Source organism: Canis lupus, chromosome 7 (genome assembly GCF_048164855.1).
Source record: "Canis lupus baileyi chromosome 7, mCanLup2.hap1, whole genome shotgun sequence".
Classification (NCBI taxonomy): domain Eukaryota; kingdom Metazoa; phylum Chordata; class Mammalia; order Carnivora; family Canidae; genus Canis; species Canis lupus.
The window spans coordinates 11,717,966-11,790,054 of record NC_132844.1 but is presented as its reverse complement, the minus strand read 5'-3'; the positions used below and the strand labels follow the sequence as shown (position 1 = coordinate 11,790,054).

Here is a 72,089-nt window from a genome sequence, read left to right as displayed (position 1 = left end):
TTATATATACACACATAAACCACATTTTATATTTACACACATTTTATATGTATAGACACATAATTTATACAGCAGTATTCAAACAGAGCTGTTAATATTCTTTGATTGAAATAAACAGAAAAGTTATCTTAACCAATCATTAATATAATAGTACTGAGACAAAGGTTAAGTCTCTGCCATTTTTCAACATGAGTTGCTTTTTCTCAAATTTACTAAAGACTTATTCTAAAGTTTAAAAGGAAAAGCAAAAGAACCATATTAGCTAACACAATTCTAATGGAGAGAAAACAAAATCAGAAGACTGACACAACAGAACTTCAAGGCTTACTATAAAGTGGCTGTGATCAAGAAAGGGCAGTGTTAGCAAAAGAATAGACAAATAATGGAACAAAATAGACAGTCCAGAGTTAGACTTGGATAAATATCGACAACTGATCTTTGACAAAGGAGCAAAAGCAATTAAATGGAGAAAGGAGAGTCTCTTCAAAAAATGGTACTGGAACAACTGGACATCCACATGCAAAAAAAAAAAAAGAAAAAGAAAAGAAAAAAATTCTTACACTGTTTACAAAATTAACTCTCAAAATACATTAAAGGTGTACATGTAAAATGCACAATGATGAGTCTACTAGAGAATAACATAAAACCTAGGTGATTTGGGTTTAGTGTTAACTTTTAAATTTAGTACCAAAGCATATTGAAGAAAGAAAAAATTATTCTTTAATATTAATTCATTCATATTCATTAATATTAAAAACTACTGTGCAAAATACATTTATTTATTTTAAAGATTGTATTTATTTATTTGACAGAACGAGAGAGAGCAAGAGAACACAGCAAGGGAAGTAGCAGGAGAGGGAAAAGCAGGCTTCCTCACTAAACCAGGGCTTGATCCCAGGACCTTGGATCATGACCTGAGCTGAAGGCAGACACTTACTGACTTAGCCACCCAAGTGCCCCGAAAGACACTATTTAGAGGAGGAAAAAAACAAACCACAGATTTGGAAAAAAATATTTGCAAGTACATATCTGTTACAGGACTGGAATCTAAAATAGACAAACAGTACTTAAAACTCAAAACAAGGAAAGAACTTGATTAAAAAGAGTGCAAAAGTGAACAGATACCTCACCAAAGATGGTAGGTGGAAAATAACATATGAAAATGATGCAAAAAAAAAAAAAAGAAAGAAAGAAAATGATGCTAATCATGACATCATTAGGGTACAATATAATGATGAGATACACTACAAATACTAGAATGTCTAAAATCTAACACAAATACTGGTGAGGACGTGAGTGGGAATATAAAATGTTACAGTCACTTTGGAAGATGAGTTTGGCAGTTTCTTACAAAGCTAAACATATACTTACCATATGATCCAGCATCACACTCCTTGGTATTTACCCAAGGGAGTTTAAAAGATGTCCATAAGAATCCTGCACATGAATGCTTAGAAATTTTATTTATAAATGCAAAATTTGTAAACCACCAGTATGTCCATCAGTAGGTGAATCAATAAACAACTGGGGTGCATTCATATAACAAAAATTATTCAGCACTAGAAATAAATGAATTATTAAGACATTGAAAGACATGGGGGGACCTTAAATGCATATTGCTGAGTGAATGAATCTCATCTGAAAAGGCTACACATTGTGATTTAAACTATTTGACATTCCTGTAAAGGTAAAGCCTTGTAGACTATAAAAAAAGATCAGTGGTTGCTAATAGTTCAGTGAAAGGAAGAAGCAAAGAGGATTTTTTGGACAGAAATTATTCTGCATGATATCAAACTGGTGGACACATTACACTATACTTTTGTCCAAATCTTTAAAATGTACAACACAGAGTGAACTGGAACAGAAACTATGGATACTAGTTAATAATAATGTATCAATATTGGCTTCTCTTTTATAACAAATGTTCCACACAAAAGCAAGACACATTTCAATCATTTTAAAGAGAAAGAAACAAGTTTAAACAAATTAATCAGTTACCAAACTTCTTTATTATCATTACAATTTATACAAAAAATGAATATTATGAAAAAGTTTTAGAGTTCACAAAAATTGCTCCAAGAACCTCTTGAAAACTGTAGTTAATAAAGAATTTAAGAAGAATTTGGAAACACACAGAAACTATGACAACGCTAGCAAGTTACACAATTGGGGAATTTTTTAGACTTTATTTAAATAGAAATTATTAAATACATTCTGAAAATGTGGTTTGAGAAGATTAGTGTTTTTTGTTTTGTGTTTTGTAATTTTATTTGAGTCTAGTTGATACACAATGTTACATTAGTTCCAGATATGCAGCAATGATTCATCATCTCTGTATGTTATACTCTGCTTACCACAAGTGTAGCTACCCTCTGTCATGGTGAAATGCTATTATAATACCATTGACTATATCCTGTATAATGCCTTTTATTCCCATGACTTATTCATTCCATAACTGGAACCCTGTATCTCCCACTTTCCTGCATCCGTTTTGTCCATCTCTCCACCTACCTGCTCTCTGGCAAACATTAGTTTTGTTCTTTGTATTTTTAGATCTGATTCTGCTTTTTGTTTGTTTTTTTAGATTCCATGTATGAGTGAAATCATATAGTATTTGTCCTTCTCAGTCTGATGTATTTTACTTAGCACAGTACTCTCTAGGTCCATCCATATTGTTAGAAATGGCAGGATCTCAACATTTTTTATGGGCTGCATAATATTCCATTGTGTGTGCAATGTGTATAATGTCTCCATTATCCATTCATGAACACTCAGGTTACTTAGGTTGCTTCTCCTTGATTGTTATAAAAAAATGCTGTAAAAAACATACAGGTGCATGTACCTTTTTAAATTAGTGTTTTTGTTTTCTTTGGATCAATACTTAGTAGTGGAATTACTAGGTCATATGGTATTCTATTTTCAATTTTTTGAGGAATCTCCATACTGTTTCACAATGGCTGCAACAGTTTACATTTCTGCCAACAGTTCACGGTGGTTTCTTTTTCTCCAAATCCTCCCCAACACTTGTTATTTCTTGTCTTTTTTTATTTTTTTTATTTTAGCCATTCTGACAGGTGTAAGGTGATATCTTATTGTGGTTTTCATTTGTATCTCCCTGATGATGAATGACGTTGAGCTTCTTTTCATGTATCTGTTGGCCACCTGTTTGTCTTTTGGAAGAATATCTACTCAAAGATTAATATAATTCATCATGCTTAATCAGTGTTTGAAACTGAAAACTCATCATGCCTCCAAAGACCTAACTAAAATAATATATTTTGTTGTGTTCTTTTCCTCAACTGAAAAGAAATTTAATAAACAGCACATATTTAGGGAATGACTACTTTTAGTTAAGCTTAATTAATAATGATTTTATTATTATTGTTCAGGGCAAATCAAATATTTGCCTTCCTCTAGGATAGGATTCTCAATGTATACAATCCACATAGATAATGCCTTTAAAAGTGACTCCTGACTCTGGGAAACGAACAAGGGGTAGTGGAAGGGGAAGTGGGCGGGGGATTGGGGTGACTGGGTGATGGGCACTGAGGGGGGCACTTGGCGGGATGAGCACTGGGTATTATGCTAAATGTTAGCAAATTGAACTGAAAAATTAATCAATTGAACTGAAAAATTAAAAAAAAAAAAGAAAGGATACTGTGCCAATTTACTTTAATACATTTAGGTGAAAACTAAAAAAATTCTATAAATATCTATGTATGCCCTTCACATGTAATAAAAATATCTTTGTATTAGGAAATAATTGGCTAAAAAATAAATAAATAAAAATAAAAAAAGTAACTCCTGAGATGTTCTTTTCCTTTCTACTATTTTATATTAAAAATAAATTCTTTAGACTTTAGGTTTATCATTTTCATTACAGTTCTTTTGAAATCTAAGATGTTAATTTTCCCTAATATTCTTTGAATGCTGGGTGCAGCCAGGTTCCACCTTCAATATTTTGGTGGTTTGAATGTTTGTTGACCTAAGGAAGGCCACAACATGGTTTTATTTCTTTACAGACCAATATGAAGTACAATTATATTGTCTTTAAAGTAGAAAATAAACAATGCATGTCTAGTTCATTGTTTTTACTATTTGAAAATATAGCTAGATTGCCTTTAAACTCATTAATTTTCTCTGCCTCTTAAAATGAAATGGTGTCTCATATAACACCTGAACAAGAGTGAATTATTTTACTTCAGAAGATGAGGAGAAATAGTTATGCCCTATTGAACCTTTAATTTAAACCAACTGCACCTTGAAATGCTTAATGATTACAGAAAAGACCTATAGAGATATTCCAGACTCAATCTCTCTTAGAAGAATAAATAAAACAGACAAGTAATTAAAAGCAAATTCAGTTCTTGGTTTCACTGCTCAGTATGTATGCTCACTAAGAGTTAGCTGATCAAAAGTAGTAATGCAGAATACTAAGCTAGAGAGAGTCTCTGTCTAGTAAATGACATCTTTACTGTTTTTCACTGTGAAAATCTCAGCAATTGAAAATCGTCTACCTAAAAAAAAAAAAAAAAGAAACAAAGAAAGAAAAAAAGAAAATTGTCAACCTTTACCAACAATTCAATACAAAGCAAATCTACTCAACAACTAAATTTTATAACATATGAGTTAAAATGATAGGAAATTTGTGTGACTGTGTGTGTGTGTGTGTGTTAAATTGCTTCTTATTTAGAAGAAGCAAGCTTCATGTATATGTATAAGAACATGTCAGGAATTTCCTAAGGGCAAATATTTGAGAATTAGCTCTCTTTATTCAAATATTCAATAATTCTCAGTGCCTAGCCATGTTTCAGATATATTATGTATAGAAACAGTTGAACTTCCAAACTTTTCTGTTTCCATTTAATAATCCTGTGCTGCTCAAATGCACACCTCTTACCTTTGTTTCACCCATGATTCTATGGATAGAATGAAAGTAATTTTGACTTTAATTTTCGTTTGACTGAGTCAGATGGACTTGGAAATGCCTCCTATAGGATTTGTCATTTTCATACTTCCTAACTCAATGAGTATCACTTACGTACTAAAGCAATTTAATGTCCACTTCCCACCCCAATCCTGAAAGTTGTGTTGTGTAATTTTGACATCCAAACATATTTGCTCTGACTAGAATCTCTTACATGGCATCCATGCGATCTTACTGAATGCAGTATAGTTAATTGATATTTGGAGCACAAAGTACTTATCTAGCATCCATTTTTCCCCCTAACTTCTCTAGAATCAGACTCTGAATGACTTATTGCCAGATATTTGCCTCACTTCTTAATTTTATATTGGCAGGATCAACTGGATATAAGAATTACTGGGTTGATTTTCCAAGAAAGCTCTTTAAAGAAAGATGATTTTTAACGCCATTTTTAAAAGCTTATTTCAGAAAGTCTTATTTCTGTTTTTGTTTGAAACATGGAGGTGATGACTGAAGCTGCAGAGGAAAACACGTGACATAAGATGATGAGCTTGACAATAGAACAATGTAATTAAAATGATGCTTGTGAAAGAGGAAACTGGGATGTTGATGATGCCATAGACCTTCCAAAGCAGTTGTGATGGACTCCCTGCTTTGGAACTCCTGTCCATGAGAAAAATATCAACCTTTACCTTTCAATGTTATTTAAATAATTTATTCTAGGAGATAAATATAATTCCCAATGCATACAACTGTTCCGTGCTCATCTTAGCCTATTGATAGTAATGCTACTGGCTAGAAATGCCTGAAAGCATTCACCTGGCTTGCAGTGAGCTTCCCACAGACATTTTCTCTTTCCAAACCAGTGTTACACAACTGGAATGACCCTTGTGGTTCTTATTATGCTTGCAAGATGCCCTTCAGCAACAACCATCAGGAAACTTTGAAAAAATAAATGTTTATTACTTACAAGACCTGAAAATTACTAATACACCTGGGGTCCTCTAGTAGAAACAGAGAGAGAGAAAAAGCTCAGGCCCTGGGAATTCTGCTTTTATTGGGGTCAAGGGTGGGAGCCTCAGGTTTCACAGGCTCACTCTACTACAGGGAATTTAAAATATAACAGTGGGAATTTAGAGTGAGAGAAAAAGAAAAGACTGGTGGCTCCAAAGGTTAGCAACTGAAATCAACCAAATTTTCCATAACACAGGAGCCCCAACCAGGGGCGAGTTGTCTGGCTCTTTAACAATCCTGAGGCCTGTAAAGTGTATATTCAACATAGCTGTCTTTGAAGTGGATGCCTCTTTCAAATGGATACTAGCAATTAAAGCTTAAGTCATGCATTTGCATTACAAAAAAGGGAAAAAACCCTTCAGGGCTCATACTACAACAGCGTTACTTCAGTTCCAAAAATCCAAATCGTATCATTTATATAAATTTTTAAGTAGCCAGCACATACTGGGCAAGGTACAGTTAATTAGTAAAAATGGAGGCTAATACAATTGGAGATGAGAATTATTTTCAGGTCATTCTTAGTATGTGAACCTTCATAATTCTCAGTAGAATCAAGAGTCATAAAGCTTTCCACACCGCAGTACAGATTGGAAAACAAGTAAAAAAAAATCACAAGCAATAGATGCAACTCAAATCCTGCAGAGAGCATATATACAAGGAGTATGTATTAGGAGAACTTATATTTAAATTTTCAACCTTTAAAAATCATAAATTAGAAAAAAATGAGAATTGCTTCAGATTGCTAACAAACCACTTCAGTTTGTAAATCTCGAAAAGGAAAATCTGTACCTATATCAAAACCACTAAAAAAGTGGAAGTTCAAACATAGATCTGGAAGTCCCTGACGCCCAGATCCTTTTGTCTTATTCATCTTTGTTACAGCTTAAAGATCAGCAGAATTAATAATGGTAAAATGCTTAAAGACAATTGATGAAAGTTAATTTTCTTAGGAAAAATGACAAATGACTTCCATATTCATTATAGGGAGAAGAAGTGGTGGTATTGATAAAGAATTCACAAAAATCAGAGGCACTTGGGTAGCTCAGTGGGTTAGGCATCTGACTTTGGCTCAGTTCATGATCTCAGAGTCCTGGGAATTAGCCCCACATTAAGTTCTGCACTCAGGGGGAGTCTGCTTGTCCCTCTCCTTCTCTCTCTGGCCTTCCTCTCACTTGTTCTCTCTCTCTCTCTCTTTCTCTCTCTCTCTCATATATATATATAAAATAAATGAATAAACAAATAAAATTTTTAAAAAAGAATCTATAAAAATCATGGCTAGAAGAAGTATTCCAATTTGTCCAGTAAAATAGTTATACAATTTAAATTCATAAAAACACAATCATGAAGGCTTTACTGTTTTCTTAGTTTTTTTTTTTTAATTTTTTAAATTTGTATTTATTTATGATAGTCACAAAGAGAGAGAGAGAGAGAGGCAGAGACACAGGCAGAGACAGAAGCAGGCTCCATGCACCGGGAGCCCGACATGGGATTCGATCCCCGGTCTCCAGGATGGCGCCCTGGGCCAAAGGCAGGCGCTAAACCGCTGCGCCACCCAGGGATCCCTGTTTTCTTAGTTTTTGCTTTTGATACAAAGTGTGACTAATTATTTAACAAGAGTGAATATCACTATATAATTTTAAAGTGTGAAATGAAGTTTGGAAATAAATAGATCGAGATATGGTATAATTGATACAGGCAGGCCAGTTGAGGACTCAGCAGGAGTGCTGTAGGACTAGCCAATAGGGTCCTTAGTATCACGCAAGTTGGAAATCAAATGTGAGCCAGCAGGAGTGAAAATAGTGTCTTTTAAAGATATATATATATATATATATATATATATATACAAGAATGAGAATGGTTGGAGCATCCAGGAGACTTGGAAAGGAAAAATGATGAGTCTCTTTGCTTGGAGTCTGGGGTTTTTATTGGTTATTGTGGTCTGGTGCACATGTCCCTCTTTGGCATCCAGAAACTGTTCAGAATAAAGACAGGGTCCAGGTGTCCTTCATAAATCACTCATTCCCTGAAGCCAGGGGTCTTGGTGTCAAGGTGTTTGGAGTCAGTGGTCTTGGAGAATGTTTATGAGGTCCTCACCCATTTATTCCTTAGATGTTATTTATTGTGTTCGAAGACTCCAAAGGTATCATTATCTCTTGTTCTTTACAAAGATGACATATACTATTTGCATTTCAAGGCATGTGTACAGTGGGGTGAGGATGCAGGTCCTAGCAAGAACAGAAACCAAATAAGTAAAAGAAAAAAGAGATAGCTTTTTTCTCTCATGAGGTCCCTTCAGTTTCCCTGTCTCATAATTATGTCAGCCATGATTGAATGATTGCTCCAATTCTCTATACATTTTATAGTCATCCCTTTTAAAATATATCTTTTATTTTATATAAATAAAATAGCCACTGAGGTGGCTCAGTTGGCTAAGCATCTGACTCAGGGTTTCAACTCAAGTCATGATCTCATGGTTATGAGATCAAACCCCTTGTCAAGCCATGGGCTTAGCACATCCTCTCTCTTTCTAAAATAAATAAATAAATAAATAAATAAATAAATAAATAAACCTTTACAAATAAATTAATAAAACATATCTTTCCAGATCCCCCTATCAAAGGCAGTTGAACAGTGAATTATGGTTTATAATATTCAGGTTTTTTTTTTTAAGATTTTATGTATTTATTCATGAGAGACACAGAGGGAGAGAGAGGCAGAGACACAGGCAGAGGGAAAAGCAGGCCCCATGCAGGGAGCTCCATGTGGGACTCCAGGATCACGCACTGGGCCAAAGGCAGGCACTTAAACCACTGAGCCACCCAGGGATCCCCTATAATATTCAGTTTTGAAGTGTTTTAACACAGAGCAATATTATGGCAATAAATTATTAGTACAGTAGCCTACAATGGTTACATCATTTTGAGACACTAAGAAAAGGTTGTAATTGTACTATGACGAGTTGAATTATAGTACTTTAATACAGAAAGTAGACAGAAAGTGAGTTTAGCAAACATGTGGGTTTAGTTACAAATTTCATCATTATTATCTATGTAAAAATAGGGGTACCTAGGTGCCTCAGTCAGTTAAGTGGCTGACTCTTTTTTTTTTTTTAAAGTGGCTGACTCCTGATTTTGACTCAGGTCATGATCTCAGGATTGTGAGATCAAGCACCCTGTCAAGCTCTGAGCTCAGCACAGAGAGTTCGCTTGAAATTTTCTCCCTCTCCATCTGCCCCTCACCCCACTCATGCACACATGCATGTGTGTATGTGTGTGTTTGTATGTTCTCTCTTTCTCACTCTCAAAATAAATAAATAAATTAATTAAATCTTTACTGCCTATGTAAAGATAGAAAATTAGTTAGCTTTTTGTGGCATTACTTTCCTTGTCTGTGAACTGGCCTAATAATGTGTACCTTTTTTTTTTTTAATATACAGAAATAATTTAATGCCTTTTCACAAGGATGTAACTCAAGCTGTGCTGAAGCTTCATATTCCAGGAAGGCATATAAAATGCCAATCTGCTCACAGAGCTGCTTCTTCCTCTCCTATCCATTGATGCGGTAGTTTTCATGGATTTCTGGCCGGATGTCACAGACAAAAGCCAAAAGGTTATCCAGGACTTCATCCCTGTTCTGCTGGAAGTAGGTCTGGAGGATGGTCATCTTCTCCTGGGTCTCCTTCTCCACTTCAGAGCTGCAGCTGCCATGGGATCCCAGAGCCGCAGCTTCCTTGGCCTTGAACTCCTTCTCTCTTTGCAGACGGTATTCAATTTCAGCCTGAGCTTCTTCTTTGGCCTGCTTTAGCCTCCGGTTCTTTCGCTTGCGGGCAAATAGGCTTACCTGCTAGGAGCAAAACAATAAAAACAAAATATTATAAATCATTTTTAATGCTTTCATCATTGACCCATATGAGGATTCTATGAACTAACACATATGCTAGGCATCTAGCACTCTTAACTAAATGTGTTACAAAAAATCACTTTAATACCATATAAATATCATCTTCATCATCAGTAGTTAATAAATGCTACTAAAAGTTCTTAAATTCAGAAAATGGAAATTATTTTAATAATCCTTTAAAGAAGGAAGAGTTTAAATACTAGATTCACATGTTTTGTTATTTGAATTTAATACAAAAAGATACATTGATGGATCATATATTTTTAAACATAGATAAAATAGATTCAGACTTTAAAAGACATGTTAATATATAAAACATCTAGTAACTTTTTGAAAAACATATTAAATTCTATTCACACAAAAAATATTGCAACCAAGACCTCAGTGACTAAAACCAATTACATTATAGATTCTTAAGTAAAAAATAATATTAAGTAAAGTTTTATATTAAAGGATTTTTTTCAAAAGCAATTATTACTCAGAACATATAAAAGAAAATAAATATGTTATGTATAATAACTATACTCCATGACCAGGTGTGATTTATTCCACAAACGCAAGATTGTTTAAATATTTAAATTCAATCAATATAAGCAACCACATTGATAAACTAATAAAGAAAATTCACATTATATATCAATTGATACAGAAAAATCATAGAAAATCATGAGGGACAAGCTAGAAGTAATAATCTAATTCAACAAAGTCACAGAACACAATAAAAACATACAAAAATCAATTGTGTTTCTATATTTTAGAAATGAACATTTGGAAACCACAATTTAAAATACTATACCATTTAAAATAGTTTCAAAGATCCAACAAAAAATGTACAGAATTTATATGCAGAAAAAAATACCAAAAAACCTGATAAAGGAAGTGATATATTGTGCTCATGATTTGGGAGATTTGACAGAGTTAATGTATCAGTTCTCTCCAAATTGATACTTAGGATTGGCAAAATGCGTATTAAAATCCTAGCAAGGTTTGCAGTTTTTTTTAATATATCAACAAACATTTTTTTTTTTTTAAGATTTTACTTCTTTATTTAAGAGAGACAGTGTGTGCTCCCCAGGAGCATGGGAGAGGGGCATAGGGAGAGAGAGAAGCAGACTCCCTGACAGGGAGCCTGATGTGGGCCCCTGTTCCCAGACCCAGAGATCATGACCCCAGCTGAAGGTAGTCACTTAATCAACTGAGCCACCCAGGAGCCCCTATCAACAAGCAATTAAATTTATAGAAATTAAAATAGACTAGAATGCCTAGAACAATTATTTAGAAAAATAAAGTGAGAGGGAACACTCTACCTAATTTTAGGAATACTAGTTATCTACAGTAATCAAGACAATGTGGTATTGAAAAGATATAGACACATAGATCAAAGGAAGAGTAGAAAAACCAGAAATAGACCCACACAAGTATGCACAACTGGATTTGGCAAATTTACAAAGACAATTAAATGAAGTATGAATGACTTCAATAAATATTAAGCATGGCATCTCACGATCTGTAAAAGAAAATATTGATAAATTGCACTTCATCAAATTTTAAAATGCATGCTCTGTGAAAGATCCTGTTGAGAGGATGAGAAAACAAGCTACAACTGGGAGAAAATATTTGCAAACCGCATATTGGACAGAGGGTAGGCATCTTAAATATTTAAAGAACACATGATATTTAGAAAAAATAGGAAATTCAATTAGAAAATTGACAAATACCATAAACAGATATTTCATCAAAGATGACATACTGATGGCAAGTGAACATATGAATATGTTCAATACCATTCAGCAGTAAGGAAAAGAAAATTAAAATCATGGCATATTAGAAATTTTGAATGAATAAGATAGCGAAAATACTGAATGTTGGCCAAGCGAAGGATATACTGATTTTCTCACAAGACTGTACAATGGTATAACACTCAGGAAAATAGTTTGGCCGTATCTTATAAAACTAAAATACACTTACTATATGACCTAACAGTTTCATTCCTGGGATTTATGTCAGAGAGATGAAACACAAAAGGATTGTACCTGGATGTTCCTAGAAGGTTTATTTTCAATAGCCAAAATTTGCAAATAGCCCTGTTATTCTTCAACTAGTAAATGGTTTAATAAACTGCTGCATCTATGCCATGAAATATCACAAAGGAATCAACAATTGACATTGACACATGCAACCACCTCCATGGATCTCAAGGTGTTGAGTGGAAATGCCAGTCTCAAAGGGCTACATACTACACGTTCCATTTATGTAAGATTTTGAGCCAACATGGGGATGGAGAACAGACTGGCTGTTAATGTAAACAGTCAGTTTAGCAAGAGTGGGGTTCGTACAATTACAAAGCGATAGTGCAAGGAAGTTTCTTTGGTTGTGCAGTGGTGTTAAAACAAATGTAGATGTGGTAAAATTTCACTGAATTACACACACACAGACACAAATGAGTGCATGCAAGAAGTGTGAGATATGAATAAAATCTGTAGTCTAACATTATTGATTTTCTTTTTGTACTACAGTGATGTAAGATGTGATTATTGGAAGAAGTAGGGAGATACATAAACAGGACTCTCTCTACTGTCTTTGCAAATTTTTGTGTACTATGATCATTTCAAAATTAAAAATACACTCTAGTTTTTTAGATTTTTGTTTTTGAATGAACAAGAATTTGATACTTCAAATTTGTTCATCACCAGTCAATGGAGTTTCCTCAGATGCTACCCGTATTTATAGCTAACGAAGGATACCTTATCAACATACTTTTCTGTCCCTGTAGCATTACATATTCTATATTCTTCTCTTTCCATCTCCTCAGGTGGCTGACTCTTAAAGTACAGACGAATATAACCCATTCTGGAAAGTTCTCTTAGTCTTACTGTAAATGATACTGTATTCTAAATCTACTATGAACACTTCTCCTCACATCTGTGTACAAATCTCTACTATGAAACTTGTTTTGTTATTACAGAGTATATGTTCCTGCAAGGATTAGGGTACAATACATGAGTAAGAACTGCTCTCGATAGTTCCATCTTCAGTGGTCCATATATGTAGGTTGATAATGACAGATTAAATGAATGAACAAAGTATTTTGGAGGGAAGCTACAATCTAAAAGTTGGTTGTTTAATTATCTGGTTTAAAAGATAAGTCTAAGTTTTCAAGTGGATCTGGAATGTGTTGTCTAAGTTTTCAAGTGGATCTGGAATGTGTTCAACATAACATTGACTTTCAGATTTTTATTGTTGTTATCTACTGTGAAATCCTGCAGACACTGACTTATTTGGTGAATCAAATAATTAAATATTGAACTCTTAGGAAATATTTTTATGAGTATTTTAACCACAATTCTTATACCACTTATGTCATTTGACTTCTATAGTTCCTTAAATTATGCATATAAATAAATGTTCTGTGAAACTGTTTTGGGGAACCTCTGAATGTGAGAACACTTATTTTACTTTTTAGTGCAACTATATCTGAAGAGCTTAATTCTGAAGATCATATTTGTTGTGATATACCGTCAATTACAATATACATATTTTATTGTTGTTTTTGTGCATTTCCAATGCTTATTTTGCAATGGTACATCTTCATCTTGATTTTCAACTCAAAACCACAATTTGCTTCTATTTACTGTGAATTTTATCTAAATCTATCTACTGGGGATTTTAAATTTAAATTTGTACACTATAAATGGAAAATTCAGTGAGAAGCTTTCTTTCTTATTCTTCATTCTGATATCTTCACTTGAAGTTAAAAGAAGTAAATACTTTGTTTTCCGGAAATGTTTATATAGCAAGATGTTATTTGTATCACCTATCTAAACTTCACATTCCAGTAGTTTAATAGAACAACTAATTTGTTTTTAATTATGCAGATCCTTTTTACATACTGTAGTTTTGATGTACAAGTACAGCAAATTGTAACACAGGAGGTTTTTTTTTTTTTAATTGGACAGACGCTAAGATTACAAAACTTTCTAATAGGAAAATATTTGGGTAAAACATGACTATGCAACTAGAGTCTACAAAAAAGACTGTTGAAAGCTGGAAAGCCTATGCATACCAAAATGTCTAAACACATAAGAAGATAAAGGTTGGTCTATTCCCAGGTATCCTTGTAAATGTGATACGTCTGGGAATATTTTTATATACACATAATTGAAAGTGAATAGTAAGTAAACAAATATAGCAACTATTCTATAAGGATTTGGGAATGGCACAAGCTCTTAAGGGGAGAATTGAGTTTTTAAAAAGTGAAAAGGAAACTTTATGACATTTATATATGTATTTGCTGATAGAAATAGCTTTTATTTGTTTTTTAAATTTTTTCCCACTTTCAGATGGTAATGCCATTTGGATATTGTGAATGCCTGGTGGATAATTTAAAAAGTAACAGTGCAGTTTAATGCAGGACCATATTGCAACTAAATAAAGAAATGATCTCTGCTCTCAGTACTCACTGCTCACATATGTGCAGGGGATGGACTTGGGGTCTGCCTTCCTTCATTATATTTTGGAGACCATGGTATCAAACCAGACTTTACCACCACCTGGAAGTCCTTTTAAGTCCCCTACTGAGGTTCATTTTCTATTCCCCACACTAGCTCTTTCACTCCTTTCCCAATCCCACTAAATGCAGTTTAATCCTTCACTCTCAGATGACCTTTCTTCTCACTTCAGACAGAAAATAAAATGCATTACATAGGAACTGGATCAACTTCTTCAAAAAGGCAAAAAAAAAAAAAAAGATAAAAGAAAGAAAAGAAAAGATACATACATGGATAAGAGTTTCTCTTGCAACTAAAATCTAATTTCCTCATCTCTGCCTTGATTCAATGCTCTTCTGTCTTCCCAGGGATTTCTTTAGTAGCACACTCTTATCTTTTATTCACTTCCTGTCTTCTGGATCTTTTTGTAAGTATTTGAAAATATTCAGATTGTTTCATGGATGAAAAAAAGTAAATACTGTCCCTCCCTAGATAACTTACCTGTTACCTGGGGCCTATCTGGCAAGCTGTCAAAACCCCTCCTTTGTTTTAGAGCCACTTTGCTTCATGGTACCGTTTAGTATACTGGTCATGTCACATGCACTGCTTTTCTTTTGCTTCAGGTGAGAAGACACACATAAACACACACCACTCACTCTTCTTACATCTCTGGCCACTCTTGTAGAAACATTTTTTTAAAATATTTATTTATTTATTCATGAGTGACAGAGAGAGGGAGGGAGAGGGAAAGGCAGTCTCCCCATGGAGCAGAGCAGGGAGCCTGATGTAGGACTCGATCCCAGGACTCCGGGATCGTGACCTGAGCCGAAGGCACATGCTCAACCAACTGAGCCACCTAGGCACCCAGAAACCTTTTTTTTTTTTTAAATCCACCCCCCCCCCCCCACACACACACACACACCACGGGCACCTACGTGGTAAAGTTGGTTAAGTGTGGAAGTCTTAGTTTTGGATCAGGTTATGATCTCAGGCTGGTGAGATCAGCCCTGTGTGGGGCTCCAGGCTCAGCCTGGAGCCTGCTTAAGACTCTCTCTTTGTCTTCCTCTGACTCTCCCCATCTTTAAAATAAATAAGTAAATCTGAAAGAAAGAAAGAAAGAAAGAAAGAAAGAAAGAAAGAAAGAAAGAAAGAAGAAAGAAAGAAAAGAAAGATGAAAATAAGAAAGAAAAGGCACCTTTTTCTTTCCCAAACTTTGATTTGTTTTTCTTAAATGTATTTTCTAAGTCATCTTAATACTATAAATTTTTCCTGTCTCATTGATTTCCATGACCTCAATTTTCATCCATTTTTTAACTCCTCCAAAATGTATCTTTGCATCACAGCATCTCCTAGGTTTGGGAATGAAATTTTCAACTATGCATTAGACACACTCTTTGGATGTTAGGAAGGAACCTCAAACTCATCACGTTCACACTGAAATCTGGAGTTTTTGTCCCTGAATCCATCCTCCTATGTCTCTGGCTTAACACAGGACACCTGTCAAATCTGAAGTGACTAAAATAGGGGGCATTATCTGGAATCTTGTAAAAATCTTCCTTAATATGATCCCTGATGGAATATTTTACAATTATTTAAAGTAACTTATTTAGAAAAAATACAACTTAATGTTCTGTCTTTTCTTATATTCTTCTATGAAGTTAAATTAATTCTTTCAATCATTATTTTTAAAATTTTCTCATTTTGGTTAATATGAAAGAAACTTTCATTAGATTTTCTGTGGAAAAAAATATCATAATGGTTTCCTGATTCAGTAGAGTTCATTTTTGGTCAGCCTGGCTTTCTGTTTTTTAGTCTTCTACTGAGAAGTGAATACTTCAAATAGTTTTCTTTTTTTTTTTTTTAAAGGTTTTATTTTATTTTATTTTATTTATGATAGTCACAGAGAGAGACAGAGAGAGAGGCAGAGACATAGGCAGAGGGAGAAGCAGGCTCCATGCAGGGAGCCTGACGTGGGATTCGATCCGGTGTCTCCAGGATCGCGCCCTGGGCCAAAGGCAGACGCTAAACCGCTGCGCCACCCAGGGATCCCCTTAAGAAACAATAAAATAGTATAAATCATGCTATTTGTATTTATAATACCATTCATTATGGATATACCAGCAAATATATTTTTAATTCTGATCATCCATTATTGATACACATGAAACCTGCATGCAAATATGAACTAAACTAATAAAAATTTATATCCCTGTTTTTAATCCATGAAGTGCCTGTCACTTTTGCGTGATTTCCTATTTGGTTTTTTATATTATTTTCTGTGTTGATTTGTTACAATTGTTCTGAATACTAAACTTTCTGTACTAAAAGTTTTCCCCACTATCTTGAGTGGAATGTTCTTACAGAACCTCTTGTAAGCTGAAATGGTGTAAAGTGAAGAAGCAATTACCATTAATTTACATGGAGAAAGTTTTGAGCATTCCCAGAGCCAAAGCTAACCTCTCTTAGGCTTTTCTGATCCTTTAGGACACATCTTGCTAACAGATGCACAAAATAAATCAAGATAAACCACATATGCTCAGGGATACTATACAAAGCTCTGGCAGCTTGATGCTGAGAGGCTGTGTGTAGTTCCCAGGGAAAGAGTTAGGTGGTGCCAGTCTCATAACTTGGGGTAGGTGCTTCCTCTATAATGCAAAACAAACTCTGAATTTTTGTTTTTTGACTTTTACCCTTAAAGTAAAAAATAAAGTAGGGTTTTTTTGTTTGTTTTAAGTAGGTTCCACACCCAGAGTAGAGCCCAAGGCCAGGCTTGAACTCTCACAACTTTGAGATCAAGACCTAAGCTGAGGTCAAGAGTTGGATGTTTAACCGGCTGAGCCACCCAGGTGCCCCTAAGGTAGGTCTTTTGTAAAGGCCAAGTGGTATAATGTGACTTTTTGAAAAGTGGGGGATACATGTATTTTCATATTTATCAGTTTTTGACTTGTCTTTTAAGCTTTTAAAAAGATACTTATAATACACATTTATAAGGAAAGTATAGCTCCATGTTTAAGGATAATGCTACCATACCTTTGCTCATTTTTTAGTAGAATTTGGAGCCCTCAGAGCAGTAACCAATGGTATTTCTGATTTTACCTTTCTCTCTTCCTTCAGTTTTACATTTGCATCGATAAAAATATATCCATTATAGTTCTTTTATACTTGGAGGAACAACTGCTTCTCAAATAAATAAATATATATCTGCCTCTTTAAACATGTTGTTCTTTAATGACACACAATTATTTTAATATTCATCGTTAAAATTATTAATATGTCAACATTAATAACTAACTACTAATAAATAGTATTTTAATATTAAGAACCAATAATTCAATAAATGTATACAACACAAACACAAGAAATTGACATCATAATATCTCTGACTCATGGAAACACAATAACTTTCCACAATGCTTTGTTTGTATTATTCTATATAATTGCTTTTGCTACCCCAGTAAGAATCATATCTGCCAATATAGTTTTTAGTGTAGTATTATATACAGAGATTTAAGACATAATGTTTTTATTAAAATTTTCTTTGTATGATCAAAACTCTATTATTTTATCTTCAGATGAATATTACCTCTCATACTTGAGTCATGCATGTTATATGAAAACCTCAACTAAAACACTGTTATGCATAAAATGAATGGATATTATAAATCAAAACTATATTGCTGGCACTACCTCAAATATCTGTTTACACATATAAATGATGACAGGTTCTTAGTACAAAGAAAAATTAAAATAAAATATACCGTATACCTGTTCTGATGTGTCAAATATAGCCTTTTTTTTTCAAAATTCAAAATATATATATTCTGATATTAAAACGTGATACTCATATCTTCTTTAAGGTATTTATGAATGAAAAAATAGAAGATTAACTTAAATCTCTATACTACCAAACATCTGGTACATTCCTATTAAAGTCAGTATCAAAGCAACAATGGCTCTTACTACTATTACTATTCATCATTGTTCTACTATTCATTTATTGCTAATGCAATAAAATAAGATAAATAAATGAGATTAATAAGCTAGAAATGAAAATAGTTATTATTAATTACATATTATGTATGATCACCTAGCAATAAATCTCAAGTCAACTAAGCACTAACCAAAAATAATTTAAAAAATCTATAAAATGGTAAGTTAAAAAGTCTAGACAAATAATATACAAAAAGTAAAAAAAAATATATGAATAAAAATAAGAAATTTTCTTCACTGTCCTAAAAAAAGCCTGACTAAACATAAAGCCTTAACATACTACAGTTGTCAATAATTTGCACATTATACTAAGTTATCCATAAATCAAATTCAATCCAAACATAATTATATAATCTGTGGAACTCAACACATTAATTCTAAAATTAATATTGCAGATTAAAGGGCTAAGAATAGCCAAGAAAATCTTGAAGATCAGATTTTTTGGCATAAAATTAATCATATTTTAATATATCTCTAGGAAATATATTTTTTCAGCATTGATTTTTTTATACTTTTCATCATTTATTTCTATTTTTATTATTTAGCATATCATTTTTTACTGATCTATGGAAGTTCCTCATAGATTAGTGGTAGTACATTTTGTTTATTGTATATAGAAAATGCAATGGTATCCTACCATTCTGGCTTGTCACTTAACTTAGTTTATAATGTCTTTTCTCAGGAAGATGGTTTTAATTTTCCTTCAAGACTTTTGAAGAGGATCCCTGGGTGGCGCAGCGGTTTGGCGCCTGCCTTTGGCCCAGGGCGGGATCCTGGAGAATCGGGATCAAATCCCACATCGGGCTCCCGGTGCATGGAGCCTGCTTCTCCCTCTGCCTGTGTCTCTGCGCCTCTCTCTCTCTCTGTGACTATCATAAATAAATGAAAATTAAAAAAAAAAAAAAAAAGACTTCTGAAGAGATTTTGCATTTTGCTTGGGGAAGACTTCTGTATTCCATGATTATGTTATATGGTATTTGTATTGTTTGGGAAATTATTAAGATTTTTGGCTTAATACAAGGTCCAATTATTTACAGGTCTTGAAAAATAAGTGTATTTTTAAAATATTATACAGACTTAATGATTAATGCCTCCCATTGATTTTGTCTAAAAAACCTCATTACATAATTTTTCTTTGTAATTTGATGACCATAACTGTTCGGTGTACACAATTTTAATGACTACAGCATCTTCTTTGTAATGTGTCACAACAGTATCATAAAATTTCATTGTAAGAACTACATTATTCAATCTTTTAAAAAAAATAAAAGATTTTATTTATTTATTCTCAGAATATTTATTTATTCTGTGTGAGAGACACACACAGAGAGAGGAAGAGACATAGGCAGAGGGAGGAGAGGCAGGCTCCATACAGGGAGCCAATGTGGGACTCGATTCTGGGACTCCAGGATCATGCCCTGAGCTGAAGGCAGAGGCTCAACTGCTGAGCTACCCAGGCGTCCCAACATTTGTTCAATCTTAACTAGAATTTATTTCTTCCTATTGCTTCTTAAACTTGTTACTATTTTCTTTCTTTAGTTCATTTTTATGTTGCTAAGTAAAATTATCAATTTTTTTTAAAGATATCATGATTAAATTGATCAGTTTCCAATTTTTTGCATATTTAAAAATGCATTTATTATTCTTTTTTCTATTGAGGTGTAAGTGAAATACAGTAAAACACACAAATCTTTTTTTTTTAAGATTTTGTTTATTTAGTCATGAGACACACACAGGGGGAGAGAGAGAGATTGAGAGAGAGAGAGAGTGTCAAGACAAAGGCAGAGGGAGGAGAAGCAGGCTCCATGCAGGGAGCCTGATGTGGGACTCGATCCCAGGTCTTTAGGATCCTGCCCTGGGCCAAAGGCAGGCGCTACACCACTGAGCTACCCAGGCTGCCCAGAACTTTATTATTTTATCTTCAGATGCATGTTACCTCTCATACTTGAGTCATGCATGTTATATGAAAACCTCATCTAAAACACTGTTATGCATTGAATGAATGGATATTATAAATCAAAACTATGTTGCTGGCACTACCTCAAATATCTGTTTACACATATAAATGATTACAGGTTCTTAGTACAAAGAAAAATTAAAATAAAATATACCGTATACCTGTTCTGATGTGTCAAATATAGCCTTTTTTTTCAAAACTCAAAATATTATACAAAGTATATACATTTAAGAATACTCTGATATTAAAACATGATCCCAGGACTCCAGGATCATGCCCTGAGCTGAAGGCAGATGCTTAACCTCTGAGTCATCTAGGCATCCCAAAACACACAAATCTTAAGTGTACAGTTCAATCAGTTTTAGAAATGCATATGCCTATGTGACTGACACTCTTATATACATTTATATCACCTCAGAAATGTCACTCAAGCCCCTTCTTCCCCAATTTCCCCATCATCACAAAGTGGCCACTCTACTGGTGATTTTATCACAGATTAATTTAACTAGTCTATAACTTCATATGTATTCTTTGTTCTTTTTTCCATCAAATGTGTTTTTGAGATTTGTCATGTTGATAGATTTAGCATTTTGTATTTATTTCTTGCTGAAAATACTCCATTTTGTAGGTATACCATAGTTTGTCAATTCAGTCTCCAAACTGAGATATTTGAACTTTTCTAATTTACCATTTTTATTTCTAGATCTAATTTTTTTATTTATTACAGGATAAATTTCCAACTTGCAACTTTATATGTTCCTGATGAGGAAAGCGTGATTGGCCAGATGCCTTTTCAGGTGGTAGTTTAGTTATCCTAATATTTATCCCGTTGTGTTAATTCTGCACCTTGTCTTGCTTGTTGCAGTTGTTATTATTGTTGTTGTCTTTACGCTTGGAATTTTTTCTGGACTCTGCTGACAAGAATGTTCAATTTCTTAGAAATCTTTTTAAATTTAGATTGGACTTTGGGTTTCTTTGTTTGGTTCCTCTTCCTCTCTCCTCTAACTTCTTAGTGTTTTCGAGAAATAATTTAAATTCCCACATTCACTCATGGCTCCAATCCAATACTTATATAGATTTTTAAAAATCTTTCTATCATATCAGTGGGAATTGGATATGGGAGCAAAGAGAAAGCTATTCATTCCATTTGCTCTTTTTAAACAACAAGCTACCTCCTCATTGCATGCTCCTTATTACTTTTTATTGCAATTTCCTATTAACACGTCTTACCTTTCAGTATCCAATGACCTCAGTGAGTATAAAGTCATGTTTATCTTAAAAAAAAAAACACTTTAGGGGCACCTGGGTGGCATAGTCAGTTGAGTATGGAATAGGTTTCAGCTCAGGTCATGACCTCAGGGTCCTGGGATCAAGCTCTGCCTTGGGCTCTATGCTCAGTGTGGAGTCTCCTTAAGATTCTCTCTCCCTCTCTATATGCTCCTCCACCCTCTCTCCCTCTCTCAAATAAATAAATAAATCTTTTAAAAATACTTTATTGATGTATGTATTGACATATAAAAAGCTGTACATATTTAATGACTACAATTGATGAGTTTAGAGATAAGCATATACCTTGAAACCATAATATATATATGTATATATTACATTATATTATACTATTATATTATAAATATAATGGATACAATAGAGTATATTATACCAATATAATGTAATTGGAATATTACTCAACCATAAAAAAGAATGAAATCTTGTCATTTGCAATGGTGTTGATGGAGCTAGAGTATATCATGCTAAGCAAAATAAGTCCGTCAAAGAGAAGTACCATATGATCTCACTCATATGTGTAATTTAAGAAACAAAACAGGATGAACAGGGGCACCTGGGTGGCTCAGTGGTTGAGCATCTGTCTTTGGCTCAGGTCGTGATCCTGGAGTCCTGGAATCAAGTCCCACATCAGGCTCCCTGCAGGGAACCTGCTTCTAACCTCTGCCTGTCTCTGGTTCTCTCTCTCTGTGTCTCTCATGAATAAATAAATAAACTCTTAAAAATAAAAAAAATAAATAAACACATGAACATAGGAGAAGGGAAAAAACAAGAGGGAAGCAAACCATGAAAGACTCTTAACCATAAAGAACAAACTGAGGGTGGCTTCAGTGAAAATGGGTGGGGTAATGGGCTAAATAAATGATGGATATTAGGAGGGCATTTGTTGTAAAGAGCACTAGATGTTACATGTAAGTGATGAATCATTGAATTCTACTCCTGAAACTAGTATTACACTACAGGTTAACTATCTAGAATTTAATTAAAACTTGAAACAACAACAAAAAGGAGAATAATATAAATGATAGAAGGAAAATGTCAATAGTTTGTTTTTTACGGTATTTACCTTCCTTTAGGAGAAAATAGCATATTTTGGGAGCTTTATGTTTCATGAGAGAATTTAGGAACATTCAGATGGCATTATCTTTATATAAATTGTTGACGTAGAACTTTATGTTGTTATAGTTGTCTCCTTGCTATTTTTACCCCCAAGATGATGTTATAAAGGATTTATCTAAGATAATCATGTGGCAAGACCATTTTGTGTTATGTAAAAGTCTAATTTGTTGATTAATTTTTTTTATTTACTATGCTCCTTTGCTTTCTTTTTTTATAAGGATTTTGATTGTTTAATAACAATTAAAAAGGGCATCAAATGTGGGTTACAAGAAGTCAAAAAGTTCAAAAGAATGACTAAGAGAAGCCCTTGTATACATTTTTGATTATGGAAAGATTAGGATATAGATGTATAGTAGTAAATTTCTTCTTATTATAGGAATTATAGGGTAGGGATTATATATATGTACACTTGGTAGTGTGTAGGGAATATATATATATAATATATATGCACACATACTGTATATATATACATATATGTATATGTGTGCATATATATGTGCATATGTATACATGCACACATACTGTACTTAGATGGCCCTTGTGTATTTACACAAATAAATACACAAGTAAAACTTTAATCTTATTTAACAGTAATAGCCTCAATACATATCTATGTAGTTCATTTCTACTAATTTGTAGTAAGAACAGAAATGAGACATTATACTTGTCAGTAAACATGCTAAGGCATATTCCCTAAAATAAGTGATAGTCATGTTAGCAATATAACTGTGTAAATTGTTAGACCAAATTTATAGAATAAACTACTTTAAAGGATATTTGTGGTTTCTAGCAAAATCCTACTCTGGTCTAAGCATGTGAAACCCTCCAAAACTCTCTGACAAGTGATCTTACTATCTCAAATTGAGTGATTATACACATTAGCAGAGTAACTGAAGTCATTGTTGCCATGTGTGATATCATTCTGCCTATTGTTGAACTGAAATCACTTCCGTTTAAATGGTATTCATTGCCCCTTGCCATACTTCAACTCTTTAAAGCCTGTTGTAATGAATTGCAGGGGGAGAATCACAAAATGTCTCCCATAGTGAAAATGATATTACACTTTTCCATCAATAACCATGCCTACACTGATTAATATCTTCTCTTCATATATATTTTTGTTTCAAATATGAAATATAACTATTTTTGGCCTCAGTTTTATATATATATCTACATGGAAATACCTTGTAAAACACATTGTTTGGATTTGATTTCTAAAACATATTTTTGCTGTGTCTGAGTAAACTTGGGAAAGATAAACACAAAATTATTTTTTTGCATGACAAAACTAATTCCCAAAATTAAAATTAAGATAATGTCCAATATATTTGGGCTATAACAATTATGAGACTGTGTGAATTTTACATATTCTTTATTGGATGAACTTGGTTATTGTTTTATTTATATGAACATTGTTTTCTCCATTTTAACATTACTACTTTATTTTCTTCTTATGTAAAAATTACTAAATTGTGTTAAGTAATTAAATCTAGTATATTTAATCTTCACTTGTGATTTGATTGGAGTAGCCAAGGTCTTTAAGATAAAATTTAGGCTCTCTAAATGTAGATTTTTTTCCTTACACATATTGCAAATATACCAAAACTTTCATACATTTTTATAACTAAAAGAAAAAGAAAAATCATTTGATGATACTTGCTCTGTGTCAGGCACTATTCCAAAATCGTGACCTACATTAATGCATTTAATCCTCTCAAGAGATGTATGAGATAGGTGCTATTATTTTCACATTTTATAGATTTGAAATGGCAACAGGGAAGCTAAATAACTTGCCTAAGGTGACATAACTGGTGTAGTTTGGCTAATAGCAGTCTGTTTCACTGTCCAAGCTATAGTCACTTCATTATACTAAAGGTTTTTACATTGAATTCCTATGAAAAACAAACAAGCTTGACATGACCACTGTATGATCTCTTCCCTTCCTTCCTTGTTACTATTTTGAATTTGAAGGTAACATTTAATTAACAAATTAATTTGGTATTTTGTAAGAAATGGACAGTTCTAAATTAATGATTCTGAAAAATAGAAAGCCCCTCTAGATAAACATAGCCTATATATCATGAACTGTTTACTATTTTTTTTATCTAGTAGAGTTTGTTGCATATAATTGCAAAATAAATACCCTTCATCATCATAGCTCTTCCTGGCAGTTTTGGAGAGGTTAATGTATTTCTGACAATGGAAATTTACAGGAGGAGTAAAAGCACATTTTACTCTGAGTACCAGGCATGAAGTTAAACATTTATAAACTATAGTGGATTGGTATTGCATAGATTAAAATCAGGAAGAGTATTCTAACAATTAGACAGATATTCAAGTCTGATTGAAGATTTTTAGGAAATAGAAATAAAATAATTGGCACTATTAATAATCTTATTAACATTTTTGGTCTAGATTCTGCTAGATTTTTAATGAAATATATCTAGTTTTTTAGAATAAAGATAACCATTTGAACTGAAGATTTAATATAGTTAAACATTATTTTGTTATAACCCTTATCCTCTATTACAGGGAAGAATCAAGGTTTATAGCCCTCAATATTTACCAATTCTGTAAATTGACTATTAGAGCTATTACAAATGGTTTTCATGGTAGACAACAAAAACATTTTTTTAATACTCGTCATGTTGTTGAGACACCTGGGTGGCTCAGTCGGTTAAGTATCCAACTTAACTTTTGCTCAGGTCATGATCTCATGAGTTGTGAGATCAAGCCCCAGACTGAGCCCTGTGTCCAGCTCCATGCAACTGGGAGTCTGCTTGAAGATTGTCTCCCTCTGCCCCTTCCCCTACTCTCTCTCTTTCTCTTTTTAAATAAATAAATGAATCTTAAAAAAATACCCTTAATATTGTCTTTTGATTACAAGTTTTTTCCTTTTTTTAAAGTTTCACTTACCATTTTATTTTATTTCATTATTATTTCTGTGTCTTGAGAAATTTTTCCCTATGCACATAGTTGAGAAGATAATCCCCACATATTTTCTTCTAGGAGACTTGTATTTTTAGTTATGTTTTATTTATGGTATTTTAAACTAATTTTTTGTATCATGTGAGATAGGGGTTGAGATTCATTAATTTTAATATGGTCATCTAGTTCTAGCACCAATCACTGAAAAGATTTTCCTCCTTCATTAGGTTATTTATTTATTTATTTTTAAGGATTTTATTTATTTATTCACGAGAGAGAGAGGCAGAGACATAGGCAGAGAGAGAAGCAGACTCCCCTCAGGGAACCCAATGTAGGACTCAATCCCTGAACTCCAGGATCAGGCCCTGAGCTGAAAGCAGAGCTTAACGGCTGAGCCATCCAGACATCCCCTCCATTAGGTTATTTAATGCATATGTGGGAAATCAATGAATTATAAAAGCATGTAAATAATTTTATATTTAAATACCATACTGTTTCAATAATTGTTAGGTTATATTAAGTATTGAAGTCAAGTAGAGTTGGTCTAACTATTGTTCTTCTAGTTTAGGACTCGTTCATGACCCTTAGCTTTTCACATTTTCATATATACTTTAAAAGCACTCAAACTTATTTCTTTTAAAAAGGCCCTCAGAAATTTAGTTTGGAATTGCTAATATTAAACCTGCACATCAATTTACAAATAATTGAGTTTTTAACAATATTCCATCAACTAATCCATGGACATTATAAATCTTAACAATATTTTGTAATTTTCAATGGAGAGATATTTCACATATTTTGTTAAATTAATCTGCATTTTATTTTTGTCACTATTGTAAATAAATTGTTGTTTGTATGCATAAATACAACTACTGTTAATATACTAAGATGCAGGGGATCCCTGGGTGGCTCAGCAGTTTAGCGCCTGCCTTTGGCACAGGGCGTGGTCCTGGGGTCCCAGGATTGAATCCCATGTGGGGCTCCCTGCATGGAGCCTGCTTCTCCTTCTGCCTGTGTCTCTGCCTCTCTCTCTCTCTGTGTGTCTTTCATGAATAAATAAAATCTTTAAAAAATTATATACTAAGATGTATGTAGTTTGTATATTGAATTTTACCTGTGACCTGGATAAATTTACTTATTAGTTCTAGTACTCTGATTATAGATTCTTTAGGATTTTCTACATGAACAATTTTGCTTTTTGTGGATAAAATCTGTTTTCTATCTCTGCAATTTTTGTGTCTTTTATTGCTTTTTCATGACTTATGGCATGGACAGGAGCTGTAGGTACGATGGTGAATAGAAGTGATAAGAGTGGACAGTCTTACCTGGTTCTTGATCTTAGAGGGAAAGGGTCTAATATTTCATGATTTATGTTTGATGTTAAATGTAAGTATTTTGTATGTGCCCTTTATTATATTTCAGAATCATTTTACATTTCTAGTTTGCTGATAGTTTTTATCAAGCATGGGTATTAAAAAGTTGTCAAAGGCTTTTTTCTGCCTCTATTGAAGTTGTTTTTTTCTTTTTTTTCTCTTTGGGATATATATTAACTTCCATTGTTTTATTTTCAAATATTTTTCTTTATGTTTATATTAACATAAATTAAGTTTGGTTAATTTTAAAACAATTTCATACTCACAGAATAAACTTAGCTTGGTTATACTGTATTATCCTTTTTATATGTTGTCAGATTTGTTTTGCTAAGATTTGTTTAGTATTTTATCTGTATTTGTAGGATGAAGACCCAGTTAATTATGATGTATTATTATTTTTATTTCTTGATGGATCTGATTAGATAATGTTTAAGTAAAGGATTTATGCATGATGTTATGGGGGATTGTTATATGTACTTTATTCTTATCATGCCTTCATTGACTTTGAACTCAATGTTGCTTGGCTTCAATAAACAAGTAGAAAACTACTCTCTAAACTTTTAAGGTTTGTAGAGTTTGTTTGTTTTAATGATTGTTAGAATTTATAATTAAACACTCCCCTCACATGGAAGACTCCTAACTCTGGGAAACGAACTAGGGGTGGTGGAAGGGGAGGAGGGCGAGGGGTGAGGGTGACTGGGTGGTGGGCACTGAGGGGGGCACTTAACAGGATGAGCACTGAGTGTCATTCTGTATGTTGGCAAATTGAACACCAATAAAAAATAAATTTATTGTTAAAAACAAAAACACTCCCCTCCTGGAGTTTTTTTTGAAAGACATTTTGTTGTAGCTGCTTTTAAAATGCATTATTTTATTTTTTACATTAGGCTATTCTGATTTTTTGGGGGGGATTAATTTTGATAAATTGCTTTCAGTGACTATGTCAATATATTCTAACTTGTCAAATTTATTGATTTAAAGTTATTTATAAAATTTCCTTTGCTTATATTTAAAATCTGAAGGATCCATATTTCTATTTCATTCACATTATTAGTAATTTGTGTTTCTTTTATTTTTTTATACTAACTTGTTAGATGGTATACTTTTTAAATTAATTGTTTAAAAGAACCAACTTCTTAAAAAATATCTCTACCATTTGGCTATGTCTTAATTTCTTGATTTCTAATGTTAGTGTAAATTTATTTCTATGTGATTACTTTATAAGTTTATATATTATCTTTAACATTTAGTACATTTAGTATAAACAGTTTGCAATTTTTGAAGAATGCATGTATTCCTTTTTGAACAACGGGTTAGTTATAAATGTGTTGTTTAGCTAATAACATTTGTGGCTTTTCTAGACATTTTAGTAAGAATCATTTTTATTTTTATTCAGTTTTCTGAAAATATCAAGAATTGCTTTATTGGCCAGCATATAGTCCATCTTTGGGAACAGTCCATGTGAACTTGAAAATATTTATTATGCAATTTTGGGGTGAAATGTCTGTAAGACTCAATGAAACCAAGAATGTTGATAGTGGTATGTAACTTTACCTCATATTTTCCACTTTTTTCAATCAAATAATGAGAGAAGCATGTTAAAATCTTCAGCAATGATTGTGGGTTTTATTTCTCATTCTACTTAAGTGTTTATCTTTGTATTTACTATGAAGCTCTAGTACTAGCCAAACAAACATATATTATTGATTATTGTCTGCCTGATAAATTGACCTTTCATTATAAAATTTCCCTTTCTATCTATGGTAATACTCCATTATTGAAAGTCTATTTTATCTAACATTGATACAGTGACATAATTTTTTATGTACTTACTATTTGATACAGTGTAATTATTTTTCTCCTTTGTCAATCTTTCTAGGTCTCTATTTCTAATATGTGTCTATATTTAATGTGGATCTTGCTTTTAATTCAATCTGACAATTTTATCTTTCAATTGCAGTCTTCATTCTCTATTTTATGTAAAAGTTGACATAACTGGGCTTAGATCTACAATTTTGTTCTTTTTAATTTTTCTTGATAAATTAATTTTTGCATTTGGGTTTGTTCAGAATGCATCATACAAACTATGCTAGTATTAACACTTCAAGTATTTTCTCATCATCTCAATAACATATGTATGCCTGTGTCTAACCCACTCCTCCTTCCCTTTTTACCCAGACCAGGAAATTACTCCTGGACTTTAAAGTGGCTGCAAGGTTTGATTCCCCTACCAATGGCTCATCCATCTCTGGAACTTAATTTATTAGCCATATGAGAATATGTTAAGGAAACCTAACTCAAAATTGGAGTCAGGAAGCCATGAAAGGAGAGCTGTCAAGCACATAACATTTGGTGTAGTTCGCATAGTCCAGCAGAAAGAGGGAAGATTTACTCTCAGGGCAATAGCAGGCTATAGATGCGCTGCAATAGTCAGCTGCCCTGGCCTGCACCCAATGAGAGGGCACCACCACTTCCAACTGTCATTTTCTTCCAATGAACTTTTATTTAAAAGAACCTGTCTCAACTTCCTCTTTTCATCTATAAAAGGAAGCTCTCCTCTGTTCTCTAGACTTGCCTATAGTTCACCACAGTTTGCTTGTAATTGTAATTAAATTGTAATTCCTCTGTTATTTCCTAATAAACTTTATTTTGCTGGCTAAATTGCTTACCTATTTCTTTTAAAAGGTTGACAGCCATCTATACAGTTTTTAAATAACTTGAAACAAATACATTATTTTCAAGTATATCTTGTCCTTTCTTATTGCTACCAGAGCTATGGTCTTTTGTGACTTTCTAAATTATAATCAGACATGAGTATCTTATAATTAGATATCTCCTCCAGCAATTTTTAAAAGAAAGTTATTGTCTCTTATAGACAAATAAAATGAAACAGAGTTTATAGTCATACAGCCCTGGGCTTGTCTCTTAGTTTCTTCATTTTCTACCTGTGACATGGAGAAGTTACTTAATTTTCATAGCTTCAATTACTATACCTATAAATCCTATTTATTACAACCAACCATATATTATTATGAATATTAAATAAGATCTTTTTTTTTTTAAATCTTTATTTATTTACCATACTCACAGAGAGAGAGAGAGAAAGAGGCAGAGACACAGGCCGAGGGAGAAGCAGGCTCCATGCACCGGGAGCCCGACATGGGATTCCATCCCGGGTCTCCAGGATCGCGCCCTGGGCCAAAGGCAGGCACCAAACAGCTGCGCCACCCAGGGATCCCTAAATAAGATCTTATATGTAAATTACTCAGACTGTTCCTAGACTGTGGTAGAAACTCAACAAATATTGAACTTTTGTGCATACATAAATTTAGATAATTCTGCATAAGTTTATATCATAAAATAAATACAAAAATATTATCTTTTCTAAAACTTAAAATTGATCAAAGTCTCATGCCACTCTGTTCCCCATGCCCACAACTATGGTAGGGCATGAGCAATGGCAAGGCCCTGCTCAGCCTTCCTGCCCAGCTCCTCCACAGCCTCTACAGGCACCCGTAGCCACACCCACACCCATAGCAGTCCACATCCACGTGTCTTCTCACACCTTGTCAGTAGGCAGTGCCCAGGCTGAAGAAGTGATTCCACAAAGCCACTCAGAAGTGAGTGAGAAGTTTGGAGGGATAGAAGGAACCAAGTTAGATGATGACTTCAAAGAGATGGAGAGGAAAGTTGGAGTCACCATCAGGTCTGTGATGGAAATAATTATCAAAACAACGGAATACCTTCAAGCAAACCCAGCTTCTAGAGCTAAATGACCAACACCATGTCAAAAATCTGCAGCCAGGAGAAAAAGCCATGGTATATCCAGGCAGAAGTGCTGCTGGCAGAGGCCATGCTCAAGTTTGGAAAAAAGTTTAGAGATGATTGTAACTTTTACCTAGCACTTGGTAAGGTGGAGAAGCCATTCAAAATCTCTTGGGGGTTTAAGACTCTTTGGTCATGGAAGTGAAGTGGAACTTCATTGACCTTCTTCAGAACTTTCTTGGCAGAGAGCTGAGGGAAATTCAGCATCATCTATAGAGGTTGGATGGTTGAAGCCTGGACTTGGATTATGAGAAGAAAAGACAAGGCAAGATTCCAAATGAAGAGCTCCAGGAGGATTGTGAGAAATTTGGTGAGTCTCAAAAAGTTGCTGAGCATGTTCAACAGGTGAGCCAGCTTTCTGCACTCTTCCAAGCCCAACTGGAGTACCATAAGTGGACAGGCCAGATCCTAAGCAACTTACCCTCAGATTGGAAGAAAGAATAAGACAAGCTTCACCTCAGCCTACGGGGAATATATTTTTTGTCCTAAAAATATAAGTATTCATGTTAATTCTCTTTAATTCAAAAAGAAAATCCCTGAAATTATATTTTTGATACTAACATTGAAATAAAGTATTATCCTCATTGTTAAATATATCTTTACTTCATCTATCTCTCTACTCTTCTCCCAGCCTTTATTGGAAATAGCATATTCTAATTTTCCGATCATAAAATATTTCAACCCCTAAGTCAAACCTATTATGACATATCAAAAATATTTTTCTTGGGATGCCTGGATGGCTTAGCGCTTGAGATCTGCCTTAGGTTCAGGGTATGATCCCGGGATCCTGGATTGAGTCCTGCATTGGACTCCCTGTGGGAAGCCTGTTTTTCCCTCTGCCTCTGCCTCTCTCTGCGATCTTGTAAATTAAAAAAATCTTCAAAAATATTTTTCTTTAATAATTTAAGTAGAGTATTATATTTATTTGTACATAGGAAAATTAATAGTTATGTTTTAAGACAACAAAACAACAATTAACATTTGTAACAAGGAAGTCAATTAATATACGTAAATATGGTTTAGGATATATTTCCTTAGGAAGGTGGACTTATGTGTACTTAAAATCTGAATTTGCCTTATTAAAGATATTAGTGGAACAAGCAATTGAACATTTGAATTTCACATGTCTTCATTTCAGAATAGATATATGCTTATAATGAAAACTGCTGTCATAGTAACATAACTCCATACTGGTCTTCAAATGGAAATATAAAAACAATTGAAATTAAGAACTACATTTTTTTCTGTGTCTGGCAATTCAACATACATACATGTATTTGTTTTCATGCAGATACAGACAAAAACCACACAGCCACATGCAAAGTATACATTTAAGGGCTTTATGGTATCAGAGTAATAGCAAAACCAAGAACACTTGCTTTGAAGTACATAGTTCAGATATGTCTCTTTAACAATTTAGAAGGTCATTTTAATTTAGAATTATCTAAGGACACATAGTATTAAATAACAATAAGCAAGCATTGCATAATGAAGAATATGTACTAATATTTAATTATGCATATGTATTTGTGTATGAATTTCTATACTTAGTAAAGTACCATAGGTATGTCCTTATAATAGCATGTGTGACTGGGTTAAGAAGTCTCTCTTCCAGCTAATGGGCTTCTGACATCTTTTGTCAAACTCTGGCAACTTTACACTCTGCATATGGGGGCAGCAATGTATTTGGAAGCAAGGGCACAATAATTGACAATAATTGATTTTTCCTAAAACTGATTATAGAGCACACACACGCTTTTTATTAACTTTATTAACTTTATATGTTTACCTCTAGTGACTTTAGCATGCAAAGTGTGATACTCTTCTACTACTCTTTTTTTCCACCACCTAGGGAGCAACACGTTTTGCAGCCATTACAGACAAGTGAAGCCAGAAATTTCCTTCATTCTGATTAAAATTCTCTTTTTTTAGTTCTCATAGTTCTGTTTCTTTCTGGATCCATTTGATTATTTCTAATCTTAGTGATAATGTTTTGATTATTCTCTATTTACAGGTATAACCCCTCAGAGGTTAATTCTTAAAGTGCAGATGTTATGTCTTACTAATAAACTTCAATAATCATGTTTCTAATGATACAGCTATTTTAATTATTCAATTTTTAAGCTTACATATTTTGCAAATTTTTGAAAGAACAGCTTCAAGAGATTTATTTCAAACTCAACAGGCACTCGTCAACCTGATTTTGGTGGTCTTTTTATGTATAATATTTCATTTATTCTTCATAAACTCTATGACAAAAGCATTGATAATCATGTTTCTCATATTAGATGTGAACCTACCGCCCTGAAATTTTAACTCATCTGAAAATCTGTGAGTACTCACTACTGTGCTGTTGTGTATTTATATGGCTTTATGATTACAAAGGGGATATCCTAAGTAAACCATTGTACAAAAATAGCCACTGCACTACTAAAATGCTTCTTTCTAGATATTTTGCTAAATAGTTCTTGCAACAAATTATTCTACTGCAAATGAATTGTCTATCCTGAGGCTATTTTAATTCCTAATACCAGCACTGTACTGACATACTAAGTATTATGAGTTCTTATTGTCTCCTTCTGTTACTGCTTTGCTAGGTTTCTTATTTCATTATGATAAATCTACCACATATGGAAATGGTTTCCTCTTGCATGTATGCACACACATTCACACACATGATGGGACATGTGTACATGCACACAAATTCACACACACACACACACACACACTTCTTATTTTTTTGATCAAAATATTTGGATATAGGTTAGGAGAAATCCAGTCTCCTTTGGGTAAAACCCCGCAGATATTTGATAAATACTACAATAAAACTTAAGTCAACACTTAATTTAAAATGGAACATACTCTATAAAGTTGGAGCTTATGAAGAACAAAGCAAATGTAAACAATATTCCAGATTTCCGGCCAACTAAAATTTCACTGACATCTTGTAGGTGGATAAAAAAGTCAATAATCTCTATAAATCTTACTGACTTCATACCAGAGGGACAGCATCATTTATTAAAATGCTGAGAAGTTGATAATGATGATGATGATAAGCAAAATGGATAATAGTGTCTGGGATTTTGGAGGCCTTCCACCTACACTTTCTGCATGTATAAAGAGAAAAGCAAGCATCTGGCATACCAGATGGTTTATATTTGAGATGCCCAAGGAAAAAAGACTATGGAAGACAGAAAGACATGTTCCTACTGATACTAATAGTTTGGTATTCAAATTATGCTATAAGCATTTTTTCTCTATAGGAGATTAATGTTACTATGCATCAAAAAGAAATTTTAAAAATGAACTCTTAAGGCAAGAAGCATAGTGAATATAAATGTATTGTTCTTTGAAAGAACTGAATTCCCTAATTATCTGAGGAGGTTTACTAGTTCTAACAGTATTATTTTTTCCAACTTCTGGCCAACCACAGCTCAGTGTAGAATGGCCCCTGTCAGTCTTTACTCTGCTCATGTTTCTTCCTTATTCAAAACATGACAGATTGATCACCCTTATTTTGTGATGTATTTTAATGTTTGTCTAAAGAAGGATTGTCTCGCAAAATATATAGGCTACTATGTTCTTCAGTAGGTATTTGGCTCAGGGCACTTCTCAGGGCACACAAGTCCTGTATTTTAGCACCCATTGCAGAGTAAGGCTCTTCCCTGGGAATTTTCTCAAACAATGGGATGCTTGAACACCAGCCACTTAGGCCATTCAAGAACACAAGGGATCAAGCACAAAAGGGATTTTAGGTTCTTTTAAACATTTGATAAAAAGAAAATGAGAAAATTGACCGAATTTGGTGAAATCAACACTAGACTTGGTGTGGTACGTAAGCCCAAATAATTCAAATTTTGGAGTGCAGGTAAATATTAGACTGTCATATGATATTTGGTTGAGGTAATATGGATAGATCCTCATGAGTGATGGTGACTTTCCTCTAGAAAAATCAGTGTCAACATTCAACCATTCACAGAAGTAAGTGGTCAAGACTAAGGCAAAACATAGGCTAAGGCTGACAAGTAGGTTTAGTGTTGGGGCAGTTTGGGCTAACTCTCTGGCATAGACAAGTTTGGGGAAATTTTAAATTAGGGGATGAAACTTTCCTTAGTTACATGGAGCCAAGTCAGATGGAAGTAATGAGCTGGTCTTTGAAGAACAACTAAAGAAATAGTAATTCTCTGTTACTTACTGCATTATCTTTTCCTTCTATTCCTTAAAGTCTTGAAAATACTTTTAACCCAGTGTGTGCTGTGTTGTGGAGAACTAGGAAGTGCCTGTTCTCCATTCAGGACTAAGTGAAATCTTTTCATTCTTCTTCATCGTCTTCTCCCTTAATGCATTTGCTGTGGTTTGTTGGTTAGGGTCTTTTTCTCAAATATTTTCCTCAGCTGAGTTGCTTTGATCAGATATTCTCTGTCATTGTGATGATCTCATTTATCTTCCATCTACCCTGATATAGAAGAATGATATCTTGGCTAGAGACAGGATTCTAGGATTGCAGTCATTTTTTCTCAGTAGAGTATAGATTCTCCTATCTTTTCATCTGCTTTCAGAATTGAAGATGAGAAATGCAATCATTTTTTTCTCATTGTATAAAAAGTTTTCTTCTGCCGTAGGCTTATAATATTTTTTTCTTTAGGAATAAAGAATTTTAACCTATTTTAATCTTAAACTAAGCCTAAGTAAATATTCATTCTTTTTTTAAAGATTTTATTTATTTATTCATGAGAGACACACAGAGAGAGAGAGAGGCAGAGACATAGGCAAAGGGAGAAGCAGATGCCCCACAGGGAGCCTGACGGACTTGATCCCAGGACCCTGGGATTTTGACCTGAGCCGAAGGCAGACCACTGAGACACCCAGATGCCCTATAAATATTCTTTTTTTAAAAAATCAATTATTTTGACTACATAAACTAATTCTTCAGGCACAGGTCTGCCCTCTACTTAGGGATATTTCTTTCCAGTATTTCCTGATTTTCTTCCTAGCCTTTTAACTACTTTTTTTTTCTTTTGAAAAACTTAGTTTGCACAAATGAGAGCCCTTGAATTTATTGAACACATCATTGCTCCCTTTCTCATAATTCCCTTTATTTTTTTCTCTTCTTTTTGAAATCATTTTAAAATTTCCTATTTTGTATAATTATTTCTAGCTTCAACAGTGTATATGTTTCTTTTTGGTTAAATTACTAATTTCTCATTTGTTTTTAGTTTGAACATATGTTCTTAACTTTTCAGGATATACTTTTTTCTTAATATAAATCTTCATAAATGATACATATCTGTACCTATCTTTTTAATCCAACAATTTTGTTTTGCACTTCAAAGTCCATTTGATCTCTCTGGACATTATTTATCTCTTAGCATAATGGAGTTAACACATCTTGACTGGACATCTTAAGATTGAATTTATTGTAGATGGTGAGAGGAGAAAGTGATTCCTATAAAGGCTTCTCTTGTATAGCAGGAGAAAAGTCAACCAAAACTATTAATTCAACCTTTATTTAAAATGTTATGATATGGAAAAGGTCAAGTCGAGTGTTCTACAGGAAATCAGTGGCCTAAAGTATTAATGGGATAGATTGGAGAAAGTCAAAGTTGAATGTTGTTCTGATAATTGTTAAGTGTTCAATTTATTAAAGGTATGAGAAAAATAAGATTGTGTTAATTGTTGTAAGGAAGAATAAACAGTAAGACTTGCTAAGAGTCAATTTGGACTTAGAGGGGAAGGAATACAGGGTTGAGGTTAAGGTCTTTTGTGCATCAGGACAAATTTTCATTTCTTTCTTTTTTTTTTTTTAATTTTCATTTCTCCAGCATATTTCATACTTGTTTTCCAGCATAATTGAAGCATTAAGACAGGGAAAACTCAGACTAAACTTTCAGCACTATTGTGGCCTTTTGGACATCAAGGTCCAAAAGGACTACCAAAGTTGTAACTTTTTTTTAAAAAAGATTTTATTTATTTATTCATGAGAGACACACAGAGAGAGAGAGAGAGAGAGAGAGAGAGAAATACAGAGACACAGGCAGAGGGAGAAGCAGGCTCCATGTAGGGGAGCCCCAAGTGGGACTCAATCCAGGGACTGTAGGATCAGGCTCCAGGCCGAAGGCAGACGCTAAACTGCTGAGCCACCAGGGCTGCCTCAAAGTTGTAACTTAATCTTCCTCTGTGTGATTAGAGAGCCCTCATTATCAACTCTTCCAAAAACTTCTGTTTTCCTTACTGGATTCAATGGCTTTCTGTAGGGAATATCTTAGGAATATTCATAAGCATGGAAGGGAGCCCCTATCATTTCTCTCTACAGAGATCTATTTCAGTAGAATCTTTATTCATATTAATTTTCCTGCATTAAAACTGGCAAGTGTTTTAAAGATGGGTATATTAGGAAGAAAAGCTCACATTCTGTTCACTTATTTGCAGATTTCACAGTTCTTTTGTTTTTTGTTTCTTACCTGATAATATGTTTGATGATTTCTTGTAAATGTTACCATTTTGTTACTACTCATAATTTAAAAGACCTGGAAATGCATTAGTAAGTTGGCATCTCATATGCCAAAATGTTTGACTACATAAATAAATTGGAAATTAATAGTGATAACACATTAGCTATTTGGAACTGAGAGGAAAATGTGGTTAAGTCATAAATCATATATTTCATTAAATAATCCTGTGAGTTTTCTTGCCTTATGAAAAATATGTATTCATTTTAATAAAGTGCATTACTTAAGAATTAAAGATGGCAATTTTTACCATGGTGTCAAATGTCTCAAAGTAACAATTAAGTTTAAGTCATGGAGTGAGGAAAAATGAAGACAAAGTAAAATAAAACAGAATAAAAATAAATCCATTTATTTATTTGTACTAAATATGGTTAGTATTTCATTTCTGACTTTTTATTTTGTCACATTAATGTAAAGTTTTTAATAAAATGCAGTGCTTCTAACATGGTGGATTTATTCTTTCCACCGATGGATGTCCAAAAGCTTTTAAATTTAAATGAATTTTTTATGAGAACACATACACTATGTTACTTATACAAAAGAAAGAGATAAATATTTACCAGACTATAAGTGGCTACAATGACACTTTAAAGAGTCACAGAATATTATAAGTTTTTGTCCTTGACTTGACAAATAATTGCTAATTTTATGTTGTCAATGAATATATATTGTTATCATGGAATAATGCAAGATTAGAGTGAACACTTAAGACAGTAATTTTTAAAAATAACTGAGCATCAGCCTATTATTTTAGTTAGTTAAGTTTACAGATTTTAGTTAAGGTCATTTAATTAGCATTGCTTAGATAGTTCAAGAATAAAATATTTTATCATCATTCTATACTGAGCCTGGCATATTTCCGAGGACTGCAATTGACCCTTGATCAATACAGGTATGAACTGCATGGATCTGCTTATATGTGGATTTCTTTGGTAAATACTGTACATACTGTAAATATATTTTCTCTTCCTTATGATTTTCTTCACATTTTCTTTTCTCTAGCTTACTTTATTATAAGACTCAGGATATAACATATAACACAAAAATATGTGTTAATTGACTATGTTATCTGTAAGGTTTTAGTCAGTAGTAGGCTATTTGTAGTTATATATTGGAGAGTCATAAGTTTTACATATATTTTCAACTGCATGGAGGCCTCATATTTATATTTTCATGTAACCTTAATTATCTTGTTTTAGGGTCAGTATCAACATGCAGTCATATGAGGGTTAGGACTTTAACATATGTATTTTGAGGGACACAATTTGATTCAAGTCCCACCTTAAAATACATGCCAGAGATATTAAATACAAGCTCACCATAGTTTTTGCAACATTAGAATAATTTATAAATGGTTGAGGGGTTTATTTTAAAGTAAGTTTTAAATAGTTTTATGCATAGGTACCAGAACAAATATTGAATGAAGTTAAAAATCAGCTATTACAATACATTAAGATGTGCCGTATTACTATGTGAACAGACTCCTGTGTAATAAAGATTGCTATGTAGATTTAAGAGAAAAAAACTGACATGCATTTTTGTTGCATTTTAAGATAATTTTTTAAATTAAAGTGTAAAAATATGATTTGGAGATTTTGCTATTTAATACACGTAGGTTATCTCATTAATTCAGAATTCCCAAAGGGGCACCTGGGTGGTTCAGTTGGTTAAGGTGTGACTCTTGATTTCAGCTCAGGTCATGATCTCAGGGTCATGAGACTGAGCCCTGTGTCGGGCTCTGCACTCGGCATGGATCCTGCTTAAGATTCTTTCTCTTTCCCTCTCCCTCTGTCCCTCCTGCTCCCTGCTGTGCACACTCTCACTCTCTCTAAAAAGAAAACAAAAACAAAGACAAAAATTTCAGAATTTCCAGAGATATTTTCATACAAAACCAAATAACTTCTGGAGATGGATGGAGGATGGGTGAAATATATGAAGGGGGTTAAAAGTACACTCATAATGAGCATTGAGTAATGATGCATAGGATTGTTCAATCCCTGTACTGTATGCCTGAAACTAATAGAACACTATAGGTTAATATACTGGAATTAAAATTAAAAACCTCATAAAATTTTAAAAAGCTACAATAATTGCAGTCTTAGTCTCTGATTCTACTTCATTTATACCTACCAGTACCCAGTTTTCAATACTCTCACCTCCCAATTTTTAAATTTTGCTTATCTGCTTCTATTTATTTATAAATTCAGAAAATATATGTAATAGATATAATTTAAAGTTTTTAACAGCCCCTGCTATTAAAGAGTCAGAGCTCAAAGTGTTACACAAAAATGAGAACAAGGGAATCTATGACTGACTGTCATTTGATAAATGCTATGAAAGAGGATAAAGGATGTATGGTAAAAGCCCTTTAATATATTCAAGGATGACATTACTAAAGCAGTATGCTTTGGCTGAATCTTAAGATCTATTGTTTAATAGGTAGAGGAGTATCCACACTCTGGCATGAAGTCTTGAGCAGGACAGCATGATTTGGGAGTACTGGTAGCATTATGAAGGAAGGACTCAAGGATACAATAAAAGTAGGTAGAATGAAATAGGAGGTATCTTTAGTATTCTGGATAGCATATCCTCCTTGATTTTTCTGTTACTCAAAATGACATTTTTCCACCTCAATTTTTTTTTTATGTGGCCAGATTTTTAAAATTAATTAATCTCTGCTTGGCTGGAAAAATACCTGGATCCTAGATCCTCTAGGCTGTTTGTTCTTTAGCATAACCTGTCTTTAATGTTGAGCCATCCTGCACTGCTGCTCACCATGGGAGTAAGGGCAGATAAGGTCAGAAGTTAAATTATTGTGAAGGAGCATGATGTGCCTGTGAAGAAGGTGGGAATGTCAGTAGCCCAGAGTCACAATCTTGGGAAATGCATTAGTTAAGACATAAATTCCTAGAGAACTTGATTTAAATGAATCAAAAAGGGTAGGAAATAAGTTCTTATCTGCAGAAATGTGATTAGCAAGAATTAGAACTTAGAGATAGAGATGATAGAGATAGATATAGAGATAGAGATAGAGATGATAGAGATATAGAATATTATTCAGTCATAAAGAAGAAAAAAGAACCTTGCCATCTGTGACAACACAGATGGGTCTGGAGGACATTATGCTAAATGAAATAAGCCAGATACAGAAAGATAAATTTTGTATGATCTCCTTTATTTGTGGAATCTACAAACAAAAGCAAAACAATGAAAGAAAGAAAAAGTGTAACTGAAAGAATAGCAGTTGTTAGGGAATGAGGCAGAGTGGAGGAAATGGGTAGATGTCGGTCTTAGGCATTCATTTTGACTTAAAAATAAGTCATTTTTAATCTAATGTACAGTATGGTGACTATAGTTCATAATACTGTATAGTACAATTGAAATTTGCAATTTGCCAAGAGAGTAGATCCTGAGCATTTCACTACACACACATACAAAAATGAAACACAAAAAATGTTTGCAAGGTGATTTATGTGTTAACTAACTTTGTTGTGGGAACCGCTTCACCATGTCTACATATATCAAATCATCATGCTGTACAATTTAAATATATATAATTTTATCTACCAATTCTACCTCAATAAAACAGGAGTGGGTTAGAAAGGACACAAATATGACCTCTAAAGCTAAAGACTGACACATTTGACCATCATACACATACATACATTATATTCATATTTATGTATTTAATACATATTGACTATAAAATACACATATATAAATTTACAGGAATAGAATAGCACTGATAAAAATTGTATCTTAGTGACTAACTAGAAATATTTGCCACATATATGACAAAGTATTAATTACTCTAATATATTTTCAAAACTTATAACAATGATTAAGAAAAAGAGACAACAAAAAGTGAAAGACACAAGGACACTTTTGAAGGTGTTTGTTAACTATTGTGGTAATGGTATCATCACAGGTGCATACATATGTCTAACTTCATCTAATTGTATGTATTAAATATGTACAGTTTTTAATATATCAATAATACTTCATAAAGCTGTAAAAATATATTACATGAAGATAGTTTCTTAGTTTGTTTTCCCCTTAAAGCAAAGAACTTTGGTACAGCACTGTATTTGAGAGATAATCTCACTAGACAGGAGTGGGGGGGACATGGATATAGATACAGGAAAGGAAGGGAAGCTGATATAGGTAGAGGTCTTTGATGAAGCTTGATGCTAAGGACAAAGACTCACACTGCTGGAACCTCTGAGAAGCAAACAAAATGTCTACCATTTTTTTCTATGAAAAAGACAGGAAGCTGGAGGAACCTAGACCTAGTAGTGGTTCTTAAATTCCACTGTTATGAAGTTGGCCCTGAGGATTAACTCTAGCACTTCAGGGCAGTGCTTGAGAATTCTGCCCTGGCCTTTAGAAACCCCTGAGGTGGAATACATAAAGTCTATTACTGCAATCTTGAAACTAGCTTGCTGGTTGTGTGAGTTTGCATAGAACTGTCCACTAAACTTGGCAGTGCTGAAATCAGAGATGAGTCATGGGGATGCGACCTATACAAGAGGCATCTTCTATAAATACGAATGAACAATTTTCAGAAGTGTAATCTCAAATGACTAATAAGAATATTAAAATAATACTCAATATTTTTATGATTGGTAAAATAAAAATTTTAAATAAGTAGAAATAATATTCAGTTCTTTAAATATTAGCTAAAAATAAGATTTGAAATCATCAGTTAATGGGATTTGTGTAGAAACAGTAACTCTCATGTACAGATGATAGAAATGTAACTTGGTATAAGCACTTCTATAAGAATTGAAATGAAAAGCTAAATAGAATAGCTTCTGATCAAACAATTATCCTTTGTGTATACCTAAAATTAATCTGAACTATGATCTCCAAACAAAATGTTGTTTATATGATAGAAATAAAAAGTAAAATGAAATAACTTGATTTATATATAAAATCATAAATTTCAAAATTACAATGCATTAAAAGAAAGTTTTGTAGCTCAGAAAATATATCAATTATATTGTTTGGAATCCATGTAAAACAGTGATGAAATCCATGTATAACAGTGAAGTGCTCTGAAATGGCCACAAATTCATGACAGCAGAAAGAAGATTAATAATGGAGAGGTAGGAAAAAAAATAGTGGATTTCAAGGTAGTATGTAAAATTTTATGTCTTTAATAAAATGTCAACCGTATTTTAAAATAAAGTATCATTAAAGAAAAACTAAAACTATAAAACAGAGGTTCTAATAAATAAGAAATGCTTTTAGTTTTAGCTTATTACCTTATCATTATTGTTCTTATTTAATATCTCTAGCTTCAAAATGAAAAGGATGTTATATTAATTTTTTATGGTTCTCCAGAGAAATAGAACCAAAAGGATACCTATCTATCATCTATCTATCTATCTATCTATCTATCTATCTATCTATCGATCTATCTATCATCTATCTATCATCTCTATTTATTTAATGGAATGGCCAGTGCAATTATGCAGGCTGAGAAATACCAAGATTTGTAGTCAGTAAGCTGCATTCAGACAGCTGCTGGCATTGTTCCATTCTGGATCCGAAGGAATAAAAACCACTAGAGTCAATAGCACAATTCCAGTCCTAAAGGGGCAGGCTCAAGACCCCAAAAGAGCTGATATTTCTCTTGGAATCTGAAGGCATGAAAAGAGCTACCTTTAGGCTTCAACATTAGGAGCAACCTTTTAGCCTCTTTTTTTTTTTTTTTTAATTTCAATCTTCAATTGCTTAGACGAAGCCCATGTACATTAGAGAGAGCAATCCTCTTTACTCAGCCTACAGATCCAAATGCTAATTTCATCCAGAAATGCCCTCAGACTTACCCAAGAATAATATTTGGCCGAATATCTGGGCACCTTGTGGCCCAGCCGAATTGACATATACAATTAACCATGACAGTCCTATTCTCAGTTTTTAAAGATTTGGAAATAATAATAATAAGTATGGTAATATGATAATTAGTTTAATCAGAGTGATAGATCCAGAATCTCTAGCAGAGCGAAAAAGTCAGGATAGGAGGCTCTGCAGCCAGAAGCAATGTAAAATGGTAGGGGCAACTACTCTGAGAAAGACCCCAAGTGCTGTGACCATGGGCACAAACCCAGCAGCTCATCCTGCGAATACTGATGCGTGATCTCAGACACTCTGCTAACCCTGAAAGCCAGATGTCTTTGCCAAGAGTTTGACAGAAAATTGCTTTGACAAGGCACAATTGTTTTTTTTTTTTTCAATTTGTGTTAAAGTCCACATGTAACATGGGGTAATTGGACTAGCAATGCTTATTTCACATAACTATGCCCCAATGGTACATGAGATGAATATTATGGATACCAGGTAAGTACAACAATGCATCAATCTGGAGTTTAGAGAAAGGTTCCAGACTGAAGATGAAAAATCAGGATTCACCCACATGTAAATCGTATGCATGCCATGTGACTGGCCTGGATTGGTAAAGGAGAAAATATAAGGGAGAAGGAAAAATGATACCAAATAAATTCCTGGGAATCCATACTTGGAGTTCAGATAGGAAAGAAATTCTCCAAAGCATCTGACAAAGATTAGTCACTGGGGTTGGATAACGCCCCCCAACCCTGAATGTGTGAGACCGCAAAAGTAAAGTTAAAAGAGTATTTAAATCGGAGAACAGAACTGTGCTGAGAGTCTGCAGGGTAAAGCACAGGCCAAAAATATTACCAACGTTTTTAGTAAAAGTCGATGGCTAGTTGGCTGGCTGCAAGCTCCTCACTTCCATGGGCTGATATAAAGAGAACTGGGGAGAGCAGTGAAGACAGCTAACAGCAGATTTATTACCAATAAAGCCTACATTTTAGGGCACTGCTCATGTGCAGGCCACACCTATATTAGCTGTCTTTAGGTGTCTCTGAAGAAGAAAAACTCCATTTATTTTATCTTTTGCATGACTTTTGATACTAATCAAATCGCTAACACTACAGAAACAGGTAAAATGTTAAAAGTTATGTTTTCTTCCTTAAGACTTTTCCCAGTGAAGCTTTGAACATAAGGTTTTATGGAGATTGACGTTTGTTTAAATACATCTACTCAAGTAATGTAACATTACCCTCGTTTCTAACGCCGTGAGATGCACTACCACTGTGTATTTTATGCCTTTTTTTCAATGATAATAACAGTCGGCCCTGAAAGCCTGTTTAATGACCTATAACTCCTTCAGAGAAAAATTGCAAATGTTGCACTCAAAACTGCTAAGCTGTTTTTCATATCACATTTGACATTTTAAAATGCTACTGTGTTTTAGGAATAAATCTATTTAAGTAAATTAACCCCCATATCCTATGTAAAATGTATCTGAGTGTAAAACATATTTAATTGTAGTTCAGAAAACAAATTTAGCACGTTTGTCAGCTCATACCTCTTTTAAAAAAGGTAATTGTGCTGTATAGTCAGTCAGTGTGTCAACATCTGTCTGGGAAAACCTTAAAACTATTCCAGTAGTGTCAGCAACAACTCCAAATACTGTAAAACTAGTCATAGGTTATATAATACACATATAAAATTTAATAAAATTGATAGAGGTTTTAAGCAAGCTCTCTGAGTTCTTGCAGAAATGAATATGTAGGAAAAAGTAGGAGAAAAAAAGAATACAGGTATGAAAAATTCATGTTTTATTCAGTATAATCCAATCACCATTTAACTAGTATGACTGGATGCATAGTGTCATACAAGATGCTTTAGTTTAGTGTACTAAACCCTCTACCTTAAGAAAAACAATAGGAGCAAGAACTTCTCTTTTCCCAATAGCATTTAAAACTAAGTAGAACACATTTTTTTTTTTTTTTTTTTTTTAGTACTTCTATCCGTGGACCTTTCCCCTTTTCAGGCCAAGGATGTAACTAAGTGCAAAGAGAAATCTAAGATTATTGAGTTACTTGGAGAAATCACATTAATGTAAATAAATATATACATACATATATAAATTTCTAGTTTCTTAATTTAGTATTCTTGTTCTTAAAAAAAGGGTATGGAAGGGAAAGACAGAATTTCAAGGAAGAAAACGTGTTTTTTATTTCTAAAGTTGAGACAAGCTTATTGTACATATGAGATCCATTGCATATGGTGTTGGCAAATGCTTTTTAACTAAAGGTACATTATGTTGATCATTGTTTTATTGTAAAATAAGCTTCTCATTCACAAGGTAACATAATAGCAAAATTTTTGGATACTTGCAATATCTCCTTTGCTTAGAACAGTTCTAAGAATCTTATTAAAACCTAGCTTTAAAAATCTAAAACAATTCCAAAATTGAAAGCTTAAAAGAACTGAAATAAAATATTGTGCTTTTTATATTTGGACATTTTATATTAATGGCCACATGATATTACCTGCACATATCCATATGTCGGAGTAATACACAGTCTAATCCATGATTAGGCTGATTTGTGTGACTCTAATCCATGGCTCCTGACCATGTTTGTGGTTCAAGGGAGAGCCAATACCTTTAATGCTATATTGTAGAGATAATAGGATATTGCACAGAGGAAATGCCATATACATGGTTAGAAGTCTGACAGGGTCTGTTTAAAGCGTCTGATTGGCTAACTTACTTCCTTGAACTCAAGAATGATCTCTTTTGGAGGAGTTTTGCAGATGCTTGGTTCCTTTGTTAGTCCTACCTTTTTTGACAACCTCTATGCTTTCAATGTTAGAGAATTCACACTTTATTTCTAGCAACAATTTTTACCTTATGGACCAAAGCTTTCTTGGTCCTGCTTTTCTGACTAGTTCCAAGTAGCTATGGGCTTCTAAGCATCCTCATTAACATTTATTTCATACTCATCCATTCTGAATAAGGCCACAGCTAGGACCCATTCAAAGTTTCCACACTCAGGCCAAGCAAGGGTACCTCTGAAAGCAATGCTCCACAAACCTAGGAACCAAGCCAGATTCAATCAACTCTGGCTTACATGTAATGCATTAGTTATGCTTTCTCTCTACTGCCATAGTAGTCTGTGGCAGTCCCAGCACCTTTGGCCTGTCCAAAGAGTTGATGGGAATCCAAATTTCAAGTTCTTTTTGTATTACTTTGTGATAAAGAATCTAAGTCTCGAGAACACCAGATACAAAGACATGATGTTTGATGGATCAATATGAACTACTTTTCGATGTAGTTGAAGATGATTCTTTCTTTGGAACATCAATTAAGATACTCTGGCTGGGGATCCCTGGGTGGCGCAGCGGTTTAGCGCCTGCCTTTGGCCCAGGGCCCGATCCTGGAGACCGGGGATCGAATCCCACGTTGGGCTCCCGGTGCATGGAGCCTGCTTCTCCCTCTGCCTGTGTCTCTGCCTCTCTCTCTCTCTCTCTCTCTCTCTGTGACTATCATAAATAAATAAAAAAATTAAAAAAAATTAAAAAAAAGATACTCTGGCTATTTTAATAAACCTTGCTGAATGCTTTCCTTACTTATATCCTATAACTGGTGAATGCTTGGTATGCTGTGATTTGCGTACTTCTTCCAGAACACAAGCTGTGATGTTTTACATTGTCACTGGCATATGGATGCAGTTTGACAGCAAATTCCATATCTTTAGTATGTATGTAGCTAGAGTCAAGGCAGTCATCAATTGCTACATCAATTTGTTTCTTAAGCACACGGATAGTCCAGAGAGACTGCAGGCATTTAGTTATTCTGTTCCAACACGATTTTACCTTCTTCATTTGATCCCAGCAGCATTAGTTTTTTTCAAAATGTGTTATCATGGGAAACTTTTAAAAAATCACCTTCTTGTTTCTTTTAAGGGAGTTTTGCCTGTTACTATCCTAATTCATTGTCATATATAGCCCTTTTAAAAATCTAAAGCATCCTATCTGAAATCTCTATTTCCACTTTTTTTTTTTTAATTTTTGAGAATCTGGATGTTAATATCAATCAGTTTTTCAACTTCCTTTTGCTGGCATATTGCCATTCATTCTTTCAAACTGTTTACTCAGGAATTGGAACATTCTTAACATTCTTAACTCACATTAATTAACAGCTTACTTGTTGAATACTTATACTTATACTTCTTGTGGGGAGAAGGTAGGCTTTTTTTTTTTTTTGTTATTTTTGGTTTTTTTTTTTTGGTGGGGGGAGAAGGTAGTTTTGATTGAGATGACTAATTTGCTGTTTCTGCTACTGATTTAAGGTATTTATGCCTTTTATTTCAGTCCACTTCAGGTATCACAACAATAAAAACAAGATAAAATTGTCACCCCATCAGAAACAGGTATAGGTCACACAAGTTTCTAAATCTGTACAAAAGTTACTACCTTTAGGATACAGCTGCTTTCCAACTTTCCCAGAATTTTGGCAATCTAATTATTTGATTGTCTCCTTCACTTAGTGATTTCTCATTTTCATCTCCATAATCATCTTTTCTTAGTCATTTTTTTTAAAGACAAGCTATAATGATGTTTCTAAAGGTTTCTAAAGGATATATTTTAAAATCTAAGGCTTGAAGTTTCCAAACCCTACTAAAATTGCTATGTAGTACAACCAAAAGAATTCTTGTGTATGAAGGTGAACTAGGACGTGAGGAAATCCCATCATGCCACAGGCACCAGCTCACAGGAGAACCTACCATGAAGTTCGGGACAGGGTCTGGCCCCCACTAATATCCAGCTGCCTCAGGGAGGCTCCCAAAAACCTCATCACAGGCTGTAAGATAATGATTCTAAGCCTTCCACTAGTCCTGGGTTGAGTGCACTATTGTCATTTCGGTGGCTGTACTCCACTGACTTGCCACCACCAGGACTAGTTCCTCCTTTCCATCTTAACATTTTGCATGTGTCACATAGAGGATATTGGGGAAACCTAACCTCTTAACCCTGAAAGTTCCATCAGCATTTTATAACATTGACTAGGGTAAGAAAGTTAGTGTTTTGAAGCCTTGTGGTCATAGTTTCCTGTCCTGGCATGCATCTTGAGTATATGGGAAAGCCAGACAATTATTTTTATAGAATCTATTCTCTTTACTAACCTTGCTAATTTAGCAAATGTGTTTCTAGATCAATACCATTATTTTACACACACACACACACACACACATATATATATATAAACTAAAATTGGAACCGTTTACACATAAAACTTATATATAGATTATTTAATATATGTGCATATATATATATATATATACACACACACACTATAACAAGGCATATAGTAGCAGAAATACTAGACAGAAATATTTGACATATTTCTACCTCTACCCCTAAGCACTGGCTCATTTTATTAATCCCATTAAATTAAAGCAACTTCTGGATCATCTTCCAAAGCAAATTAATAAAAAACTTGATCCTTTTCAGATTTAGGCTATGTCTTATGCATATGTACTATCTAATTTCTTGCTGTGCTTCTATAGAGTATTGGACCAATATTAGAATGACACTGGCTGAAAACTTTAAAATAATCTGCTCACTTTCTCACAGCATGGATGGGTATTCATAACCTTCCTGGTTCCCCTATAAATCTTTATCACTTGAGGCCTCAAACTAGGCTTGAAGTTAGCCCTCAGGCTCTGCTTTAAATCAAATCAAATGCTACATTTTCCCATCCCTTATTGAAATTGATTCCCCTGTAGCTGTGGGAGGAAAAAGTCCTTTTTTGTCTTTGCTTCCTAAGTATGTCTTTAGTGTTGTTAAAAAGGAAACAGAAGAGTATAAAGAAAGTCATGTCTATTTTGCTCTGAATTTTCATTGAGCCTAAAGCAGCCCATGTGGGATAACATTTATAACTTTCAGTTCCTTCTTTCTCATTCTTAACTACTCATCTTGCAGTTTAAGTCTTTTCTCCAACTCAATCACCTTTGTGGTTCATTTATTTAAAAAAAAAAAAAAGAGTAGTTCTGCTTTTTTTATGTATAGAAAGCCACATGAGAACCTTGTTCCCAATCAGACAACAGGTAAGAGCTTGATGATCTAAAAATAATCAAACTGTCTCTTGAGCCCATCACAACACTCAGGTTATGAAGCAACCATAATTTCTCAAGAATGACAAGCTCCTTCAAGGAGAGACAGGACACACAAACTTTTACTTTGGGTATGGCATGAGAGGAAGTGACAGCCACTATATAAACATGTAATGATAAATAAGCTACATTTTTAATTAATTCTTAAAGAACTGTCTAAGGATAAATATGTCAAATTTGAATAACTGGAGAACCCCACACAAGAAGAATGTGCGCTCAATTTCCAGCTTCTTCCAATAGGTCCCCTTCAAGTAGCCTCCATTCCCGGCAGGGAGCCTAACATGGGACTTGAAATTATGACTCTGAGATCAAGATGTGAGCTGAGATCAAGTGTTGGTCATTTAACTGACCAAATCCACCCAGGTGCCCTCCATCAGATACTTTTAAGAGAAATATTAGGGTCAGGGTAGGATTGAAAAAATCCTATTGGAATCAAGAAGTGGAGTAGGAAACTCTCCTATCCTCAGGATCCAGACAAAGATACAATGCTACTAGAGAAAGGAGTAGAAGCAACGGCCATCAGGTGCTTTTGGAGAGACATGAAATATTCTCGAGCCCAAATTTCTGCCCCAAAAGAAAGGCTAGCTCTGCTACCACTTCAATACAGCAAGAAGATAAAACAATTACAAACATTCATGTATCTAATGGCAAAGGATCAACATATTTGAAGCAAAGTCTGAGAGAATTGCAGGGACAAATAGTTTTAAAATAATAGTTGGATACTTTGGTATCCTTCTCAAAAAATGGACAGAACAATTAGAATTTGAGGGAATAGAGAGCTTAAAGAACACAATAAATTATCTAGCAGACATATATGGAACACTTTACCCCCAAACAATAGCCTACATATTCTTCTCAAGTGCACATGGAATATTTTCCAGGATAGGTCCTATGTGAAGGCTGCAAATTAGTCTCAATAGATTTAAAAAGGTAGACATTATACAAAGTGTACTTTCTACCACAACAGGATGAAGTTAGAAATCAGTGACAGAAGTAAAACTGGAAAATCCACCAATTGCCGGAAATTAAATACACTCTTAACCAATGGATTGAAGAAATCACGTGGGAAATTAGTTTTAAGATTTAGAAAGATTTTTTTGATGTCATTTTTTTTGATAGCCTCTGAAACTTTACTTTTCTACTTAAAATTGTTACTATGTTTTTAAAATCAGAAAATATTTAGAAATGAATGAAAACAGAAACCAGAATATACCAAAAATATATGCAGTGGTGTTAGGGGGACATTTATAGTCACAGATGGTTATATTAAAAAGACAAGAAAGGTTTCAAATACAAAGCAAAGATAAACACTAAAGCTAAAGCCAGCAGAGCAAATTATACAATAAAGATTAGAGCAGAGATAACTGAAATAGAAAAGACATAAGCAATAGAGAAAAATAATTAAACCTAAAGATTCTTTGAAAAGATAAAAAGATTGACAAACATTTAGCTATATCGACTGAGAAAAAGAGAGAAGATTCAAAATACTAAAATCAGAAAATAATACCATACGATCCAGCAATTCCATTTCTGGGTATCAAATAATTGAGAATAGAGTCTTAAGGAGGTTATTTGTACACTTATGTTCATAGCAGCATTATTCATAACAGGTAAAATGTGGAAGCAACTCAAGTGTTCATTAATGGATGAATGGATAAGCAAAATAAGTATATACAAGCAATGGAATAATATTCAACCTTAAAAAGGAAGAAAATTCTGACATATGCTAAAACATGGATGAATCTTGGGGACATTATGCTGAATAAAATGAGCAAGTCACATAAAAGCAAATACTGTGTGGATGCACTTACATGAGGTAGTTACAGTAGTCAAAATAAAAAAGAAAGTAGAGTGGTAGTTCTGGGGGCTAGACTGGGAGGGAATGGGAGTTATGGTAAATGGTTATAAAAGTTTCAGTTTTACAAGATGAAAAGATTTGTAGAGTTGGGTGGTGATGGCTGCATATCGTGAATGCATTTAATCCTACTGAATTGTACACTTAACAATAGTTAATATGGTAAATTTCATGTTACGTGTATTTACCATAATATTTAAAAATTAGAGAGAAAAAAAATCTATGGGGCATTATCAAAGTGTCACACGTGTACTGGGGTCCCAAAAAGGAGAAGAATGAAAGAACAAAGCAGTGCTTTGGAGGAAATTTAAAGTACTCGAATCTTACATATTAAATATATATATATATATATATATTTTTTGAATCAATTAAGATTCTTACCTTTGAGACTAGAACTGTCTAACTAGCTCATCCTAAATGCATCAGGTTGTAGGAACTGGTTCAGAATGTCTATTGCCTCTTTTCAGCTTCTATGTACTTAGTTTCAGGAACATCCAGGAAATTACTGTTTTCTTTTTCTCCTCGGCCCTTTCCTTTTCTAGAATTCTAGGTGCTGGAGCCAGGAATTATCATTTGTGGAGCCTTCTTCAGAAAGCAGTGGGGAGATTTGGGGTAGACATCTCCTTAAATTTATCATAGAATCAGAGTAGATGTCCTGACTCTTCAGAGTGTAGTGTCCATAGAAAAAATATTTTTAATTGCTTCTGTTATTTTCATATTCTCATTTTTATGTGCTAATTTGAAATGTATTGATTTTTATTTTGTATAAAAAGCACTCATATTATTAATGGGCAAGTTTATATTTTTTCTAGCAACTCTAAGTTACTCAGCATCTCAATCCTCTTTTTGAAGAACAAGAAAATGAGTTGACCATATTATGCCCAATAAATATGTGCTCCATTCTCCCAAAATACTTTGCATATTTTTAGAAGTTTATATTCCAGAATATTTCTAAAGAAAATAATTTTTATTATCAACTTTAAGTTGTACACACCTGTATACATTGCCCCTTCTTTACGTGTCTGATTTTTCCCTGCCCTTGCTAGGTTCACTTCTTTTTTTTTTTAATCCTGAATTTTATGCTTTGGTGGTAGTTTCAGCAAGTAACTAATAATATATTAGTGTGTATTTCTGAAAAATGTATTTAATTTACCCTCACTACTGACTTATAGTGTAGGTAGGTATAGAAATTTAGGGTGACTATTATTCCTACAGAATTTGTGGCTCTTACTCCATTGTATCCTCAGGTCTCTTCTGCTGAGAGTTACTATCAGCGGAATTTATTTCTTCATAGTAAACAATTAATTTTTTTAATCTCCTAGTATTTGTATTTTTTCATCCAATGTTCTCTTTCAGTTGGGTTTTTGGTGAATCCCTGATTGTCTTTGGCCATGTCAACTCTACAGTTTATGCTCCTCAGAGCATCTTTATCCCAATGATTATAAATGTTTTTATTACTTGTAGGTTTTAAATGAGCTCTTTTTCAGTTCACCTGTTATTTTATATCTGATTGCTATTGTTTCATAATTTTCATTCATTATAGAGTTGGCATCCTCTATTTCTTTGAAAATTTCAAGTTACTCTGTTATTATTTTTCTGAAATCATCTTATATATATAATTGTTTATAATATATATTGTTTATGATGTTTGTGTCAGATTTTCTCAAAAACTTTCAAGTATCGGCTAGTTGATTCATTTTTACTGTTTTCTGTTTTTTTTCTTTTATATTTACCTCACCATCACTACTTATTTAACAGTAACATCCGTCTGGACAGCCCAGGTTCCAAAAGGAAAATCAGATCTTCTACTGGTGGGTTAGGGATGAATCATCTTATGTGATTAGATACATTATAGTCACTTGGTTCAGGTCCTTCCTGGAACCCTGTGTTTGATTCCATTTTTTTTTTCCTCAGGATGGAAGCTTCAAATAAGTGTTTCCTCTTGTCTGAGTTCATTTCATGGATAAACAAGCCCCAATAAATTATCTGCACTTGGCTGGCAAGACTGACACATGCCTTCCATGTAAATAACGACATTTGGTCCTCATTTCCCCACAGAATAAGTATACTAGTTGCTCTGCTTGCTTCTAATTTTTTCATTTCTTTCATGTGTCTGGCCTATGGATTTTTAATTTGTCTTTATTTAAGTGGGTATAAATATAATTTTTCTTTCGATGTTTTATCTATGACTGATATGAAAGTGGAACAGCAGAGTCCCTCTTAAAATGTGAATTTAAAACACCTACCTAGATGAAATTCCTTGTTTCCTTAAGAATTTCATTAAGACACAGATATAGCAGCAAAAATACTAGTTGACTAAATAATTCATATATCCACCTACTTTTCCAAAAACTACCCAAATGTGGCTAGGCAATTATTTCATTATTGAACATTTCTAGATAAATCAAAGCTGTTTCCCCCTTATCCTTCTCTACCAATTATCATTGTAGATATCTGCTTATAAAAAATTAACAATTACCAAAAATCATTGGCTACTAAGCAATATATGAAATGTCTGTAATGATTTGCAGAATGTGCAATATTGTTCAATATGGGTCCCTTTGCCCATTTGTTTAGTTCTTCGTATTTTGTTTACATTTCTCTTTTTTTTAACTGGATTTATTATACATAATTATACTTGGAGATTTCTGTAACATCAGATATTGATTATAATGCTACTTGTTATTATTAGTTATTAAATATGTGTGATATGTTATTCTTCCAGAATAAGATATCACACAATTTTCTATGTTTACATAGCCTTCCAACTAATTACATAGTCCTTTTTGTTTTGTTTGTGATTTTCTCTTCAAAATTACGTAATTTTTCATAGCCAAAGGAAATACCTTCAGTTAAGATTGTCTTTCCTGGCATCTTCTGTGCAATATTACTTTCTAGCTCTGCTCCTAAACCAGTCTTGCCTTTTGAACCATTCCTTACTTAGGTCTTTTCTTTTCTTTTTTTTCTTTATTTTATTTTATTTATTTTTATTATTTATTTATTTATTTAGTTAGTTAGTTCGTTAGTTCTTACTTTTTCTATCATATAGCCTGATCTTGAATTCTCTTTTCTGTATTCCTGGTAGGGATCCCCATCCCACCTGACTTTGTTAGCTTATATGAGACTTCACAGATAGGTTTATATATAAATAAATAAACAAACATTAAAAGAGTAGTGAACATACATTTTAAAATGAGCTCACATAATGCCTAAAGAGTATTGATGATAGGAGAGAATTTTGTTTATTTGTTTCTGAGACTTCCTTGTTACATCAGCTACCATTAATTTCCACAACTACTATATAATATTGTTCAATATTCATCTATTATCAGACAAAAAACAGTGATGCATCATTAACTAGACTATTATTATTATCAATTCTTAATGGTTACAGTTATTGTCAAACACTGTAAGAGTGTCTAATTTATTTAAGAAAGCTTTTTTTTTTTTTTTTTTGGTGAATTAAAGAACAGAAAAATAAGTAAAAGTGCAATCATTGAAATCTTTTCCTTGCCTTCACTCAGAAAAATCACAAAGAACAAAAAATCTAAATTTGAGTACTGGTCTGAGACTAATTACCTTATTAGTCCTCTGATTCAGCATGTAATATGAAAGGTACTTGAATTAGACTTTCTAGTAATCTTTACTGTTTTGCAATTTATACTTTTTAAGCATTTCATTTGGTGGTATGATGGCATTCTTTTAAAATACTGCTTTTTAATATTATTATCAATATAACATTAAATATTTTGAAAGGTACAACTGATATAAATTGTAAAGTTTCTAAAATGTACTAGAAAAGATATAGATGCAATGCAACAGTTTTAATATATATTTGTTTAGGAATTTAGCCTCAGTATCACATCTTAGTTGCCAAATATTTCCAAATATACTTTTGTTTCTATCTATTTATATATTTCTCTAAAATACTTACAAATTTAAAGCTGATTAATCACTGTGTATTAATGACAGAGTGTATCATCTATATGTTGTCTTTGCTTACCTGAATTATTCCACTGTAAAAGAGAATTAGTTTAAAAAGTCACTTTGCCTGAAGAAATACAATTTGTAGGGCAGTGGGAGTTCAAGATTGACACTACTAAAAGAGCAGCAAGCAAAACATTAAAGAATACTTCTTATCAAATGTTCCTTGAAAATAAACTCTATAGGATACATGGGAATGTAGTTAAACAAAGAGATGCTAAGGGTAATTTAGCAGATTCTTTGAAGGAATGAGAAGTAGGCACCATACTTGCTTTGTCAATTGTGTGGAAGAACATTTAACTTGAGCCCCTGCTGAAAATAAAACTATTTAATTACATTTGAGATGAAGAGAGAAAAAGTTCTTCCACTGAAGTTTCAGATTTACAATTTTATTCGAAAGACTAAAATTGAGGACTCCAATAGGGTAAATAGGCAAAGCATTTCTAAAACGTATCAAAAATTGAAATATATACATACATAAAATTAGATAATTTATAAAAGTAATCAATAAACAGATAAAAACAGGAAAATACACTATAGAAAAATATTTCTGAACTGAAAATAATAGTATATAGCCAATTCTAACTCATATTCAATATCTGCTAAATTTTGATAGCATTGTAAACTTTTTAAAACATCTTTCTATGTTCCAACTTTATGATAACAATTGATTATAACATAAAACTCACATTTCTTATCTTGGCCTTTAGGATTCTGACAGGTCCAAATTGTAGCGGTTATATTATCTTTTATTCATCATTATATTACAGGACTTTTGTGCTATTGCTATGTTAGTGCAGTTACTAAGACCACATAGAGCCTATATTTTAATACCTATACATTTTGCCTCAAGCTTTTAACTTTCCATGAAAATCTATGCACTTAATGCTTATACATACTTGGCATGAGGCACACTCACTCTGCAATTACTTTTAATTTTTAATTAATTTTAATTAAAAAAATCTAGAATGCTAATCTTTTAGATATCTACATGGTCATTCTCCTCACTTTATTCACATTTTTATTTTAAAGTTCACAATTTCATTGGGGTTTTTCTGACAATCTAAGATCTCCACCCTCCCTTTTAATGTTCCCTTTCTTGGTTTATGTTATTTCCTATCACTTATTATCTTTTACCATGCTAGATATTTTAATTATATATCATTTTCTTTTTCTGCTTTCCCCACTAGGAATAAGTTCCATAATTGTAGGCATTTGTTTTGTCTCCTACTGTACTCCCAGCTCCTAAAACAGTTCCTCCACATTCATTGGATAAATAAATTAGTATTGAAACATGACAAAAGAACGGGGATGGGATAGGCTTGAAACTTCAGAAAACTAAGATACTTTAGATAAGCCCTTCGGAGATGTTTATGGTAACACATGTGGTAACATGGTCCTTGCTATTTCCAGCTGTATCTTCGCATTCTTTTGGGGGATCAGCAGCCTTTCTTTTTCTGACTAAATTGAAGTAAATTTCCAGATGCTTATGATACCAAATCATCTGGATATTTTAGAGTCACATAGCAGAACTAGCCTGCAGTCAAATGTGAGCAAATTCAAAGCCTTCTAAAGGTATCTGGTAGCACATGTTCTCCTGTCATTTATCCTCTCTTATAGTGTCCTATTCGCACACCTGCACAGATCCACATCCCATTATTATATATCACCCAGGATCCTAGACTCTATATCTTGGGAATCTGGGAATGTTTCATATGTAGGACCCAAGGCATCTGATTGAACAAGAATTGAAAGTTTGGCAAAATAGAGAAATTGTTGAACATGAAAAATACATAAAAGGCCAAATCTATAAGATTTGGTGGTTTATTCTATTTTATTTTATATTTAGTCATGAGAAACAGAATGAGAGAGAGAGAGAGAGGAAGAGACACAGGCAGAGGGAGAGGCAGGCCCCATGCAGGAGTCTGATGTGACTTGATCCCGGGACTTCAGGATCATGCCCTGGGCTGAAGGCAGGTGCTAAACTGCTGAGCCACCCAGGGATCCCCAGATTCGGTGATTTAATTGCATTTTAGGAGAGGAAGAAGGTATAATACTGGTTTCTCAGGTCTCTATGTTGAGCAAGTGGAAGGATGTTTAATGAAGGTGCTAGTCAAGAAACATGCCGGATTGTCTAGATGAGTGGAGGCGTATATGTATACATATGTTCTTTCTGAGAAATCTACTACAGCAAGTTTCAGCAAACTTTTTTTTTATTAGGGTCAGATAATAATATTTTAGGCTTTGTAGGCCATATAGTATTGCTTGTCCTCTGCCTGGTCATTCTCCTCCTCCAGCACCTCTTCTTCCTCCATTTTTCTTTTTTTTTTTTTTTTTAAGATTTTATTTATTTATTCATGAGAAACACACACAGAGAGAGAGAGAGAGAGAAGCAGAGGGAGAAGCAGGCTCTATGCAAGGAGCCTGATGCGGGACTCGATCCTGGGACTCCAGAATCATGCCCTGGGCCAAAGGCAGGTACTAAATCACTGAGTCACCCAGGAATTCCCTCCATTTTTCTTTTTACTCTTCATGCTCTTCCTCTTCTTTCTTTTTCTTTTTCTGTTTATTTTTACAGTCTTTCAGAAATGTTAAAGATGGGTTTAGCTTGTGAGCTAACAATAACCACAAAGAGGGGTGTAGTTTGCTAAGCTGTCTCCTGGAGAATGGGCTTCATACAACTAAGAGATGACGTAAATCTTGGGGAAAAAGTCAGATGGTGAGAATTTCATTTATTTAATTCCAAAATTAAAACTAAAACAGAGGTAGAGTTATAGGATGAGAAATAAGTTTTGTAAATATTTTCTTTTATGACAAATCAGAAATCTACAATTAAATATATGGGAAAAAGGATAAAAAATTGGAGAAGTAAAATGAAATCACCATTATTACATAGTATAAATAATAGATGGAATTCAATGTTCATTATTTAAAATATGCAGACCAAGTAGTAAAAGATCATGTTTAATGTGGAAGAAGAAAAATAAACAAAAACAGAAACAGAAGAAGTGATAAGGTAAACACTAGAATAATAGTAACAACTAAACTAATACTGCAATTTAATATTTCTTTTTTTTTTTAGATTTTATTTATTATTTCAGAGAGAGAGAAATCATGAGCAGAGGGAAAGAGAGGGTCAGATGGGGAGGGAGAAGCAGACTCCCCACTGAGCAAGGAGCCCACTCCACACTCTGAGGGGCTCCATCCCAGGACCAGCCCGAGCCAAAGGCAGATGTTTAACTGACTGAACCACTCAGCGCTCCTAAAATGTAATATTTCTATTAAAAAACATAAATGACATAATATAAAAATATGTAGAACATTTAATAGGCAATACCATCTTGAAAATAATTAAGATTTAAAATTAGTAACACTTCACAATGATTTTGTATTTTGTTAGTTGAGTGAACTTACTTGATAAAATAGGCAAAACAAACTTTTTTTTTCCTACTATTATCTTTAAACATTTCTTATTATACTCTTAGGATTATTTCCACAGTTCTCTTAATATAAATAACTTGAATTAGGGTGTTTAAATATATTTTGGGCAGTATAGGTAAGGAACCATGGTATATTTGAAATTTTTTGTACAAAGTAGAATATGATTGAACTTGAATTAAAATACAAACTTTTAGAAATGTAACTTCAAAACAGACATGCATATTGGTTCATCTCTATCCAAGCATTGCAGAAGATGTAGCATCTCAGTAAGATCTCCATTTTAGAGATTATTCAAAGATGAATAGATGAGAATAAAGAGAAAAGTACTTATTTCTGATGATATTTAATGAATATTAAAGACACTTTTTGCTGTTAGGAGCTATTAAAGTTTATTAAAACCTCCTCAAAGATATTTCTACTCCTCATTAATTTACACGTTTCCCAAAGGACCCTTGCATTTTAGTAATAAAATGTTTTTCATAAGCTTCACCCAAACAGTCACATACTTAAAAGAAATCCATCATGACCTCTACAAACTTATGAATAGCTATGTAGCTTCCATATCTATATAAACTTTACAAGTTTCCATGTCCCTTGAGTAAGATTCTATTTGATAATATACAAACTATGAGCAGTTGCAGAAAATGTTGACCAGTGTATCATGGTGCAGGAGGAAGTCATCAGGAGGACATGATCCCCAAGTTGACCCTAGAGCTGGAACCCAGCGATGGGCAACTTCTCATCCCTTCCCTGTCCTTGGAATGTAGGCTTGTCCACTCTTCCCACAAATAGAGCCCTTTTCAAAGATACAGCCTTTGAAGAATAATGCGTTGTTGAGGCCATCTGAATGATAGTGACAGCATCCAAGTGAGGCCATTATATAAACTTTTAAGACTCTGGTAGTTGAGTACAGAGATCTACTCATCTTGCAGCCACTAAGACAAGCCTTCTGCATACATTCTCTAATTAAACTTATGACCTACCCATCAGTAGTGGCCTATCTCTTTTTTCAGTCTCTCCTCACCCTCTGCATGGGGCCTAGTTTCTGATTTCACCAGGGGAGGCTTCCAAGGTTGTAAACCAATGCATAGCTGTAAATAGGCTGCCTAAGAAAATGTAGTCTTTTATTTTATTTTTTTTTGAAAATGAACTCTTTTAGAATACAGACTGTTCAATATAGATACATCATAATGCTAAAATAAGAGCTTCAAAAATACATTAAGCCAAACACTATTGTACAGATTCACTTGAAGAAAAAGTTCAGTCCATACATGTAAGTCAGGATGGTTTACATGTACCTGAGATGGGTACTAAGCGTGGTAGGCATGAAGTCTTTTGGCTGCCTTTGGAATAAATGGCAATATTTTAAGATATGGCATTGGGCAGATTCTTAGGGATTAAGGATTCTTTAGACTAAGCCTCCTTCCCTACCCTCAATAGAAAAATCAATCAGTAGTGAAATAAAACCTGTTCAATGTATAACTAGTATGAGCTAGGGTCACATATATTTATAATATGTTATTTCTGTATAGCAATATGTTGTTTTTTTTTTGCAGGACATCATCTCCATATTATTAAATTTGAGACTCCCAACAATTTTATCCCATGTCTAGGGATAATCATTGCTAAGAAACTCATTATAGTCAAAGATTTTATGCCTTAGAGAGGTCTAATAGCTTATATTCCTCTAATAGAGGAGTAAGTCTCCTCACACATATAAATGTGTCAGGACTTTGATCCAGGTTTTCAAGTGCCAAGCTGCACTCTTTAAGAAGCATTCTAGCATTCTGGTGTCTTGAAACAGAAAGCACATTGAGTGTGCTATTAGACAAGTAGAGGTTTGTGTCCAAAAAGGACCATGAGAGAAATAAGGATTATTATCAATCATGACACAGGAGTTATAAGGGATAATCTCTTCCTCAGATTGACACAAATAACTCCATGAATAACTGTGGTAATTAAAGTAAACAATAGCAATTATTTAAAATAGATAGTCCTCTATTAGCTTCCTTTTTCACTACACAGATTGTCTCTCTGTGGTCTCCTGCCTTGTAAGCAGTGATCTTTTTCATACCAGGTTTTTGCCTAGAGAGTGATAAGTAGGATTTGAGAATCAATACTTACTAAGAAAATGTAATTAAGCATATTGCAAAACAGCAGAGCTTTTTGGAGGTGTCCTGTACTTTTATCATGGAAGAATAGATTTCTAATATAGTAATGGAGACTTTAAACAATTCTTAGTAAGGCTGTTACTTCATCCCATTGATGCATGCACAAGGTAAATTTTATGTGACTAAGAACTCCAGGGTTTAAAGAATCATGCATTCTCTTTGTTTAAATCCTGACGCAGGGCAGCTCAGGTGGCTCAGTGGTTTAGCATCACCTTCAGCCCAGGGTGTGATCTTGGAGACCGGGGATGGAGTCCCACGTCCGGCTCCCTGCATGGAGCCTGGTTCTCTCTCTGCCTTTGTCTCTGCCTCTCTCTCTCTCTCTCTGTGTGTGTGTCTCTCATGAATAAATAAATAAAATCTCAAAAAAAAATAATCCTGATGCATGAAGAAGCTAATGCCTTTGTGTGCTAATCACAGAAGATTCTAGCTCCTGACTACAGTGGAAAGAACATCACCTGTTTGATAAAAAAGAACTTTGCCAGATTCCTAATTGTTCACATGAGGAAGAAACGCTGACATGAAATAAGAAAAGTTCTTAAATGATTGTAAATAGCACGTCTGAGTCCTGGATATTTAACACATGAAAACATTAATGTATGGATATGAAATAACATTAATATAATTAAGATGCAAGTGAAACACATGTAAATAATGTGATATATATAATATGAAACAATATATGATCATATGATATATATATATAATACTAAGGAGGGACAGATTCCTGGAGATGCTCCTGACCATATAGTTTAGAGCAAGTCAGAATGGAGTTGAGCAGATAACATGATTGGATCGTTGGTCAATGAATTGTAACTATGTTGCTGCCATGATGTTTATAAGAATGGAATTTAAACCCAAGGAGATCTACAGATATACAGATTCATATATTTAAAATGAATTATCCTGAATTATGCATTTTATTTCAAAATGGATTTAGTGTTATGTATTATAATGTGATACACATGTCAAAAAATGAAACCTTCACTTCTCCCCTTTATAATCTTGAATTTTATCTTGTCTGTCTATCTATCCATCCATTTATCTTTACTAATATCTTATATTTTCTATCTAAATAAAAATAAAGATCAAAAGGTTTAAGTCACATTCATAGGACACAGAAATAACAATATAGACTCAGATTTTGTTTAATTTTTAAATCATAGGCTTGGTTTGTGTGCATGCGTGGGAATACACATGCACACATGGCCATTATTGCTAGTTGTTGACTACTAGCCTGCCCATAGACCAGTTAATTATTCCCTCTAGCTCTGTTTCTTCCTCTGTATGATGAAGGCGGTATTGAAATAGATGATCAGTGATTTCTTTCAATCAATTTGAAATTGAAATTTGAATTTCAATAAGGAATGAAAAAAGTGGATAAGCAATTGTTGCTATTTAAGCATAAAATATATATTTAGTTTAGATCCTCTTCTTTTACAGAACGAACAATTCCTCAACCAGTAACATCAACTGACAAATATTTGTATTTTATTAGTACATGTGTATGGAGTGCATATCTTAAAGAACAGATTAAGTATGTGATATTTGTAATAAAGGAATTTCTTAAAGGAAAGATATCTTCCATATTTGTTCATGTGAACCTAAGGATTTCCTCAAAGAAACATTTTAGTGGTGGTCTCAAAGAAGAATTGAGATTGTATATAAGTTCCCAAAATTTTTATTTTTATTTTTTTTAGTTCCCAAAATTTAATAAAGACTTTTGGATATAGCTTAGCCTCCAAGTAGAATTTGGTTTAAATTATAAATAAGTCATAAAAAGAGTAACTATTAGTTAATCCCTTCAAATCTAGTCGAAAGGTGATCAAAATGGCAACTACTGTTATTCCTAATTACAATTCACCAAGTAATATTTCCCACACTAGACTGCTGATTGCTTTCTCTGTATTCTGTTGGGTGGAGAAGAGAACTGACAACCAAAAGTCACCCCATTTCTGCCAGGAAACCAGAATGGAGTTCAGAACTGCTGACTAGTCTTGCCTCGTCATAATTTTTCCTAAGTTTTTCTATATATACTCCCATTGTACTGCCGTTTAACCTCTTTTACCCTCAGATTATTGAAAACTAAATATGAAGTACATGATTTGGGATTCAGTTAAAAATACTTCAGTAAACATTTCCAAAATTAACACAATTATTCTCAAGAAAGAACATCAGCAGCTAACTTTTTTCACAGTATTTAGCATTCATACTTCCATCATATCTAAAAGAAAGCATAATTTTAAAAAGCAAAGGAAAAAACCACAGAAAAAGAATTTATAAGAATCCCATAGTTTGTCTTTTTTTATTTTTTTAATATGGTATACTTTGGTATGGATGTTATCTAACTAACTATCAGTTTGTTTTTTTTTTAAGGATTTTATTTATTTATTCATTAGAGATGCAGAGAGAGACAGAGACATAGGCAGAGGGAGAAGTAGGTCCAATAAAGGATTGGATCCCAGGACCCCAGGATCCTGCCCTGAATCAAAGGCAGATGCTCAGCTGTTGAGCCACCTGGTGTCCAGTTTGTTTATTTTTGGCATTTGCTCTGTTCAGTATTCTCTGAATTTCCTGGGTCTGCTGTCTGTCATGAATTTGGAGACATTTTCAGTCGTTGCTTCTACAAATATTTCTTCAGCTCCTACCTCTTTTTTTTCCCCTTCTGAGATTCAAATTACACTTAAGTGAGGTAGTTTGATATTGTCCCACTGCTTTAGGATGGTCTGTTTTATTTACTTATGGTTTCTTCTCTTTGTTTTTTAGTCTAAGTAATTTGTATTGATCTCTTATTTCATGTTCACTGATTCTTTCTCAGCTGTGTCGTTCTATTGATGAGTCCTTGAAAGGATTTGTTCTCTCTCTTACTGAGTTTTTCATTCTATCCTTCTGACTCTTTATTATACTTTCCATAACTCCTAAAATCATCTAACTGATTTTGCATGTGGTCCACCTTTCCTACTAGAAGCTTTAACATATAATTAGTAGCTATTTTAAATTTCCTATCTGATAATTCCAGTATCTGTTTCATATAAGAGTTAGTTTTGATGATTCAGTGGTCTCTTAGGAATGTGTCTTTTCACTGGTCCTTTATGTATTTATTTTATTTTATTTTTATTATTTTTTATTTTTAATTATTTAATTATTAATTTATTCATGAGAGACACAGAGAGAAAGAGAGAGAGAGAGAGAGAGAGAGAGAGAGGCTAAGACACAGGCAGAGGGAGAAGCAGGCTCCATGCAGGGAGCCAGTTGTAGGACTCGATCCCAGGACTCCAGGATCATGCCCTGAGCTGAAGGCAGGCACTCAACCACTGAGCCACCCAGGGATCCCCCTGTATTTTTTTTTTAATTGAAAATCAAGCATCTTATGTAGGACAGTCGAGATCATGGTAAATATATTTTATGCTTTGAAATATGCATGTCTTTCTTTCAGAAAGGATTTAACTACAGGATTTGAGTTAACCTAATTCATGGTTGGATTGGGTTTGAAATTTGATATTGCTATCGTTATCTTCAGTATGTTGCAGCCTTAAATTCTTGTAGTGATTCCTTATATTTAATGTAGAGGCTGATTTAACAAATTTTTTGTTTGTTTTGTTTTGTTTTCGGAGGTCTACCCTCAGTTTTAGGTCTTCCCTTTGTGCTAAAACATGAAGGGATTAGGCTCTAACATTTCACATTACTTGGAGACTTTTAGTATCACTCTAAGGGTAGACTCTCTTAATCTAATCAAATCTGAGTTGGAAGCATGTACCATGTTCTTGGATCTTGACTGTGGCCTTTTCCTCTCCCTCTCTTGGCTGAAATTCTGAACCTTTGACTTTTGTTGCTTCTTCCCTATGAGTAGATGGTTTTGTTTTATTTTTCTGTTTCTCTCCCTAACTGTGATGGTTTTTCAGCATCATCCTAAGGTCAACAGTGTCTGTTGTCATTCTTTCCACAGATTGAGGGTTTTGTTCCAAAGGGGAAGAGATCCCAAGGGAGTTTTGTACTGTTCCTACAGTAGCTGCTCTTTAACTCCCCCTGGCCTGTACTGTGACTGAGATTTCCTCAAAACTCATTGGACTTATCTGCAAGTGGCCAGTGAGGTTTGAGCCTGGATAAGGTGGACACCCCCTCCCCGCCATATTTGAAAAACCCAGAGGCTTTATCTCCTCTTGTCTGTGAATGCTTGACCTCTACCGATTCACCCACTGTAGCTAAATCCAGCTGTGTTTTGACCAGGAAGGGCTAAAAGCAAAACAAATTTAAAACAAGAATTTAATTCTCCTTGTTGCAAAGAAGGAAAATGATCCCACTCCCTTTTCTTATAAATTTATGAGTTCTGTATATATTGTAATACATGCAAATCTTTTTAAAAGCTAAATAAGCCTCCTGCCACTTTTAAGACCCAGAAATGTCTTTATCAAGGACTTGAGAACAATCTTTTGGTGAATGTTATCATCAAGGAAGACAGCACTCCTGTTTCCCAGTCTCTGTAGGAGTGCTGGATCCTAACCTCAGAGGGTACCTCATCTAAGGTTCAAAACTACTTCCAGCTATAAAGATAAGAGTTTATTTTCCTTTGGGTAGGACAGATGGTCACCCTAACTACCAGATAAATTTAGGATGAACTATGTATGACAAATAGTGCTTCATGTCCTCTTATTTAAGGACAAGTCAGTTATTGTTTATCTTGAGGACATCTATATAATGAATTTTGCTTGTCTGCTTCGCTTTATACCAGTGAGTTTTCTCTCTGTTTTTGCAGATCTTAGTAAATTTCCTGTTATGCACATCACATTCTGATTTAAAACCTATGCAATGATAAAATTGTTTTCTTTCTCTCTACCTTTGTGGAGAAGTTTTCTGGGTTTGGAGAAGATCTTACTTTTAATTATATTTCCCCAACAAACCCAAGACTCATGTCTAGTCATTCCTTAAAGGCAATTGCCTTTCATAGGCTTCTGGCCAGTTGTCCTATGACCTCAATATTCAGAGAGGAATAAGAAATATCATGAAATTACTGTTTGTTTGACTTTTCTTGTAATATTGGGAACATTTTTCTTTATAATCCATACCCCAGGTCCACCTTCAGTAGTAATAGGAAGTACGCTGGTGGCTTTCAGATTCAATTAGTTGAGGAAAGAAGGAAGGAAAGTTGCTTGTTTTTTTGTTTTAAAAAACAGAGTGTCAAAAAAAAAAAAAAAACACAGAGTCTCATTCAGTTGGCCCTAGTAAAGGATTTTATAATAAAGACCTAGAAATAGAGGGAATAGAGATTTAAGACATCTCTGGGCAGAATTCAGAATATAAAATCAGGCCTCACAGAAAGAATCCATCTTAGAGATATTGGTCTCAGGAGATAGTGAATAATCTCAAGTGACTTTAGGGAGAGGGTTTTCTTTATGGAATCCTAGCAGCAAGGATTTATTGATCATGCAACATTACTTGATTCCACTTTCAACTGTCTGTTTTTACCTCTCCTATAACTACCTGCCCCTAAACTCATATTCTACTGGCTAAAACTTTTTGTTTCTGTTTGGTCCATTCCTTGCTTATATAAATTTGGCCTACCCCTGTCCTTGAATATATGTTGTTCTGCTACTACAGTGAACAAAAAACCATCTTTATAACACATCACCAGTTCAGATTTTCAGGGGAGAAAGAATATATGATTGACACAACTGAGCACATTAGCCTGTTTAGATAGTGTTTTTCTCCATACAATATAAAAATCTACTCCACTGTTACAAATTAGCTGTTCCTAGTAAAGTTGCAGTCAAGGGAAATCTTAAGGAATCAGGGCTTGTCCTTCAACACGTGCAAATGCAGCAATATCTCACAGAACTGAACTGAGTCCAGAAAACACTGCTAGCGCCTTCTAATATATACATCAAAAAAATCCATTTTAGAATTTTTTTTGCAAAAAAAGAGTGTAATTTAATCACATACAACTACTACAATCCAATCAAGAATCAGCTCATAAAAAAAAAAAAAAAGAATCAGCTCATGTCCTTTACCTTCTCTGTACTTGCACTCAGGTTGCAAACCATTATTAGAGAAAATAACATGATCTCATATCTTGACATTCATGTCTCAAAGCAGCCATTCCGTTTTCCGACAGCAGCCCTCTATCTTACACCATGCTATTTCAAACTTCTTCAATCATCTCAGTCCTATTCATACAAATTTCCCTTTGTTTTGAAAAACTGCATTTCTTCCTTACACATAGCATGTAGACACAATCAGATGCATTACTCAACACTCGGATGCTAATACTAAAAATGTTGAATCTGAATTCATTCTCTCCTCATCCCTTCTTGTTACAGTAAGACACCATGATTAATTGATCATCAGATTTCACTTATTTTTGAACTCTGTCCATTTACTGGTTCTGATCATCTATACACATTTGAATTTTTTCCACTAACAAGGAAATTTTCACTTGACCATCTGGCGTCCCCGGCAGTACATTGTCTCCATGACTTCTTTCCTACATGTATAGATAACTTTCTGAAAGATTTAGCTTTCAATCCTTGATGTGCATAATTCCTTCTTACCTCAACCCTCTGTCATTTGGGCACTTCCCAGAGGAATATGTCTCATCAAGATTACCACTATCTTACTTTTGACTAAATCCAATGGGTACATCTATGCTATTTAAACTTTAAACTCTCAAATGGTCTGTTTGATACCATTGGGCACATTTTTATTTTTGAATATAGCTTTTCTCTCAATTTTTGGATATCATTTCCAGTCTCTTTTGAGAATTTCCTTTCTATACATGTTCCTTATAATTATGTATTTTCCAAGAATCTGCCCTAGAATTTAATCATTGATCTAAACAGATTTCATGAGAAATCTCATCTATAACTTTACCCTTAATGACATAGTCTGATTTTCAAGATAATATCCATTTTTTTTTTCTGGCATTTACAGCTCATGGAACTCCATATTGCATAGCTCTTTTAGGATGTCCTATCAGCTGTTGCTACTGAATATGTCCATACCCAAGCTTTGAATATTTTCCCTCAATATCATTCTTCTTTTTCCAAATGTAATGAGTGATACTTCTATTTTTATAGTATGGTTTGACATACAAACATGCAAATACAGCTATGTATATATTTTATATGCTTCATATATTTTATTGCAAAAACACATAATTCCTTTTGTTAAACATTCATATAACAGACTCTATGAATTTAAGATCCTTTCCAAATATGAAACTAAGATGGTGGAGTAATAGGAAAACACTTTGCCTCATCCCTGGAACACAGCTAGATAACTATAAACTAATTCTGAATACTCAAGAAATCAATTTGAGCACTGACAGATGAAACTGCACAATTAGGGAGAGGAGGCCACTTCGTGGAAGTTAGGAGGTGTGGAGACATGGTTTGTAGGAGAAACAGATTGTGGGTGCTGCAAAGGAGAGTAAGTCCTGGACATGGATTAATGAGAGAGAGAGAGAGAGAGAGAGAGAGAGAGAGAGAGAGAGAAAGTATACAGGGGGTCATACAAGGAAAAAACTTTCCCAAACCCATCGATTTGGAAAAAATAGAAGGGCTGATTTTTGTGAGTTTTTTTTTTTAAATTTTTATTTATTTATGATAGTCACAGAGAGAGAGAGAGGCAAAGACACAGGCAGAGGGAGAAGCAGGCTCCATGCACCGGGAGCCCGATGTGGGATTCGATCCTAGGTCTCCAGGATCATGCCCTGGGCCAAAGACAGGCGCTAAACCGCTGTGCCACCCAGGGATCCCCTGATTTTTGTGAGTTTTAAACCAGGATGGCTCAAAGATGAGTTTTAGAGGTCCACTGTTTTGCTGCGAAGCCCTGATGGTGCTGTAATGTTTCTGTGGAGAAGGTGGGTATTTAGCCCTAGGGGGCAGATCCCCAGGGGCACACTGGCAGAGATGATTTCCCCTTCTTGGAACACATCTGGGAGAGGTGGCATTGCCTCTCTGGGGAAAAAGGAGCCAACAGGCACCATTTTACTCTCTTGTCCCTTAGCACAGGTGCAGAGACACCTGCTGAGAGTGGCTAGCCTGGGTACTGGCCCTTTGCTATGCTTTACTACAAATCCCATGCTCCTGTACTTTGATGTGATTGCCCTTCTGGATCAAACTTGCACTGGTCTCAGTACAGAGACACCCTCCCCCAGAGGACCAGCATGGGTCCCTGCTATGCCAGGTCTTTAAAGTTTGAAATTTTAAAACTCAGCAGGCCTGGCTGGGAAAGAGCCCAAGATGCACTGTGTTGCTCCAGGTGGGCAGGCGACCTGGGTACAGTATAAAGGCAATGATCTGAAGGATGCCTGGAATGCATGAGGGGAGATTGTTCATTCATCCAGAGGCTTCTCAGACAGCTATGTGTGCAAACTCCCTTCTCTGAGGACTAGGGAGCTGGCTACTGCCATTTCCCTCCCATGTCTCTTAGCACAAACAAACTTCAGTAAACAGCATCTATGGTGCTTACACCAAGCCCCATCCCCCTGTGCTCTGCTGGTACTATTTTTCTCAGACAAATGTGCTTTAGGGCCAGCACAGGGAACCCTTCCCCCAGAAGATCAGCACAAACTCTTTGCATGCACCACACCTACTGACCATAGACTTCTACAAAGCTTCAACTCCAGTGGAAATAACATCAAGTGTCTTTTTACAGACTAGATAGAGCACACCTAGTTAAAACTCACCACACTCTGGCAAACATCCAAACACTTGCCACTGCAAGCAAGGAGAAACTCTGCAGAGGACTGACCTGAGGAATAGAGCAGCTAACACACAGCAACAGAGTGCACAGAGTACACACCAGAGATACTTCTTGAAGGGCTAGGCCTTGGGTGGTATAGGACCTCTTTTTCATAAACCCATTACTTTCAGGAACAGGAAACATAACAGGCTTTCCTAACACAGAGAAGACAGAGACCTATACAAAATGCCAAGATAGAGGGATTCATTCAAAAAGAACAACGAACAGTCATGGCCAGAGATCCAATTGAAACAGATATAAGGAACATGCCTGATCCAGAATTTAAAGCAACAATCATAAGGGTACTAGGTGGGCTTCAGGAAGCATGACAAAAAAAAAAAAAAAAAGAAAAGAAAAGCATGACAGACATTAGGGAGACCCTTAGTACAGAGATAAAAGAAATAAAAACCAATCAAGCCAAAATGAAAAGTATAATATCGAGATTCAACGATGTAATGAGCATAAGGATGGAAAGAGCAGAGAAATGAATATGTGATATAGAAGATAGAATTATGGACAATAGGGGTACCTGGATGTCTCAGTTAGTCAAACATCCAACTCTTCATTTTGGCTCAGGTTATGATGTAGGGTTGTGAGATGGAGCCCCATCTTGGGCTCCACCCTGGGTGTGGAGGCTGCTTAAGATTCTCTCTCTCCCATTCTCTCAGCCCCTAATATCCTCCTGCTCACTCTTTCCTTCTCTCTCTCTCTCTCAAAAAAAAAAAAAAAGTAGAAAATAGTGAAGCTGCACAAAACTCCCAACAAAAAAAAGTCCAGAGCTAGATGGCTTCACAGGGGAATTCCACTAAACATTTAAAGAATTATATCAACTCAAACTATTCCGAAATATAGAAATGGGAGGAAAACTGACAAACTCATTCTATGAGGCCAGCATTACTCTGATTCCAGAACCAGACAAAGACTTTACTTAAAAAGACAATCGTACCTGCCAGTAGGAAAGACTAAGAAATCCAGTTTATCCGTCATTGTAAAATTTGGTTTGTTATATGTTGGCCTAAAACAGAATAGTTCTTTCACATGAGTCTGTATATTTATTTATTTATAAGTGGACTTATAAATTTTCCCAGCATAATTATATAAAGTAAAAATTGCATGCATTGAAGTACAATGTCTTTTAATATATGTAATACATTGTAAAATGATTACCAAAATCAGGCTGATTAACATATCCATTACCTTACATACAATAATTTTTGAGGTAAGGTCACTTAAGATCAACTGTCTTATCAAATTTGAAGTATACAATAGAATATTATTAATTATAGTCACCCTACTGTATAGATTTCCAGAACTTATTCATCCTGCATTACTGAGTATTTGTGATCTTTGAGTAACATTTCTCCATTTCTTCCACTAACCAGTCTGTGACATTCCTTATTCACCTACTTAAAATATCAATAGTAATCTTCAAGAAAATGATGTTCCTAGGAAAAGAAAACTGTTAGGAACTGAAGGTTCATGTCCCCCCAATTTTTATATATTTTATGTATTGCAACTCCCAAGGTAATGTTACTAGGAGATGAGGGCTTTGGGACATTTGTAAGATTAGTAGAGGTCTAAGAGATATTTTCATTGAAAAAATCTTTAACTCTTTTGTAGCTATTGCATGTGTAACAACACATTTTTATCTACAGTACTGTGTCATTAAAGCAATCTCAATTTTGTAGTATCTGCAAATCTTAAATTCAAATGAGAGGTACAGGTTAATTCAATTTTTTTTCCAGAGCCATTATGACATGAAACATGATTTTGAAACATATTTATTTTGCATTATATATAGTACATTTGACTGGAGTAAAATTTTACTGAACAGAAATCTGAAGGAAAATTATTTATGTTAATCTGAATAAATTTTGCACTATTAATTCCCTAATTACAATGTCACACCAAAAGCACCAGGTAACACAATTTCCTTGACAATGCTGCTTTTAGGTGGGGTGTTGCTATTCAATGGATATAAAGTTTCAGTTACGCAAAATGAGTAAATTTTAAAGATCTGCTATAAAACATAGTACCTGTTAACTAAACTGCTTTATGCGCTTAAAAACTCATTTAAAGAGTAGATCTCACATTAGTTGTTTTTACCATAACAAACAAACAAAAAAACGGTAACTAAATAAAATGGAAAAAATCATAAAGAGCATTGGACTTTTTGAGAGAAATTATGTAAGAGAGAAAAATTAAAGAAAGAGCTATTAAAGGAGTGCCTGAGTGGCTCAGTTGGTTAACCATCTGCCTTAAGCTCAGGTCATGATTTCAGTGTCCTGGGATCCAGCCCCAAGGCTGGCTCTCTGGTCAGCAAGGAATCTGCTTCTCCCATTCCCTCTGTCTCCACCCCACTAGTGCTCTCCCTTGCACTCTCACGCTCACTCTCACTCTCTCAAATGGATAAATTAAAAAAAAAAAAATCTTTTTTAAAAAAGGGCTATTAAAAAAGAAAGCAAGCAAGCAAGCAAGCAAGGGCTGCTATTGGTGTTTACTTATCTTATCATTTATCATTTAGTGTCTTCCTATCATTAAAGTCCCTGGGCCTCCAGAGATGCTGTTTAGACAGAAATTCTCTACAGTTAAC

General features: G+C 34.0%; 1 pseudogene; it reads left to right on the top strand.

Annotated features, from left to right (window-relative positions):
- The first annotated feature begins 28,264 nt into the window (after window positions 1-28,264).
- LOC140636373 (endophilin-A1 pseudogene) lies at window positions 28,265-31,301 on the top strand (annotated as a pseudogene).
- Window positions 31,302-72,089: the final 40,788 nt, after the last annotated feature.